A 60,948-nucleotide genomic window follows, 5' to 3' on the forward strand; every position below is an offset into this window, starting at 1 on the left:
CGCTTACACGTCAGGTGCTAGGGTCTAGGAATTATGTTCGTCTGGTGCTAGGATGCATATACGTCTGGTGCTAGGGTCTAGGAAGTATATATGTCTGGTGCTATCATCTATGAAGTATGTATGTCTGGTGCTAGGTTCAAGGATGCATATACGTCTGGTGCTAGGGTCTAGGAAGTATGTTCATCAGGTGCTAGGGTCTAGGAAGTATATATGTCTGGTGCTAGGTTCTTTGATGAATATACGTCTGGTGCTAGGGTCTCGGAAGTATGTTCATCTGGTGCTAGGGTCTTGGACGCTTATACGTCTGGTGCTAGGGTCTAGGATGCATATACGTGTGGTGTTAGGGTCTATTAAGTATATATGTCTAGTGCTAGGGTCTTGGACGCTTATACGTCAGGTGCTAGGGTCTAGGAATGATGTTCATCTGGTGCTAGGATGCATATCCGTCTGGTGCTAGGGTCTAGGAAGTATATATGTCTGGTGCTATCATCTATGAAGTATGTATGTCTGGTGCTAGGTTCTAGGATGCATATACGTCTGGTGCTACGGTCTAGGATGCATATACGTCTGGTGCTAGGGCCTAGGAAGTATATTCATCTGGTGCTAGGGTCTTGGACGCTTACACGTCTGGTGCTAGGGTCTACGATGCATATACGTCTGGTGCTAGGGTCTAGGAAGTATGTTCACCTGGTGCTAGGGTCTTGTACGCTTATACGTCTGGTGCTGGGTCTAGGATGCATATACGTCTGGTGCTAGGGCCTAGGAAGTATATTCATCTGGTGCTAGGGTCTTGGACGCTTACACGTCTGGTGCTAGGGTCTACGATGCATATACGTCTGGTGCTAGGGTCTAGGAAGTATGTTCACCTGGTGCTAGGGTCTTGTACGCTTATACCTCTGGTGCTGGGTCTAGGATGCATATACGTCTGGTGCTAGGGTCTAGGAAGTATATATGTCTGGTGCTATGATCTATGAAGTATATACGTCTGGTGCAAGGTTCTTTGATGCATATACGTCTGGTGTTAGGGTCTATGAAGTATATATGTCTAGTGCTAGGGTCTTGGACGCTTATACGTCTGGTGCTAGGGTCTAGGATGCATATACGTCTGGTGCTAGGGTCTAGGAAGTATGTTCATCTAGTGCTAGGTTCTAGGATGCATGTTCATCCTGTGCTAAGGTCTATGAAGTATATATGTCTGGTGCTATGATCTATGAAGTATATATATGTCTGGTACTATGATCTATGAAGTATATATGACTGGTGATAAGGTCTAGGAAGTATATACGTCTTTTGCTAGAGTCTAGAATGCATATACGTCTGATGCTAGGGTCTAGGAAGTATGTTCATCTGGTGCTAGGGTTTTGGATGCTTATACGTCTGGTGCTAGGGTCTAGGATGCATATACGTCTGGTGCTAGGGTCTAGGAATTATGTTCATCTGGTGCTAGGATGCATATACGTCTGGTGCTAGGGTCTAGGAAGTATATATGTCTGGTGCTATCATATATGAAGTATGTATGTCTTGTGCTAGGTTCTAGGATGCATGTTCATCTGGTGCTAGGGTCTATGAAGTATATATGTCTGGTGCTATGATCTATGAAGTATATATGTCTGGTACTATGATCTATGAAGTATATATGACTGGTGATAGGATCTAGGAAGTATATACGTCTGGTGCTAGAGTCTAGAATGCATATACGTCTGGGGCTAGGGTCTAGGAAGTATGTTCATCTGGTGCTAGGGTTTTGGACGCTTATACGTCTGGTGCTAGGGTCTAGGATGCGTATACGTCTGGTGCTAGGGTCTAGGAAGTATGTTCATCTGGTGCTAGGGTCTAGGAAGTATAAATGTCTAGTGCTAGGGTCTTGGACGCTTATACCTCATGTGCTAGGGTCTAGGAATTATGTTCATCTGGTGCTAGGATGCATATACGTTTGGTGCTAGGGTCTAGGAAGTATATATGTCTGGTGCTAGGGTGTAGGAAGCATGTTCATCTGGTTCTAGGATGCATGTTCATCTGGTGCTAGGTCTAGGAAGTATATATGTCTGGTGCTGGGCTCTTTGATGAATATACGTCTGGTGTTAGGGTCTATGAAGTATATATGTCTAGTGCTAGGGTCTTGGACGCTTATACGTCAGGTGCTAGGGTCTAGGAATTATGTTCATCTGGTGCTAGGATGCATATACGTCTGGTGCTAGTGTCTAGGAAGTATATATGTCTGGTGCTATCATCTATGAAGTATGTATATCTGGTGCTAGGTTCTAGGATGCATATACGTCTGGTGCTAGGGTCTAGGATGCATATACGTCTGGTGCTAGGGTCTAGGAAGTATGTTCATCTGGTGTTACGGTCTTGGACGCTTACACATCTGGTGCTAGGGTCTCGAAGTATGTTCATCTGGTCTTAGGGTCTAGGAAGTATATATGTCTGGTGCTAGGTTCTTTGATGAATATACGTCTGGTGTTAGGGTCTATGAGGTATATATGTCTAGTGCTAGGGTCTTGGACGCTTATAGGTCTGGTGCTAGGGTCTAGGAAGTATGTTGATCTCGTGCTATGGTCTAGGATGCATTTACATCTGATGTTAGGGTCTATGAATGATATATGTCTGGTGCTATGATCTATGAAGTATATATGTCTGGTGCTATGATCTATGAAGTATATATGTCTGGTGCTATGATCTATGAAGTATATATGTCTGGTGCTATGATCTATGAGGTATATATGTCTGGTGCTATGATCTATGAAGTATATATGACTGGTGATAGGGTCTAGGAAGTATATACGTCTGGAATTAGTGTCAAGGATGCACATACGTTTGGTGCTAGGATCTATGAAGTATATTCATCTGGTGCTAGAGTCTTGGACGCTTATACGTCTGGTACTAGGGTCTAGGAATTATGTTCATTTGGTGCTAGGATGCATATACGTCTGGTGCTAGGGTCTAGGAAGTATACATGTCTGGTGCTATCATCTATGAAGTATGTATGTCTGGTGCTAGGTTCTAGGATGCATATACGTCTGGTGCTAGGGTCTAGGATGCATATACGTCTGGTGCTAGGGTCTAGGAAGTATGTTCATCTGGTGTTACGGTCTTGGACGCTTACACATCTGGTGCTAGGGTCTCGAAGTATGTTCATCTGGTCTTAGGGTCTAGGAAGTATATATGTCTGGTGCTAGGTTCTTTGATGAATATACGTCTGGTGTTAGGGTCTATGAGGTATATATGTCTAGTGCTAGGGTCTTGGACGCTCATAGGTCTGGTGCTAGGGTCTAGGAAGTATGTTGATCTCGTGCTATGGTCTAGGATGCATTTACATCTGATGTTAGGGTCTATGAATGATATATGTCTGGTGCTATGATCTATGAAGTATATATGTCTGGTGCTATGATCTATGAAGTATATATGTCTGGTGCTATGATCTATGAAGTATATATGTCTGGTGCTATGATCTATGAGGTATATATGTCTGGTGCTATGATCTATGAAGTATATATGACTGGTGATAGGGTCTAGGAAGTATATACGTCTGGAATTAGTGTCAAGGATGCACATACGTTTGGTGCTAGGATCTATGAAGTATATTCATCTGGTGCTAGAGTCTTGGACGCTTATACGTCTGGTACTAGGGTCTAGGAATTATGTTCATTTGGTGCTAGGATGCATATACGTCTGGTACTAGGGTCTAGGAAGTATACATGTCTGGTGCTATCATCTATGAAGTATGTATGTCTGGTGCTAGGTTCTAGGATGCATATACGTCTGGTGCTAGGGTCTAGGAAGTATAGATGTCTGGTGCTATCATCTATGATGTCTGGTGCTAGGTTCTAGGATGCATATACGTCTGGTGCTAGGGTCTAGGAAGTATATATGTCTGGTGCTATCATCTATGAAGTATGTATGTCTGGTGCTAGGTTGCATATAAATCTAGTGTTAGGGTCTATGAAAGATATATGCCTGGTGCTATGATCTATGAAGTATATTTGTCTAGTGCTATGATCTATGAAGTATATATGTCTAGTGCCATGATCTATGAAGTATATATCACTGGTGATAAGGTCTAGGAAGTATATACGTCTGGAGTTAGGGTCAAGGATGCACATACGTTTGGTGCTAGGGTCTATGAAGTATATTCATCTGTGCTAGGGTCTTGAATGCTTATACGTCTGGTGCTAGGGTCTAGGAATCATGTTCATCTGGTGCTAGGGTCTAGGAAGTATATATGTCTGGTGCTATCATCTATGAAGTATGTATGTCTGGTGCTAGGTTCTAGGATGCATATACATCTGGTGCTAGGGTCTATGAAGTATATATATCTGGTGCTATCATCTGTTAAGTATGTATGTCTGGTGCTAGGTTCTGGGATGCATATACGTCTGGTGCTAGGGTCTATGAAGTATATATGACTGGTGATAGGGTCTAGGAAGTATATATATGACTGGTAATAAGGTCTAGGAAGTATATACGTCTGGTGTTAGGGTCTATGATGCAAAAACGTCAGGTGCTAGTGTCTAGGAAGTATATATGTCTGGTGCTATGATCTTTGATGTATGTATGTCTGGTGCTAGGTTCTAGAATGCATATATGTCTGGTGTTAGGGTCTATGAAGTATATATGATTGGTGCTTTGATCTATGAAGTATATATTACTGGTGATAGGGTCTACGAAGTATATACGTCTGGTGCTATGGTCTATGAAGTAGATATGACTGGTGATAGGGTCTAGGAGGTATATATGACTGGTGATAGGGTCTAGGAAGTAAATACATCTGGTGCTAGGTTCTATGATGCATATACGTCAGGTGCTAGGGTCTAGGAAGTATATTCATCTGGGGCTATGATCTTTGAAGTATATATGTCTAGTGCTAGGTTCTAGGATGCATATACGTCTGGTGCTAGGGTCTATGAAGTATATATGACTGGTGCTTTGATCTATGAAGTATATATAACTGGTGATAGGGTCTAGAAGTATATACGTCTGGTGCTAGGTTATATGATGCATATACGTCTGGTGCTAGGGTCCAGGAAGTATATACTTTTGGTTCTAGGTTAGAGATTGATTTGGCTCTCTGTGGTTTGTGGAATCTGTCAGATATCATGCAGAATATGGCCTTAACTTACGATAAAATATTGCTATAAAGTGAAAACTGAAAGGAAGTGGTGCCTACCCCCACCCACCCTATCTGCTGATATGGTTGATACATTTCTTCAACTAATCACTTTATTTTGTCAGCGAGAGGTTTATATACCCCCTTGGTCGCCGGTGCAGACGGTATTAATACATGTTATATAATATGAAAATCATACTGATGTGTCCTTTTATTGCAGCATCTGGGTTTTGAATGATACCATTTGTCTTGCAGCAATGATTTGGATAAAATGATGGATAAAACAATTGAAGATGACTATGTTTAAATAAGGGTATAAACAAAGAAATGACTAGGAAACACGTTTGAATTTTTAATTTAATTTAAATTACAATTGCTTTGTTTTCTATATTGTAGTTAAAGAAAAGGGCATAAATTGAACTGTGGTATATTTTATAAAATTTCTAGAGGTCATCCTTTTTTGGAAGATTTTATTAAAAAATTTGTTTAAATATTGTTACTGTACTAAGACCCATCTATATTCCATTTTGATGTGTAGCAGTCATGATGCAAATTGACAAAGTATTCAGTAAAATACTTGGGTAGTCATTGGAGGAAAATATTTCCCCAAAAGGTTTACATTCACTTGCAGCAATTAACTATAGGACTAAAACATCTATACATCTGGTTCTAATATTTGGTAAGTACATAACTCTGGTGCTAAAGTCTAGGAAATAAATAAGCCTGGTGCTAACGTGAAGCTATGTGTCAGGTGATAGAGCGAAGTGTCAGGAAAGGATATTTGTATAGTGCTAAGGTCAAGGATTATAAAATTGTGTGAATACATTTCAAGATCATTTTAGTGGGTATAAATGAATGATGAGCGAAATTCACTTTATTATTTTTAATCCAGTTTTACATTCAAATTAAACACACCCCATACCATCTTTGGTCCTCTTTTGGTTAAGGGTTATCCTGAAATATATGAGTTTGATAAAAGTTACAGAACATCAAACTGTTATGTCTTTCTCCCTGTTATTCTCAGGTCGCTCTGTTATTTATCATAACAATATAAAATATGTAAGTATAAATATTCATTCATACTGACATTATTGGACAGAAGGTGTAGAATATGATGGATGGCTACCGGTGGTTTATGTACTGACCTTTATAATGCTATAGAACATATCCATTATAATTATACCTAACACCATGTCACTTGGATAATTATAAAACAGAGTAATATTGAATTGAAATTAGCATAAAGTCGGTTTCCTGATGAGCAGGTGTAAACAAACTTTTGCACGCGGTATACAATGTTATGACTCTATAATATAAGTATGAGGCATTTGCAACGAAAGACAGTAAAGCTCACATTAAAGAATATATCAAGAGCAGGAAAATGTAATTTGAGAAAATACAGACCTACAACTGAAAGCATTAGCAGACAGCAAAACAGATAAACAGAAGATATACGTGGATGGGAATCAAGGGAACAACATCCCCCATCTCATCCCCAGCTTTATTTATCCACAAGATATGAATTGGATCCTTAGTAATTGTCTGCTGCTGGCAAGTACAAGGGTGAATGCACTCATTGTACCCTTTAAGTTTGTTGATTGAGTGCATTTGGATCTTCTGATCCAAGTAGCCTGCCAGAAAACGCACCTGAATGGGCCCTATGAAAAAAATATTAATATAATTTAACTGGAGAGTGGTCTGTTTTGTTATTAGTATTTGACATCAATACATACATACATACACGCATGCAAATTGATGCATGCATGCATAGTAAAGATTATACAACTATAATTAAACATGCTCATTTGACTGGATGTTAAGGCATGATCATTTTTTATATTCAACTGCTTTAGTTCATAACAGGTAACTGGTTAAATTGCATGTCAAAAGCTAGTTAGTGAATATTAATTTCAACAGAATTAGGAACTGATATATGTACTTCAAGCATATGATAAGCTTATTTGACATGTAAAACGTGACTATTGACCTCTTATACCTATCTTTTTGTGTGACACTAAGGATTAATTTTTAAAAAGAGTGAAAACCATCAAAACGAAACTTGTTATACCATATAAATATAAATCTTTACACATATGAAATCCTCAGTGAATGGAAACCTTCTCAAAACAAAAAATACTTTTTTCTTTTCCCAAGTGTTTTACTGTATCAACCAGAGTGTAAAGATAGTAAACATTGTGTAGATTTATGTAACATTTTGAAGTAAACATACTTTAGGGATTCTATTCAAAAACGAAATAATAATGAAAGAAACTAAAAGCAATAAAATTTAAAAAGTGACACTATTAATCATAATCAAAATATATAAAACAAAAGCACAAAAAGGCACACAATGAACAACAGAGCCATAAAATGACAAAATGGAAAGACAGAAAAGTAAAATTATCAGCCACTTTTGTAATAGCCATAATAGTCAAAGTTAATATTCACATTTCACAAGCTACAGCGACAATAAGAAAGAAATAAAAATAAAAAATCATTGTAATGTTGACAATTTTTGTACCACTCTCTGGAAAAATGTAGGAGTCAAGACACTTTTGCTATCTACATCAAACACTAGTACTTAACACAACCCAACTGCTCTCCAGCCATCACACACCAATTAGGTTTTGCTGTTAATCTTGCCTCTTCTTGTAATAAGAATGTCAATAATTGTTCTGGATTCTCTGTATCCATATATTTCTGCCGCACTTCTTCTGGGCAGAAGTTCTCCAGCAGCATCCTCACATCATTAACTGAAGAGAAACCTTCAGAGATGAGCTAAGAAACAAGGAAAGAAAGATATAATACATTAGTACATATGTATCTATTGACAAAACTGTACATAAATGTGTAATTATATTAACTGATCAATGTGATAACAAATTGCATCAAGAACACGTTTCCTTCACTAAAATAATGAATGCAATGTGCCACAGATATAGGAAGTGAAAAAGCAGCACATAAAATGGATGAAATTTATCATAAAGTCTGTAAATTAAAAATAAAATATCACGAGTGCTTAAAGTTAAACAAGGTTAACATTAAACAATTAGTGACTTCATTTGTGGTTGATGGCCTCAATGAAAACAATTTTCTTTCCCCGAGTTGCCAAATCATTGTAGCAACAAAAAGTATACTGTTTTGTTACACAAATGTAAATTTTCAAGTTCTTTTTGTGTTACTGATAAATGATGCACACACACTTAACATAAACATAACGTACAACAGTCTGAGGTCTGGTTTTCCTATGCCAATATTATCAGGGATTCCAAATTTTGGAGTAAAAAATGTTTCTTTCACAATACTTGTCTGATCCTAATACCTTAGGATCATAAACACTAACTCACCCACCCACCCCCAGGCAAAAAGTTTTAGTTATGACAGCTAAAAGTTGTCTGCTCACCTAGGTGGCACTCAGACACAGTGATCTTCAGACCAACTGCTATGTGTCATTATACAGCTTCCAGTATATTACTGCTGAAATAATTTCAGTGATGTTCATGTAAAGGTTGTTGTTGTTGTTGTAGGGTTTAATGCCAATTTTCAGCACAAGATAGGCTATACATGGCCAGTATTAATGGTGCAGGAAGAACCCAGGCAAAACCCAGAAATAACCACCGACCCATGAGAAGCTACTGGCAAGCTTTCTCACATACCCACATTGGCCGAACCCAAGAATCGAACCAATGCAGACAGAGGTGGGATGGCAGTGATCTGTAACAGTGAGCACTTTAGACCACTTGGACACTAGGGGCCCCTCATATAAAGGTTAAGAAGTGATGAAAAATATCACAAAGAAGAACAAATGATTGCCTGAAAATTTTATCATATCCTATACATATGTATATCAACATGTCTACAGAATTTAATTTAGCCATTTACAATACTTGCTTAGTGTATTTACAAGGAATACTTCCAAAAAGTATTAGTAAAAGAAATATTGAAAACCATAATAAAAATTGTATAAATTGCAGAATTTGCCTCAGAATGTAGCCAAGGCATTTATATGTTCATCACAAACTGCATTTGTCTGTGTTAGACATGTTTTGAGCAATTGCGTTCACAAAGTATTCTGGATGTTATATGATGATGTACAATTCTCATGATGCAGTGTACAGTGAGGATATATATGACCTATGATCAGATGCTTCATGCTGTTATTATTTAAGCAAACAGATAAAATTACTTAATAAAATGTATACTTCAAATAACTTACAAACTCCAAACAAATAGCATTCTCCTTAGGTATACTCTTTAGGAATATTTGTATGTTCTGAGCAACATTAACAAAACAATAAATACAATTTGTAATAAATTATACAACAAATAAAAGTAATATAAAAAACTAACAAATACCAAACAAGATCAGCAGTATAACTGCTCAAACCTTTCTTAAATGATGATCAAGATGCAATGCTGCATGTGCTGCAGCCCCTATTCTTAGCTCATGAACCATCTGGCTCATATCGCCGGTCCACAGATAGGATATTGATGAAAACAGACAATCTCCCTGCGTGAGACTGTAGCCTGGAACGAATCCAGGAATATGGACATTTCTGAAATGAATGAAATCATTATAGAAAGGACAATTATTGGAAGCAGGCAAAGTGTTTTCAACTTTTGACAAGTCAAGCACCACAAAATGAATGTGGCTTTTCATACAAAGAGAAATTATCAGACACTGGGTTACCTAAATAACCTCCATACTATGGTTGTTGCAACCGTGTTGAGAGAAATTTCATCTGCTTGATATCTAAACATTTATACATCTGGATAAATTATACTTTTATTAAATACCTCAGAGGTCTTAATAATAAGCACAGATATAATATCTTTAACAGCTATTAGTTCTAATAATCCTCTCTGGACCGTACTACACTTGTAAGAGAAGAAACCTAAAGCCTGTAAAAGATTTTTGTGCACTAAAAAGAGCTTTGTTTTATAATTCAGCAACCATATTGAACATTAAAGAAAATAGCTTCTTACCTTTACTGCCAAACATGTTAAATTGCAATAAACATGTTAAACAATTTTTACAGAATATTTCGTTTTACAGCATCCTAAAAATGTGATAAAATACATGTCCCATGAAGAGGTGTGAAATGACAGCTTTGACTTCAAACATGTCGTGCTTAGATTATATTTCATTTTGAATTTGACTTTGAAGATGATACAGTAAACAAAAAACAATGAACAGACACTATATGACAGTAACATTATATATAATCAAACCTAAAAACAATAAAGTAAATAAGCTATCAATCTTTGAAACGCAAAGACTGTTTTGAAGTCTTATTTCCAAACCATAGCCTTATGAATATGGTTACATGTGTGGCATGGGGTTGTCCATAAAGGACGTCTGCAGATAACACCTGTTTTCCTCCCATTCTTTCCCCTTTGTCCGCATGTGGCTTACCCCCCCCCCCCACTGTGGAAGTCCCCTTCTAGCATTATACACTGCTCTATGGTCTGGCAGTGTAATAGCTGGTGCTCTCAAAATAAAACGCTTACTGATCTCATCACAACATGTAGCTCAAAACAAAGAAAAATCAAACAGAAAGTTCTTTCTTTAAAAAAGTCTTTACTCAGGACATAGAACTAAAGTTGTCATCTCACAGAAAGCTAAGTTCGATAGACTGTCAATGTCTTACTCCACTTCAACAAACGCAGACTGTAGAAAGTCAAATAAGTTGCAAACAACTGACAGACTATAATCACTGCTTTCAGTTGTGGAACTGGATGATGCAGTTGACAGAATAGCACTAACAGATTCAGGCTCCACAGCACATATGTATGCCACTTCAGCTTGTGTACTCACTACTGCATGCCTGTGAATATTGTCATGATTGCGCTTCGCAGCCTGAGATGGAAAGTACATGACACACTGATTACAAACGCGCTTCTCTTATTAGCTGGAAAAATAAAGATATTAAAAACTCTATTAAACAGTAAATTGCACATGTTACTGATTAACACACACGTGTGCGGAATGCAGCTGGAGTCGATGCTTTCAGATGTACTGTGTGTAGCAGCAGTGTAGTGGTGGCTACTGGAGCCAGTCGCCTGCTTCAAGGGAGGCTGTCACTAGCTCTGCAATCGCATGGTCAGCCTGGCTCTTCATCACAGGCCAGGCACTGTATTGTCTGAATTGAGAGCATTATACAGGCAGTGGTGCATCTTACTTGGATATTTCTATACTCGCTCAGGTCTGCAGGGCCGCTATGTGGGCCATGTAATCAACCTCAGGCACTGGGAGTCAGACCTATGTATTAATGCAAACCCATTCATATATATTATGTGGCACGAATCGTACAAATTGAAATTGACAAAACTTACTGGAATACATGCAGCAGGCATAAAGTAGCTGTTCAACACAGAATATCTTAACAAAAATACTAACTTGCGGAAGTCCACAAGGTCCTTTACACACCCTCCCCCCCTTGTCTGCATTTGATCAACCTCCCCATCCCCCATCTTTGCGTATGTTCTTTATGGATGATACCCATGGCAACTGGGGTTTTTGAAAGAAGCATTACCTGCTATCAAAGCAATATATTTCATTTAAAAAAATCCAGAACTATCATTATTATTATAACACTATCCTAGTTATGATATTGTGCTTGTCTCTCGATTAAGGGCTGTTATCTTTAAACATAGATGTACCATGAGAAGAATGTTTAAAAATGATGCCAGGGTACTTTCATTATTCAAAAGTTCAGATGAAAATGATACAAAAACTAAAATCGCATCCTGCTAACTCCTACGTACTGAAAGTGACTTCCATGCACCTCGTGTAAGTTTCACTGGAACAGCTCTAACAAGTAATGGTAACCTTTGGCAAGAAATATTACTTTCTATAAAATAATACTGTAAACAAATAACTTACACACAGTTATCATGTTCCATGCTACTCCTCAGTCTTTCCATAACGTTTGGCAGCATTGTGGCAATCGCCTGGGCCAAATTTAAAAACACTTCCCATGTGGCTGATGACAATATCTTTCCCACTTCTGCATAGTTCTTATGCTGAGAATAAAAATGAGATCTTTAATTAAAAAAACTAATAAATATAACCCAAGCCTATTAAACTGAAATATATATATATATATATATATATATATATATATATATATATATATATATATATATATATATATATATATATATATTGGGGACATTGCATTTAACAATAAGTCAGCAACTGTATTTTAAGTATCTGACAGTTACAATATTTTAATATTTTGTATTGGCATGAAATGAGATTAAACAGTTAGAAATGCTAAATTCATGAATGAAATAACTAAGTATTGTGAAATGTTATATCCTTGATGATTTTCAACTTCGAGGAAAATTGCAACAGGCGTATAAAGTACTGGGGGGGAGGCAAATATTAAATTGCTCATTATAACTGTCTTATAATGCACTATAGTAATGATCTTATTTTGAATTGTAATTGTACATTACAAACTTGTAAAAATTCCTGTATGTCCATTGTCCTCGGTCGTGATTGGACACTACTAAGCAGTCTTCTTTTGGGTGCCAACTTTCTTAAGGCACCATTCTGCTGTGGCTGGATTTGGCCATAGTCTCTGGATTCCTCACAATTTTGCTGCTGCTGGTCATTGGTGGTGATTAATTGCCTATACCCTCTATAGGCATTGATAATCTTTCCCAGATCTGCATGATTTAAACTGCATCCTAAATATAAAAAGATCAAAACAACATGTTAGCAAATGTATATATGCATCTGTCAAGTCTTACCTGTCCATACATAATGATTTCAGGAGAAAGCCAAGTTAGTGAGAAAAGCAGTTGGTACCAGTTTTTTATTTTAATTTGAAAAACATAAATGTCATTTTAATTAGAAACAAAACTATATATCCCACAAAAATTTAATCACAAATTAGCTACCAAGACATATTATAAGATAAAGCTAACTTATACACACCTATTAAAAGTATATCTGATGATTTAGCAGAAAATTGGGTTACTAGTTTCAATGAATTATGAACACTGAATTATGAACATCAATATCAGTGATGTGAACATCTGTAAGCCAATGAAATGTGGATGTGTGCTTGTGTGTAAACTGGACTTTTAAAGTAGCTTAAACAGTTTTTCAGTCATATTGTTACAATGTCTGTATTGTGGCAGTTTAAAGCTGACCATTCCTAACACTAACCTCTTAATGCTGAGCGCAAAGCAAGGCAACTGACAGTAACATTTATAAAAGTCTTTGGTATGACTCAGCTGGGGTTCAAACCCACAACCTCACACATCTGAGGTGGTCACTCTAGCCCCTAGGCAACCAGAGCAGTAAGTCAATGAAGTTAAGAACACTGAAAGGAGAGGAATAAAACCCACAAAGAATCATGCCTTTATTGCACAATAGTACATAATAAAATTAAAATATTGTTTGATTTCAAAAGACATAATCTGTGTCACAGATTTTAGATTTATCTTATAATAACATTGAGAAAGATAAGATTATAGGATGGATGACACACTCACCTTTTGTCCAATGTCAAACATTTTTCTTCACTGATCAAAAGAAATGAACATTTGCTCTTATAGTGACATTGACTGTGTCATATATTTTCATATTGTTGTATTATATAAGTAGGGTACAAGAACAAAGATGCACTAAATCATTTGAAGTGTACTTAACAACAAAATGCAAAAACAATGGTAAAAAACATACAGTATCTATTCGCAAATAGGCATATTTGCATATATAGGCCTACCACACCAAACACAATAGGAAAAGTGAACAACCCACGCATAAGCTGATCCATAAGTCCAGCTGTACTGAAAATCTTGTTATTGCTAATCCGAGAGGATAGTCATACCAACATGGAGATGCAGCACAGGATGTACTAGAGTTCAGGTAAGGTATGTGATATAATTCTGGGTTAACTACAACAATATATGCCAGTGGTAAAGAAGAAAACATAAATCTTCAAGTTTGGACCATGTCCCACAAATAAGGCAACCTTTCTTCTCACACAGCTTTCTTTTGTTCTAAATTATTTGGCTTATACACACAATTATAATGTGAATTAAGATGCTTATCTGAACAGAACTCAGCAAAGCATGCAAAACAATATAACTGACTGGCAAGAAAGGCTGAAATAAAAGACAAAATTACACATAAACATTTGGATGAATAAACTATAGACATGTATGCCATTTAAAGTGTTACAAGTCGAATCATCAAAGGTCTCTCATTAAAGCCGACTGTCTTTGATCTTAGTGAGTTTGAGCAACTGCTTCAGCCATCAACTTTTGAAGTGTTAACACATATTTTCATGCCTAATTACAGTAGCTGGCTTAACAAAAAGTCTCATGTTTCCCAATCACAGGTTATGCTTTGGATGCAAGTTAAAGGAACTGCTAATAATTAATCAAAACTTTGACAGATGTGACAATGATAGGAAAATCAGTGATGATGTAAAATACATTAGGGATTGGAGTGAGCATACAGTAATCATGTGTTTAACTTTATCTGTTATTACTTTGTTAGTTTTGCTAAATAGCTACACCAAATACTGGTCTTTTGATAGCATAATATTAATGTTAATAATAATGCATACAAAATAATAATAATGATACTGTTACTACTACTGTACTAATAATAATGCAAATGCTATTCAGTTTATAGTGCATGCATTTGTCATGCACCGAAAGTTTTTTTATATAGCAAAACCTGCATTCAATGGTCAATGTGTCTGCTGTAGTAAGGTTTGACTCTCTCTCACTCTTATATATATATATATATATATATATATATATATATATATATATATATATATATATATATATATATATATATATATATATATATATATATATATGTGTGTGTGTGTGTGTGTGTGTAGAGAGAGAAAGAGTGAGAGAGATGCAGAGAGAGAGAGAGTACACATATTAATAATAATAATGAGGACTATGTATAGCGCCTAATCTTTAAGCGCTTTACAACATCTGTAAGATAAAAAAACATAATAATATTATTACAAAAACAAACAACATGAAATTAGAAAAACATTAAAAAGTGAAAAAACTAGCTGAGAATATTTCAGGTAGGAAACATTATTAGGTCTTTAAGTTTGTTCTTGCAGTCGAAATAAGTGAGTTTTGAGAGCCCTCTTGAATGTGATCACTGTGCCTTTTTTTCTAAGATCAGTGGGCAATTCATTCCACATTGCTGGGCCCTGGTATGCAAAAGAACGCTGTCCATATGACTTTGTTTTCATAGTGGGAATAATGAGTATACAATTGTCAGAAGAGGAGCGTAAGTATCTTGCTGGTGTGTACACATGAATGAGGTCAGATAGGTATGTTGGACTAGAGTCCGACAGTGAAATGTAGCACAGAGAACAAATTTTGTGTTTGATTCTGGATCGAATGGATAGCCAGTGTAGGGTACAGAACAGCGGGGAGGTGTGCTCTGATGGTGGTACTCTAAGTATATCCGATCAGCTGTGCTTTGAACTTTTTGAAGTTTCTGGAGTAGATATTGAAATGAACCAGACAGAATTGAGTTACAATAGTCCAGTCTTGAAAGTACTAATGAAGACACAAGTGTTTTAGTGGCATCAACTGAAAGATATTTGCGAATTGAGCTGATGCGTCTCAGCTCAAGATATGCAGCCTTGCATATGTTCATGACATGTTGGTGCAATGTGAGAGTGCTGTCCAGAGTAACACCTAGGTTTCGTACTGACTGCGTGAATTTAATGTTGGTGTTGCTGATATTTATTGTTTTAGGTAAAGAATGTGAATGAGAAAGTCTTTGTGTTGTGATCAGAATGGCCTCAGTTTTATCATCATTCATCTGCAGCTTGTTACAAGTCATCCATGCTTTCACATCAGAAATGCACCTCTCTACACCTTGGATGGTAGCATCAACTTCAGTTGGGTGGCTAGATTGGTATATTTTGGTGTCATCAGTGTACAATTGGTGAGACACTGGATGATGATCTATGACACTTGAGAGCGACTGAGTGTACAGAATGAAGAGAACAGGTCCAAGAAAAACACCCCTGTGGAACACCACAACATAGATCAACTGGGCTGGAGTGTATTCCATTTGCAGATACAATTTGTGTCCTGTTGACCAAGTAGGACTTTAACCACAGTAGGGTTGTATCATGAATGCCAAATACATGCTGGAGACGGTGAAGTAATATATCATGGTCTATTGTGTCAAATGCTGCAGACAAATCACGGAGGGTGAGGACTGTAATCATTCTGCTATCCAACGCAGAGAGAACGTTATTAACTACTTTTAGAAGAGTAGTTTCAGTACTGTGGCAAGGGCGATATGCAGATTGTACATTGCCGAAAAGACTGTTTGAATTTAGATGAGATACAAATTGGGATAGAACAACCTTTTCTAACATTTTTTAAATGAATGGGAGATTAGAAAATGGGTGGAAGTTCTTTAAATCGTTATGGTCTAGTGTTGGTTTCTTCAGCAGAGGCTTTACAATGCAGTTTTAAAAAATGATGGGAATTCCCCAGATGAGAGAGAGATATTAATAACATCAGTTAGTGAAGGCAATACTGGACCTAAGCACTCAAGCAGCAGCGATGTTGGAATTGGATCAAGTTCACATGACTTTGGTGCACTCGTCATCACGACTGTACATGCGAAATCCATAGAGACAGGTTCAAATGCTGCTAATGGTTGCTACTCAAATTCTGTATCCCAACTGTATGGTGAAGACGAGTCAATTGAAATTGTGGTGTCAAGCTTATCTCTAATGGTTTGTACTTTGTCATGGAAGAAATTTGCAAACATGTCTGGAAGGTGGACTGGAGAGAAGGTAGTTGTAAGTGGTGTTCATTTGTTCCTTGACATTAACTTGTTAGTAATCTTGAACAGTTCTTTGCAGCTGGAATTTTTCATGATCTTAGTAGTGTAGTGTGCTGATTTCACTGCATGGACTATATTTGTGACATTCTTCTTAGCGACTTCATAGATTTGCTTATGAATAGTGAGTCTGGTGGAAAGCCAGAGCCTCTCAGCTTTATGGCAGTCTCTTTTAGCAATGCAAAGCTGGTCCCTAACATTGCTATACCATGGAGAACACTTTTGAATTGATACTCTGCACTTGGTAGCTGGGGCATGTTTGTCAAGTAATGAATGCAGAAAGTTATCAAGTTGCTCTGTGGTAGGAGGTAAGCAAGTTGTTAGGTTAGCTTGGATGTCGTGCATTAGTTTGGTTCTATTTATCATACGGAGGTTTCTCTTAGTAGCAGATAAAGGTGGAGGCTTAGAGACTGATACATCAAGATGGCATATAATCCTGAGGTGATCTGATGCAAGGTCATGGGATACCAGGGAGGACTGCAGAATGTTATCATCAGGTCTATGTACCAAAGAGAATTGAAATTGTTATCATTTGATTTTACAGAGCAATGCAGGATAATACAAGCAGATGTTTTATAAAATAAATACATAATATTATCATACACATTAGAGATTTTTTAATTGGTACTCTACAGAGATTTGAACCTGACTGTGGGTCAACAGAACAAATCCAAATATCATCACAGCCATATAAATAAATATAGACACATTTTTGGGTCAAAATCAGATCGAAATAGTGGACTCATCTATGTTAACCTATTAAAACAATGTGATGTAAAATCATCTAATATAGATTATATATTTCACTGATTATTGAACTTCAACAATATTACTATCATCTTACAAAGTTTAATTGAAATCAGAGATATAGCCTTTTGAGTGGTAAGTAGTAACAGCTAATAGGCAGTCAGATACTCTAGACTATAACAAAACTGAGAGAAACAGGTGGTAGCCTTTCTGCACTTACATTCATGCATTGCAAAAAGTACCAAACAATTACTGCATATTAAATACAAATACCTCTTCGTCTCTCATGAGGGGACTGGAATTTCACATTATCGGGCCACCATTCTGGCCTATAAATGGAAATCCCCCAAAAATCTTGACTGACTCCATGCTTGAAGAAACTAGTATTGAAAGAAAATAATAGCTGTGAGAAAATTACATGATTTCTCTGATAAATAATAATACAAAGATTTAAATAATAGCTGTGAGAAAATTACATGATTTCTCTGATAAATAATAATACAAAGATTTTAAATATATGGAACAAAATACTGTTGCTGAGTGAAAGTCTATAATATTATTTACTACAATGAAAGAATCAGTTGTAACGGTTTGAGAGAAGGCTCATGAAACAAAATGATAATGCGCAAACTGTAGCAACAGAAATTCTGGAACCAAAAAATCATTTGCTTTATTTCGTAATTATGTGTATAGCTGTTTTCATTCTTGCTATGACATGTGTGTGTCTTAGTGACAATAATGGGTCAGATTTTCAAACAATAATCGATTCGACATAACCAACTAATAATCAATTATAATCGGTTAATAAGAGCAAATTTTAATGTTTGTTTGCTATACTGTTATATATTTGCTTAAGAGTTCAAAAGATTCATAAATGTACAGGAGTAATCTCTTTTTATGGCATGCATACTTTAACCTGATAAAAATAATTTTAAAACTTATATTGTGTTTTGTTACCACATAGTCAGCATAGATTTCCTATAATATGTGCAGTTTCATATTTTTTATATTATAACATATGAACATATCACTTTATGTGATTCTGATTGGTCCAATAAAGGCCCTGAAATTATGGAGAAGCATTCTATTTACTGATTGACTGTGATTGTGGAGAAACTCTTTTTAACTCCACATTCTGTAACATTTTGTGTTCAATGAAATTGTATGGCTCTCATGGTGTCCTGTTTCAATGTGGTTAATTTGGTTTGTTATATCAAGTATAACATCTCATAACATGAAAAATGGCTAAAACCACCAAAACATGAACAATAACAACAAGTACAACTATTGGTATTGCTCAGTTGATATCAGTGATGGGTGGTTGGGTGGAGGTATATTTGTAGTATGGAATCCACCCTGCAAATTGCCTACAGAAATGTTATAATCAGCAGTCGGGTGTCTTCTGTGGTCAATGGCCATGTCACTATTAACCTATTAACCAAATAGTGGTTTCACCTTGTCTTCCATTGGTGGCAGCCCGGTGTTTCTTAACCAAGCAGTGGTGTCACCCTGCCTTCAACTATGTGTTTGTGTGGGTGTGTATATATGTGTCTGTGTGCACAACAATTTTTTAAAATACCATCATATACAGGCTGAAGCTTTATCAAAAAAAATTTCAATAAAGTAGCAATATCTGATTACACCAATGCTGCTCATTATCAATAATTATTAATTATTATTTTCCAGTTGTATTAATTCCTACTACATGCCAATTAGCACGTGATTGAAAGTGATATAATGTACCATTAAAACATGTTTACCATTAAAAGATATCTAACAAAATAAAATGCCAGTAATAATATGGACAATTAACCAATGTACCTGAATCAAATCGATGAAAAAATTCAAAACATTTGTATCAAGCAAAATTTTCATGGATTACTTAAAAAGTTCATTCTACAACCTACCTTCTTCTCTCACCAGACAGCTTGCAAGGATACGGAGATCATCCATTGTGTATGTGTCTGGCTCACGAGGATGAAACACTATAATGAAAATGAAAACGAAAAAAAGGTCAGTTCCAAAAAATACATAATGCTTGTCTTTTGTGGTACAAAAATCCTTCAACTGCTCCAAATTTCAATCATATGCAGACTTGACTCAATGAAAGTGTCATAATTATTTAAGATCATATCACCTTATACTCAGTAAATAGTGATAGGTTATTTTCTCTTATTTTTAAGTGCAATTGGCAGTGTAAGAAATGTCAAAGATTTTAATTCTGTACTTTAAAACTTAAATCATTTTTAATACAATAAAAACATGTATAGGGACTATGGAACATAAATTTAACAAATACATTAATGTTCCACCAAAATGCAGGTAAAAGAACCATTAATGCTAGGAATAATGTGATACATTTTCAAGTTTAGAAATATGGCATACATGCCACGTTACACAAATCAACTTGTATTTGAGAAATTAAATGATATCTGAAGACAGTTTTGATTGTACAGTAGTCCTTCTCTTTTATATATATATATATATATATATATATATATATATATATATATATATATATATATATATATATATATATAGGCACCCAATTGGCACCAGAAAAGTGACTATAACAGAGATGGCCTTTACATTAAAGGACTATATGTGATATGTAGAAAGCTATATGTTGTTGTTGTAGGGTTTAAAACCATTTTTCAGCACTAGATAGGCTATACATGGTGGCCAGTATAAATGGTGGAAGAAGAACCCGGGTAAACCCAGAAAGAACCATCGACCCACGAGAAGCTACTGGCAAGCTTTCTCACATACCCACACTGGCAGAGCCTGAGACTCAGAACCCATGCAGACAGACGTGAGATGGCTATAACTAACTTCAATGCATTTAATATCTTTGTTTCAAAGAAATATTAAGTATTGAAAGGTTCTTCCTGTCTTAAGAACAGACTTATTTCAACCAAACATACATTAATAAGTTAAGTTTCAAGCATGATAAGCAAGTGGAGATTTATTTGCATGTACATTGAAAAAACCATTCAAAAACTCCATGTAAATCTTGGTACAAACATCAACTGGCATTTAGAATCATTCTCTTTCCATTTACCCCCTATTACTCGATACTGCTTAATAATCTTACCTGGTACACTAATGTTTATTGGAGTCTTTCCAACATTTACATTGTTCATAATTCTTCTACAAAAACTATCAAATTCTCCCGATTGTTGAAGAGTCAAATAACTTTAACGTTTTCTATTAAATTATTGCTTTTCTGTTTACATGATGAAATGTACAAGTTTTGTGATGATTTATTCCTATACTGCTAACTGTACAATAACATAATTTAATCATGTCGAGCTATAACCATCAAAGCAAAAATTTTCATAGCTATGCAAAGACAATTATTTTATCACAACATTGCTGAACCAATTCCTGTAAATGGATCTTTTTTAAAAATAGAATTTGATATAATTATGTAATAATAACCATTATTGGTACATGTTATAATGTAGTTTGGAAAACAATTCTTTAATTATTGATAACCTGAAATTGGGAAACAGACATCAGTAACTAATAGGATTAATTACCTTAATTAACAAATTAAGATTGGTTCTGGACACATTGAAATAAAAATTGGCTGCATGTGAGTGAGAAATTGAGTCTAAAATGATGACCACATGCTTCATCAGAGGGGAATTTTTGTATAAAAAATCTTAACTGCTGAGAAAACTGGCCTTGTAAAGGAGGTGGCCATTGGTGATGGTGGGAGTCATATATGGGGAAGGGGGTCATTGTATTTCTTTTTCATTAATGAGTATAACATTTTGTATGCCTAGTACAGAATCGAGAGTTAGAAAGGTATTTATTTAAGACACATTACCTTTAAGCTTTTTAGGTTCTTCAACTTCAATGGGCTTTTCACAAGCCTCAACAAACTTAGTTCGCACTACTACATCCTCTACGAATTTCTTCATGTTGGATGAACCTGAAGATAGTGTATATGATGTTGTTTTTAATAAACCAATACCTTCAAACCTGGTGGTAATATAAAAAAAAAATTAATGCAATTTATAGCCCAGTTTGATAACATTATTTACCTCACTGAAAGAGCAATTGCAGAGTTAACATTCTTGCATGAGCGAACATTAGTCACTTCCGGAGAGCATTGTAACAATGGATTTAAACAAAGGAAAAGGCCATCCATCAAAATGAAACATTACGAGTACGTAACATAAATGCTCTGAAAAATACCATTCTTTACTTGAATCATAAAATGTTGATTGATTTAAAACCTCTGATGCTTTTGAAATCGTCTTTCAGCAGGAAATAAATTGTAAAATGTTTCATTTGCTGTCACTTTACAATTTTAAGTTGAATGAAACATGATAATTTATTGCTATCAAACTTAATCATGTTCAGACAATTTGGACTTCACGCTTAATAATATGAATCTTTGAACTAGATTTAAAATGTATTTTAGTAGAATTGTATGCGTAGTTTGTTTGCTTACATAACTGTTTACCATAGTTTTATTTCAAGTAATGGAAAGTTTACATTCTCTTGAGGGGCCGAAAATTTGAAATATGCGGGAGAAATAAAGAAACAAATATCATTGATAAATATGCCAAAGCAATTATCCTTCCTTTTGGGCAATGAAAAAACAGATCTTGAAAATACAAATTACCCAAGAACAACAATAACAAAGCAAACTTGTGAAGAAATATGGGGTTCGAATTTACATGAGTACATCAAAGAAAACTAATATACATTATGATGGTATATATATATATATATATATATATATATATATATATATATATATATATATACACACACATTCATAATACTACATTGTAGATACAAATTAAATCATAGCTATGTGCATATCTTTTCTAATTTTTCATGATTATTTCCACAATAGCCCAACATAAAAGTTCATAGCAGTAATTGATATTTTTAATGTAAGCATCCATCTATAAATAATTTATACAATCTGAAAGTTTTAGTCTTGATTTGGAGTTTTGTGCTCAGGAGATTGATAAGTATTAGCCATTGTTGCGGCTGAGAAATCATGCAACTCGTATTGCTTCCTCTCCAACCCCTTTAAATAGGGATGTAAGCCATGTGTTCCTGTAAGTCCATCTATTCACTAGGCTATAGGATATTTGTTTGATATATATGATGGTATTTTTCACCCAAGATATACCTTTGATAAGTAAAAAAGAAAATCAGTTTAATATAATTTGTGTTATTTCCAACAAAATTGTTCCTATGTAAGCATAAATTATATAAAAAGTAAGTATTCCTCAAACATGTGTAATTTTTTCCTTTTCATACAATATAATGTTTAGATTGTTTTCGTACAATGTCTCAACACAAAAAATGAATATCATGTACACTTTCTGTGTATTATCATCACTCTAAGGATGAATAGTCTTGATGGAATGACTTACCCTCTATGAAAATTAGAAGTGCTGTTACTATTAACATAGAGGGGCCCCGAGTGGCCGAGTGGTCTAAAGCGCTCTTCGTTACGGATCACTGCCATCTCACCTCTGTCTGCGGCGGTTCGAGTCTAAGATTCAGCCAATGTGGGCATGTGAGAAAGCCTGCCAGTAGCTTCTCGTGGGTCGGTGGTTCTTTCCGGGGTTTTCCGGGTTCTTCCTCCACCATTAATACTGGCCGCCATGTATAGCCTATCGTGCTGAAAAATGGCGTTAAACCCCACAACAACAACAACACAACAACAACTATTAACATAGTGTACAAAATATGTAAGCTGTAAAAACTACAATATAAACAATATAAACATTAAAACTTACAATAAATATAACTTATTTGTATTTTCACTCTAAACCACATATTAAATTTAATACATCCATACTTGTGTGCATGCCTTTTTTGTGGGATGGAGATACTCAAATTTATTTAGAAATTTTATAGCATTTAGATGCTAAACTTTATGACTCTTCAATAAGATGGAAGCTCATAATAAAGAATAACAAATATGCCAGGTATGACACTCTTATAAATTAAAAGATGATTTAACTGACCGACATATATTAGACCACTAAATATATGAGATTAAATACAATCCTAACATAACCACTTACCAAAAAATGTAATTTGTGGTACTGGCCAAAAAATTTAATTTGTGGTACTGGCCTTGTCTTGTTTGGCTTTGGCAAATGCAAATACAACATCACAAAGCTTGGCTCATCATCTGAATTTTCCATCCAAATCTTAGCCTGCAAAAATAAAAGGCACATTATTAGCATAGATCTTTCTGCTATTTAAAAATATAAAATAAACATAATTTTAAATTAAATATAAATTGTTCTTTAAAAATTTAACACTACCTTTCTTTAACCAGTCTTTTCAATCCTGATTTTAGAATGATCTGCATCTTAAGTGTCACCAAGAAACATTCCTGATGAAAATGATTGATCTCTATGAGTTTTTTTACGATTGTGGCCATGTACTAAAAATTGGGTGAAGAAAAAAGCACTTTGAGTGGAATCATCACAATATAGAGCAGTAAGAATTTGAATATGTGCAGCATTCACTGTGACATATAGCATGCAACATTCAGTCAGGATTGTATTGGATCACACCTTCAGTTTCATTTCGTCCAAAAATGTCTATGTAATAAAACATTGATTTTGCTACATGCACTTCTAGTGGTGTCTAAATTATAACCTTCCAAAGAAACGTGGGTGTACAAAAATCCAAATGAAGTGAACACTTGCCACTTAAAGGTATGTAATCAAATTCTATAAAATGACACCCATTTCTGAAATAATCAGTGTTGAATGTCTACATGACCTGTGTGACTTTTACTATACTATAAAACAAGAGTATGAAAATCCAGGGGACCATGAAATATTATTTTAAGCTATATTTAAGGAAGGGGCCCATCAGTACGATTTGCATCGGTGCACAAATATCCTAGCTATGTCAACGATTTTAAGACTTGGATTTGCCAAGAAAATGATGCATCAGTTACACGGCAATTTAATATAAACAAATTCAACCAATGTCATCTTATGCCTAAACCTGTATTATACAAGGCACAGCAGTGTTCTGTGGGGATCTGTGAAGAGAGCATTAATATTTTCCTATGAACTTGTGACTTGTCCCTCGGGCCACAGGGGCTCGTATCGTTGTTTAAAACTGACCTGTCATACATGTACTATATAATAACTACAAAGGCGGGAAAATGATTTGGCATTCATTAAAGGTACGATATTAAGTCAAACTTTTGATAGGGATACATAGTCGAATGCCTGAGCTAAACATTGGTACCAAATGTATTACGCTACGAGAAATGTGGCTTGAAATAACTGCGTTTATTCATTAATGGGTCGCGCGCGAAAGGAGAGAAGTGTCCTCCCTTGTAGTTATTATATATTACATGTATGACAGATCAATTTTAAGCAACGATTCAAGCCCCTGTCCCTCGGCAAGCTATCTGGGAAAAAAAAAACTGGAATAACAGTACATTGGACAGATACCTTTAATGCTCCTTGACAAGCATAAAAACGCAAGAAATAAGTTAAGCAAGAAGGAAAACAAAATAGTTTAGTCATTTGAATCGTTTATATGGCATTATGTACAGATCAAAAAATAAACTTGTAGCTTGTTTTCTTTAACCATCTTATACTAAAAATTATAACTGTTTAAAACAGTGTTTTATCCTAACAATTATATAATATTATTGATAAGAAGAAATACTACTGTACCTTCTTCTCCAAAGCCCTCCAAAATCTAGCGTCCCGGTTTTCCATTGTTTCTGACTTCTGCAACACTTTAACTGAATATGGCTAAACGAAAAAATTAAATATTTGACAATTTCTTTCTTTAAAGTACATAAGCGGATTTGCCAGTCAACATCCTGCGAACGAGCCAATGAGAATCCGGTGCTTTGTCCGGTGCTTGTATTGGGATTTGTTTAATAATATATTGTGCCCTTTTACCAGGAACAACTAGCAGGCTGCGGTGCAGTCAGAAAAGAGTGGCACATGCAAAATTGTGCGCACGCCACTATAATTAAACTCAACGACAACAAAAATACTTTGGCACATCTATACATCATGTTAATTTCGCTACGAATTTCAATTCCAATCATTGAAAAGTTTCCTAAGTCTGTTAGCAGCTCAAATTCTACATTGATATCTTTAAGCTTACATCGGAAGCTAGTCCATGTGTGTTGTAGTAATATTCAACATCCAACTTAGAATTTGCATTTTCATTCATAAATTCTTCCAAAAATGTCACATAATACTAGCAAATCTCTTTTTCATGTAATAGGCATGTACATCACCTAATGTTTCAAAGTTGAAATGTGACATCACATGTACATATTGGCAATTTTATATGCTTGAATTGTTATGTCACAAATAAAGTTTTCCTTTGTGCGGTTTGGCTGTTTCATTAAACCGTTCAAATCTATCAATGTATTCATGTGTCTCAGATATATATAGTGTATTACAGAACATGTGGTACAAGCCGTCTCAAAGAGCAATTATGTCATCCTACCAAAATGTTCGAGTGTTCTGTCAATTTTTCATTACAATTTTTGTCAGTTGCTGTAATAATTCTCCCCTGAATCTATCTAATAACCTGAATTTACAGTTTATTTCATGACCATCCTTCATGAGAATATCAACTACAAAGTGCTTGCTAAATACAACACATTTCTCGTCTTTATTTAGTATTATTTTTCCTCTTCATTTGATGACTGATGTTTTTTTTTCCTATCGTATCCAAATAAAAGTGTGAATGAACTGTGGAATCTAACATTTATGTTTAAAATCCTCATTACCTTCGTTGTAGGAAACTTTATCTTACATTCCAGTCACGTGACCATGATCACGAACTTTGTCTTTACATTTATTTCTCTCACAGCGATATCATGCATTTATCATCTGTAAACGTCATAGGTTTTTCATATTTTCGGCTTTAATTTTCATAAAACTATTTTAATTTGTCATAAAACAAGCTTAAAAACACCTGAATGCAATTATGTACCCATGTAAGCAATTTGTTTGTACTACTAAAGAATTTGGTTTTAAATGCAAACAGAACCCTGCCAAAATGTTTATATGTTTGCAATGTCTATGACTGCTACATGAAACTTTTGTGGTGCACAACATGTACCCCTTCTCGTGTATGGTATGAAGAGGCCTTTCAATCAGAAACATGTGTAACTTTTAAATGATGGTAAAAAAAATTAAGTTTACAACTGAACTGTTTTCAGGCTATCTATCAAGCCATCTACACTGTTCCGATAATGTTTCTTGTGTATTGAACAATTGCATGCATTTTTTAACAGACATTTCTGTCCATGGTATCTGTTTATCACAAATGAAATCAATTTCGATAAATATTTTATTCCAACTTAATGGTTCAATCCATCACTGTAGCTGTTAGTAACATCAGATGGACCAAATGTGTTTAACATACCAATATGTTTGACTTTCTCCTTTTCAGTTATTCTGAAACGTTTAATGTATTATCTCTGCATACCTATTTCTCTTCCTTTCAATATTCAAATTTATTAAATAAATGTTGATTAGAATAAATTTAAAGAACCTCATAGACTTTGCTTTTTCATTATATCCAAATCTTTGTAGACAAAACGTAATTGGACGTGTCTGTCTCCGTTTGCATCATGTGTTCGTAAGTGCAATGCATTTCTCTCTATCTGTCACTCAGTTCATCTTGTAACCCAAACATCATCTATGTAATAAACAGAGGGCTATATTGTTTAAAATGATGGTTTAATGGAATCAATAGATGACAGCAAAGGTTTGGAATCCTATAAGCAGTAGCGAAAAGGAAGTGGTGGGGTCAAAGGTCATAGTTGTGTAAGTAACACTGATTACTGTTTATAGTTAAATCCATCTAAAAAAAATCCCGGATGTGGGTGGAGGAATTAAAGTCCAGTTTTTTTTCCTTCACTTTTGCAGGAGAAAAAAACTGTGAGATATGGCAATGCTTACATCAGTTGAAATGGGAGCATCAGCATTGCCAAGTCGGCATCAACATTGCCAAGTCAACATCAGCAAAAATCAACTCCGCACAAAATCAGCAATAGCAAGTCACAACAGCACAAGCATACTTAGATCGATTCAATCTGAAAAGTTTGAGGCTAGCCCATACCTAAAAACAAATCATAAGACAGTATTTTTACAGAACCCTTCTCATAGGTAATATATGCTGTTTTTGTAACGCCGAACCCATCCTAGATCAAATGAGGGCAATCTAGGCAGGACAAGCAAATCATGCTCATTTGCAAAAGTAGTATCATAATGGGCCTTTTAGACCAGGATTACTGATAAATGTCATAATGGGCCTTTTAGACCAGGATTACTGATAAATGTCAATGTCTTCTATACATGATTTTAATATTTTACCTGACTCATCACACGCGAGTGGATGAGTGTGTGCACAAACACAAAATGAGCCTTCCCCGGTTTGTTCACAAATAAAGTATCTATAGTGATGCCTGGTCAGTGCAATAACAAACATGATGTCAGATTGATCAATATACACTAACAAATTGTTACTCGCTTTTCACTGTAACTCAGTTACCTGGATTTGGCTGCTAGTGACCCGGATTCGTATCAGAGACAGAGACGTCAGTGGTCTTCCATTTCCACCAGCATCATTTTGAACTCACTCATACTAATTGCTTTATTTTATATATCCGTCAAGTAGAGTTTACTAATCACACTGAGACTACCTTCAGTCACAGCAAGAAGTTTGGAATAGGTACATTTTTGTGAATGCAATTCTAACTAAATTATTTAACAGCACCACTCGAGACACTTCTAGCTACTGATATGGCTCTGACAACAATTCCGAATGGTGTACCGATGATAGTTGCCATGGTCACATTTCCAGCAACACAAATGCCAATCGTTGCCATGGTGAGTCCATAATTAGCACTAACAATCATACATGCATTTGTATTTCACGAGCAGCGCAGTTCTCTTTGGTAATTTCATCTCGCAGCCCTTGCTCTGCTTAATGTTCTCATATTGCTAACACTGCAGTTCCATCATAGTTCTTCTATTAATAATGTTTTTGCAAAGTTTAATTGATATACAGGCTGGCCTTCTTCACTTGCAACACACACTCGCACTTATAATAATAATTTTTTAACTCATAAAACTGCTTTACAATCATAGAATATATCTTCTGAGGGCCTTGCATATAAGACCATGCTGATTACACTATTCAATAGTTTCTGAAACAATCGTTCTCATTTTTGCTCAAAAGCTGTTACACTGACAAGTGCATCATTGTTAAGTTAATATTGGTGCAACATAAACAATGGGAAATGAAACTGGGGTGGATTTTTTTAGTGAACTCCATTTCATTGACGAAACAATCCCTTAGTGCTTTCATGGCTGGTTGTGTATTCTGTGACCGTGCATTTTCATGTGACAATGCTGTAATGCCAAGCTAGCTTCGCATTGGTATTGGAACATCAGGGTTGTCTCAACTGTCAATTTCTATTTGGTTCTTAACAAAGATTATATTGCAATGCAAATGAAGGTTTGCTAACACCACTCTGGCACAGATAATTGTCAACAAGTGGACAAAAATCCACATCAATCTTAGCATAATCTGTCAACAGGTCTAACATTCCATCAGCAAATTTTGCAACCTCATCAGCATGGTCAGAATCCATAACTAATAAGTAATTATAAATCTAATCTTAAACACAGCCATATGAATAGAATATGGAATGTTTCAAACTAAATTTCATCTTTGACAACTAATGGTACTCATATTGCCTATGCATACCTGTCAACTTTTCAGAAGCCTAGTAGGGAGATTGAATAAAAAATAGGGAGATAGGGACCTAAAATTGTTTGCAGCATTATTTTAAGCCTCATTTTCACTAAATACTGACCAATCTTCAGGGTCAAATACAGGTGAAATTCTCAAAGGATGCACCGTCTCTCCCTGTTATATGCCTTATATGCTCTCAGGATGTGCCCTCTTTCCATATTCTGGTCAGTTGCAGACAAACTGCATAATAGCTAAAGGTTAGTGTTAAATAAAATAAAAAAAAACCAGTGCAACTAGTTTTCATTTAATCCTTATCATTACAATTATCTTGTGAAAAGGATTGGCCCTCTGACATAATTCAAAGAAACCATCATGTTCTACAGTGTATATTATGCAAGCACCAGCAATTGATTGGCAAATAGACAATGCCCTATTTTGTTGTAACTAGCGGTGCCTAAATACGCAGTCTCAAGCTACTATACATGTGGCCACTATTTTTCCTGTATTTTATATCCCACCTTATTTCCTTATTCTCAGCTCAAAAGGCATTTAACATTATTTACTATGCAACACATATATTCTGAATTTTATGAGGGCACATCTGATATGTGGTATGTTTTTTCATTCCTGTTAATTTAATGATGGTATTTAACGTTTGTATATATGGTACAGTAATTCCAGGTGTTCACTCGTGTAAGCTTCTTTGGTGGGACTGAAGATGCTACTGCATTCACAGCGATCATTCTTGGGATTGAAACTAACAATTTTATTGTTGTGGTTTATTTTTTTGAACTGGTTTATTTTCTGATTTTAGTATTGTTGTAGGTTTTTAAAAAAAAATCATAAATTGATGTGAATAATGTTCAACATTCTATTTACTAAATAAAAAAATTATTTGATAATACATGTAATTATTCATCACAGTAATGTTCACAGGTGATAAAATAGAACATGGTTTCTTCGGATTGCATTCAGTATATCTATTTATGTAGGATTCTTTTAGGAGAAATGAAACTGACACACATAATGTAATCATTTGGAGTTCTTTGCAAAAAAGGGAGATATTATGAAATCAGGAGGTAGGCATGGAAGGACCCAAAAAATCGGGAGTTTTCTTCCTCCCTATGTGAGAGTTCACAGGTATATATATGTGAATGATTCTGCAGTTTCATAGTGATTGTTACCCGTTCATGGACTGGGCTGTTTAAAAAATGTTAATTGACTCCACCCATTATTATAACTGGATACAATAAATAAATATGATACAGACTCATTTGCTTTTAATTAGTCACAACAATTTTACCATTTCTTATTATTTTACCTTTCCATCATTGGTCAGCAGTTTTTGGTATGGTGTAAGTGAAGTTAGTATGTGTGATGGTGAGGGCAATATTTACATCAGAGTATTGTTTCCTTGTAGCATCAACATAGTTTTGGATAAACACAACTGACACACCAGAACCTCTGATTCCCTTGATTTCATTGATATCAGGCAGGTTTTTCATGATGGTGAAATATAACTTCAAAACAACATCTTGAATGTCCATGTTAGATGTTTAAAGTTTTCCAGTTTGGTTTTGGAAAATCACAAGCTCACCCGGGTCAAAGTCAACAACAACCTGTAAACTCAAGTCAAATCTGCTTTATAGGCAAACCTGGTCAGATCCATATAGCATGACTACAATATCAACAGACATTTTATGTACTAAGTGACAATAAAAATCAACAAGCAAGTATGGTCCTGGTACTCTGTAGTACCATGTGGTCTAAAATTGCTAAGTCTGGGAAAGCATACAAATTTAATAAAAAATATTCACACAATTCAAAAAGTAATTTTTACCACCTTATTACTAATGAATAATAATTCAAATAAATCCCAAATCCTGCTAGTTCAAATTTAACACAAATTTCGTTTGGATTCATGGACAGTGTCTTGTACAACGTTGTTGTACAGAAGTATAGTGTATAAAGCTTATATGAAAGCTTATAAACTAGCAACAGCTTGTGATGCCAAGGGGATGTAATGTGCAAGAGTTATTGCCCCTTACCTAGACAGACAGGACAACATTTCATCTTTTTAATTGGACAGGTTTCAGGAGGTAGCAGGTTTACATCCTAACATTAATATGATTGAGGAATGTAATTGAAAGAGGAACACCATTTTCATGTAGAACCCAACTAGATACGAAAATAGCTGTTTAGTGAAAAAAAAAACGTTAATATGTGTACATCCATTCTGGAGTAGTAATAACAAGATTTACAAGATGGTTGCTGCAGTGGCCATACTGGATAGCATGTTGGTGCCATTTTTATTTAGGACAAACAGAACAATAAAAAGTCTTTCAGTGAAAATACTATTTTGATATCATTCTGGAGAAGTAACAATAATTTTTTTTTCAATAAGGCAACTGTGGTGGCCATATTCCAATTCCATGTGGCAAATTTTTTATTTTTTTTTGAGTTTAATTATAGTGGCATGCACACAATTGTGCATGTGCCACTTTTTCTGACTGCACTGCAGCCTGCTGGTTGTTCCTGGGGAAGGGAATGGTGCCACCTCCTCCAGGCTTTTATGGGTTCAAGGAACCTCGATAGTTTGGCCTCAATCTGTGGGTCCAAAAAGGTCCCTTACGGTTGAATGGTTGGCTGTCATTAGTGGGAAGGAGAGCTTGGGAACGGTCCTGGTTGCTTTACATCGCTGTTTTCTTGTTGCATTTGCTTGGTGTTTCTTGCAATTTTTTATTTTTTATTTTTTTTTAATTATTTTGTTTCTCTTTAAAATGTTCTAAAAAGGGGGGGATGTTCTATGCTGTTTATAGAGGTTGTTAGTAGAAATCATGTACGAAGAGAGATTGTCAAGGATATTATGGTATTACTAGTCGAGGTGTTTAGGGTGTGCTTCCTATGTTATTTATGCTTTTAGATATTTAGGACAAACTAGACCATGGAATGAATGTGTGTGTAAAGCTGTATGGCAATCCACGATGTATCTTTAAGGGATATAGCAAAAACAATCTTGTGCTAACAGACTGACAATGGACACCAAACCATTCTATAAGCTCTGATAGAGCTAAAACTAATACACTATACTACTAAAATTTATATCATCATTTTTTTGCAGTATACTGAAACCCCTCAACTCTAAACACCCAACCAAATTTTGATCCCAAATTTCAATGTTATGCTTATGAAAACCCCATACAACTGAAACTCAATTTAAGCCTGGAGATATATATATTAGCTGCCAAATTCCTGACACATGCTGGAATTGATTAATTATGGTTGGTAATACTGTAGTGGGCTGATCTGTGAGACAAAGTCTCAGACAATGTCCCAAGGGTACACCAGGTTAAAACAAATCTTGACATGCATGTTGGGGCTGAAAATAGACTAATCTCAAGCTTTTGCAACATACAACAAAAGAGTCAGCTTTTAAGTTGAATTATTATTAACTAAATGATCATAGGTAAGCCATTTAAAACTTGGTTTGGGGCCCAGAGTGGCTGAGTGGTCTAAAGCGCTCTCTGTTACGGATCACTGCCATCTCACCTCTGTCTGCGTGGGTTTGAGTCTCAGATTCGGCCAATGTGGGTATGTGAGAATAGCTTCTCATGGGTTGGTGGTTCTTTCCGGGGGTTTTCCCGGGTTCTTCCTCCACCATTAATACTGGCCGCCATGTATAGCTTATCATGTGCTGGAAAATGGCGTTAAACCCTACAACAACAACAAATAAAACTTGGTTTACCTGCTTATTATCTAATTGTGATTGATGCTATTTAAAAATTTAAATAGCAGGGCATTATTAACCAGGCATGTAGCTTTACCTATTAACCTGGCATTAAGCCTCACTTTCAAATCATGCATTCAAGGCTCATTTTTGGAAACATCTGTTGCATTATCTTGTGGCAAGATTGATTAAGTGGACAATTTAAGTGGATTTTGTAAACAAATCACTCTGTTGGACGCTGTACAATGTAATTCAAAAGCCTGGTCAGAGACGATGCCTGGTCCAATCAAGGGATGCATTGAAGTTGCCAGCTTCCATGTTAATCTAGACAATGATAACATTGATGAGTATAAGGAAGAGAACTATGCTGCCTTGACCCAACTGGTTCATGAATTAAGACTGGACATTGATCTTATGCATCTTTATAACTTTAACAATAATGTTCCTGTTAAGGATAATTCTGATGACTGGGAGAGTGAACTTGTTTTACAGTATCATCAATGCAATCATGCCAATGATGAAAGTGATGAAAATGATGATGAGAATGTATGTTCTGAGCCACCTCACCATGCTAGGACATACCCTGAAGTTTTAGATCTTATTAATGATATCACTCATTGCTAAGGATAAGCATTATTTGGCTAAGGCAAAAGAAATGTAACCATTAACACATGCTACATTAGTTAAAGAAAGATAAGAAGAAACAGACAATGTCCCATGCCTTCTTCAAGCCAGGCTCATGACCTGTGACCATATTATTTGTTATATACAGGTGACATTCAATTTATGCTTTAAATGCATTCCTGATGTTATGGCATAAATCAAAATTGTGCTCTCTCAGTGAATGATGAGATGCACATGCATGCAGGTACATGAGTGGTACACAAGATACAGCACATGCATGCAGGTATGTGAGTGGTACACAAGACACAGCACGTGCATGCAGGTATGTGAGTGGTACACAAGACACAGCACATGCATGCAGGTATGTGAGTGGTGCCAAAGACACAGCATGTGCATGCAGGTATCTGAGTGATGCACAAGACACAGCACATGCATGCAGGTATCTGAGTGGTGCACAAGACACAGCACATGCTCACAGGTACATGAGTGGTACACAAGACACAGCACGTTCATGCAGGTACGCGAGTGGTACACAAGACACAGCACATGCATGCAGGTACATGAGTGGTACACAAGATACAGCACATGCATGCAGGTACATGAGTGGTGCACAAGACAGCATGTGCATGCAGGTATGGGAGTGGTGCACAAGACACAGCACATGCATGCAGGTATGTGAGTGGTACACAAGACACAGCAGGTGCATGCAGGTATGTGAGTGGTACACAAGACACAGCACATGCATGCAGGTACATGAGTGGTGCACAAGATACAGCACATGCATGCAGGTATAGGAGTGGTGCACAAGACACAGCACATGCATGCAGGTATGGGAGTGGTGCACAAGACACAGCACATGCATGCAGGTATGTGAGTGGTACACAAGACACAGCACATGCATGCAGGTATAGGAGTGGTGCACAAGACACAGCACATGCATGCAGGTATGGGAGTGGTGCACAAGACACAGCACATGCATGCAGGTACATGAGTGGTGCACAAGACACAGCACATGCATGCAGGTATGTGAGTGGTGCCAAAGACACAGCATGTGCATGCAGGTATCTGAGTGATGCACAAGACACAGCACATGCATGCAGGTATCTGAGTGGTGCACAAGACACAGCACATGCTCACAGGTACATGAGTGGTACACAAGACACAGCACGTTCATGCAGGTACGCAAGTGGTACACAAGACACAGCACATGCATGCAGGTACATGAGTGGTGCACAAGATACAGCACATGCATGCAGGTATAGGAGTGGTGCACAAGACACAGCACATGCATGCAGGTATGGGAGTGGTGCACAAGACACAGCACATGCATGCAGGTATGTGAGTGGTACACAAGACACAGCAGGTGCATGCAGGTATGTGAGTGGTACACAAGACACAGCACATGCATGCAGGTACATGAGTGGTGCACAAGATACAGCACATGCATGCAGGTATGGGAGTGGTGCACAAGACACAGCACATGCATGCAGGTATGTGAGTGGTACAAAAGACACAGCACATGCATGCAGGTATAGGAGTGGTGCACAAGACACAGCACATGCATGCAGGTATGGGAGTGGTGCACAAGACACAGCACATGCATGCAGGTACATGAGTGGTGCACAAGACAGCACATGCATGCAGGTATAGGAGTGGTGCACAAGACACAGCACATGCATGCAGGTATGGGAGTGGTGCACAAGACACAGCACATGCATGCAGGTACATGAGTGGTGCACAAGACACAGCACGTGCATGCAGGTACATGAGTGGTGCACAAGACACAGCACGTGCATGCAGGTATGGGAGTGGTGCACAAGACACGGCACATGGCACAAGTGATGACAGAAAAATTAGCACAGTGGTTATTTCTTCATTGTTAATGAGGTTAAAAGGAAGGTGTAAAACCAAGTTGACATATAGCAAGCATCACCTGTAGAGTATTTAAACAATGTGGAATATCACTAATAATTGTAATAGTTAAAGACCTATCTAATTCCTCAAATGTTTATTGTGACAGGACTGTATTTCTATGTGGAACATATGTATTTATTCATGTGACAGGGACTGTATTTCTATGTGGAACAGATGTATTTATTCATGTGACAGGGACTATTTCTATGTGGAACAGATGTATTTATTCATGTGACAGGGACTATTTCTATGTGGAACAGATGTATTTATTCATGTGACAGGGACTATTTCTATGTGGAACAGATGTATTTATTCATGTGACAGGGACTATTTCTATGTGGAACAGATGTATTTATTCATGTGACAGGGACTATTTCTATGTGGAACAGATGTATTTATTCATGTGACAGGGACTATTTCTATGTTGAACAGATGTATTTATTCATGTGACAGGATGTGATTTTCAGAAGGATTAGTTCAATTAGTTTTTCATTAAACACATGTATTAAAAAAATTCTTAATTTTGCCCATTATTGCAAACAAACACTGATGCCCTCATATACGTCTCCTTCTTTTTCATCACACAAGTTCTTTAAAAAAATAATAAATTTTTCTCAACTGCAAAATCCACACTAAACTGAAAACTTCTCAAAACTGAACAATTTTAGAGGGTCAAATGGGTTTTCAGTTTTGAAGGGTGCCACCATACATAGACACATACACGAATGAAACTATGTGAATGAACTCTGACATTATTTTTCTCTACAAAGTATAACACTGATAAAAACTTGACAACATGGTATATTAGTCTAATAGTACATCAAACAGATTATTATTATTATTATTATTGCCATATTCCCAGACAGTATTTGTTTTTTTGGGATTCAAAAAATGTTCTGATGTCTGGAGGGGTGGGTGGGTCAGGTCAGTGCATGCAAGCAATAAAAGTGACATCTTCCAATTGAGAATAAGCCATCGTTTCACAAAAGCCTACAGAAAATGATAGCAAATTCAACTGTGAATAAAAGAAAATATCTTGCTTCTTCTTTAAAATCCATTGGATGGTAATTAATTAGACACAGTCTTTGCTGCTCTTAAAAGAATGGGTTTGAAGGTAATGCCAGTGTCATAGTGTTCATCCTTGCACTCACTAGAAACTGGATGGTACAATTGTTCTGGATTCTTTGAGCAAAGGACTATATTGAATAAGGGCCATTTTCTGCCCCCCCTCTCCAAATGTCCTTATATGATGTATACTGCACATATGAGATGGTTAACATTTACTTCTGACATCAGTTTTGTGTTCACGTGTCCATTGCCAAGGTCACTGGTTGTTGAAACATCATCAATAAAGACATAAAAAGTAGTAATCTTTTTCATTTATTTCTCAATGATACCACTTTACCATGAGCTATTCACTCGAATTAAAATTTGCAATAAGCATGTTTAAAATTTTGGGGTTATAAAGCTTTACAAATAAAGTTTAGTTTCTAAAACTATTCCAAAATAATGCATCGTAGACAATACTATAATATCAAACTTATACATCAACTGAAAACTCTTGAATACATTGACAAAAAAGATATTTAATCATAAAATATAAAACTGTTCCTAAATAAAATATTGTTTATTATTACTGAATGATGTTTAATATTATTTAATTATTTAAACGACTGTTTGAATTATTGAATGGTATGATTGTAAAGGAGGCATTAACAGGGGCCTGTAAATTCGCTTCTTTGCCAAATATATGGGTTTGTTACCTTCACTGGAAATGAGAAGTGTTCATTATGTATTTATGTACTTTTATTGTTATATTTTCATGGCTATATAACACACACACACTACTGTGTTTCAATCTCCAGAAAGAAAAAAATATAAATAGTCTTCCACACCCCTTCAGGTAGCCTATAGTCAAACTATAATCTATTTATAAACTACATCTTCATCTGTAAAGATATAATATGGACATTAATAAGAAAGAAGAAAAACCACTTTTAATGAACTTCTGAAAAATGTGAAATATGTTTTAGAAGTAATGGCATTGGAGAATACAGGAAAGAAACAGTCATAGGTATTGTACTCTCTAGACCTTCTGCATCTATTTTTAAACCAGCATGAGAATACTGTATTACAATGACTGCATTTGTGTGTGAAATGAGAGGATGTACACGTTTATAAAGAATATATACCTATCATGAGCAAATGGCAACACAATCATTTTATTATTAATTTTGCAAATGCCATTTACCAACACTTATAGTCTGCAAAGATGGTGATTTACATTGTACAAGATTCAGGGATTTACAGAATGAATGAAACTTCCAAGGAATTTTTGGAAACAAGTTTGCAAATAAACTTGGATGAAAAATGAGTCAAAGGAAGTATTTTTGTACGTTTTTATTGTTTAAAATAACTATATAAAACTATACTCTCTCTCTCTCTCCTATATGCACATATATATTGAATTCTTTGTACAGACTCGAAACTTGGGCCCTAGATGGGGGCAATGAAGAAATTCAAAAATGTATAGAAAAATTTGAACGAATAAAATAATATTATGTGAATATCTCTTCATATGTACCATTAAAGTAAAGCTATTCACATTATTAAATTGACTTTTATAATCTGACAGAGGTTTAGAAGGCAAATTTTGTGCATTCATATTTTAAGTACTGTACACTATACATGTTCACTATTGTAGGCCGACATGCATGCAAAAATCAAGGGAATATCTCACCATAATGTTTTTTAAATAACTGGAGGTTTGGAGAAGTGTTAAAATGAAAATCTATGTAGTTACAGCAAGAGATGACGAAGCATCTGATAACTTGGTGGTAGCCAAAACCAAAACTAATCACAAATCTTGATGACTGTATCATCCCCACTCATCTACCCACAACATGACCCGGGGGTGATACACTTCTGCTGTCTGTATAGTTGATTTGAGCAACTGTTACTGTAATTGCCATTTTTTTGTGTATTTAACCTCTGACCCCTCTTAGAGAAAATGGGAGGTGACCAGACAGAACTTGTCATGACTGCACAGTGATCAAAGTGAGGATAAAAAGCATTTTTATAAAAAAAACTATTCAGGCCAACATGGACTTAAAATGTAAAAATATTAATGAGTATGTCTTAAAAATATAATTTTTGTTTTCATTTGAATGTGGTACATTAAGCACACTAAGCACATGCTTAAGGCACCAGCTCAACAGGGGCACCAGAAAAAAGTAAATATTTTTGCTGATGATAAAATTGAATGAATTATATATGACCATTTTGATCTGCATGAAGGACTAAGTTGATTTGGAATGGTGGCAACACTGGTATTTTCCAACTTTTTTTTAGCTTTTGATATTTTTAATTTTATTTTCACATTTTGTAGTGGGGGTGGGGTACTATAATATTTTCAATGATGAGTGCTATGGAAACTCCGAAAGCCTTAATCTGGCAATTGTTACGTAGTATCATTCTCTCTTTCTCAATATCACACAAATAATATGCCATGATAACAGAAACATCATGATATGGATGACAATTCAAATTATATAAACTTATCATTTGTCATATAAACATAAAAGGAGCCAGATGAAAGTAGTGGTCACAAGGTAGAAAAAAACAACTCCTCATTTCATTCCCCATTCTCATATTCACATTCTGGAATAGATGATGCAACCTTAGGATGACTAGTTAGTGATGCGTTCTTTGTCAACTCATCATTTACCCATCTTTTGCAGCCAAGAAATCATAGGAAACTAGATACATGGGCACAACACCCAACAACCCAAATACCAACCTCGCAGGTACAATACCATCCTTTGATGGAGTCTGTGGAATATTTCCACTTCTTTTGGATCCACAGCAAATGAATTTTATTTTTGGAGTGGCGAGACTGCATTTTTACATGCAACAGATCTGGAAAATCCATGCATGCCATAACCTCATAGTGCCCCTCCTCTGTGAGATGCTCATTTGTACACTTTGGAGCCTGTTTGACTTGATAAATGCCCATAGTCATGTCACACAGGTAATCAACTGATATCCTGGGGAATTCATTCAGTTTCCAGTGAATGTATCTGTCTTAAAGTACAATTTGTGATTATTCAGCAAGTTGTTCACTTGAACCAGGATTTGAACCTTATTCAGTTACAGGAATTGATCCATTCTGGCAGCCATATTTAGTCTACAATGATACACAGAGCCTGCGACTTCCACCCAGTCAGTTCTTGTAGGGATGGAGCCAGAAACAGATTTTATGAACAGTATTTAAAAACAATCAACTTGGCTCATTATGTCATAATTCTTGTTTTATATCATAAATTCTTGTGCCATCCATTATGACATATGACATCCCAAATTTGTTTTATTTCAGAATTATTTTGGTCTAAATATATTGTATGCTTGATATGTTTTATGTTCAGTTAGATCCACCCCATGTTTGTTTCCCCTAGAAAAAAATAGGTAGGTGGGCATTCTTTTAGTATTATTATTAATGCTGTTATTATTATTATTAGTAGGAGTAGTAGTTTTAATAGTAGTAGTAGTCATAGTAATGGTACTTATATTCAAACAGGATGTCCTCTGAATAAAATATTTTCATCTGTACATGTTATTATGTTTATGATTTTCTGTTGTTATCATCAGTAAGTGTATAAAGTTATGTGGTAAACATTTAATGAAATAAAGGAAATATGCCATTGCAATAAATATGCAGTATTTAGACAAATAAATTGAACAAACTTGTTTTTGTTTATTTTTAATTTTGCTGGTTGAGGGGTAGGAATAATACCAATATCCTTTTCAATTAACAAGCCATAAATCAATTCAGTTACTTTTGCTTCCATCCCGACCATGGGTCATGTTTCCCACTGTTTGTAAAAAAAAATGTGTAATTTGTCATTTCAGTAATTGCTAGAAAAATCACTGATTTCAAAGGCAAGTTAAAACTGATATGCGAGTCCAAAACCAGTTTTTCTTGATGTGGAGCAGTGATTAGGAAAATGTGATAAAAAATTAAGTCTTACAAAATTTAGCATAAACAAACATGTATAAAAAGTTATACTACATAATTATGGAATAATAATTGCTTCACAACACTGGTTCCACTACAATCATTTTCTGATGCAAAGATATTTGGCCACTCTCCTCTAGTTTCCTTTTAGATGAATACCATACCTATAAAATGTTACACTTTAGGACATAAAAATAAAATGATTTACAAATGATTGAGGTCCATATACAGTCCTACCCGTTTATGTCGACATCCTCGGGCCTGAGGAAATATTGTCGACATAGGTGGATGTTGAGATAAGTGGGGGGGGGGAGTCTGAAAAAGGATACAAGTTAAATTCGTCAGTAAGGGGTGAATTGTCATCAGTGAGTAGCATTTACACTTTGAGAAAACAAACAATGGAAATTTTGAGTACATGAAGACAAAACCAGTGTGAAATACACTTGTATATTGACCAATTACATTTGGTTACCTTTGTATAATAAAATCCACAATAAAATATTGCACTGGTCACATGTCGGCATTAGTCAGTCTGTTCCCATCTTACTGAGGCTACCAAGGGGATGGGGCTATTCACAGGGAAATGAAAACCTGTCATCAAGTTGGTTTAAACAGTACATGTGTTTAGTTACAGAGGTCATCGTGAAAAGTTTTGTGCTCAATTTCCCAAACCAGCCCCCTATTCAATGGTCTCCTTTTGGTATGAAAAATAAATTTATAAGCATATTTTATGCAGAAGGGTGTGATTTGTATATTGCATATTGAGATAGATAGTCATGAAAATTACAAGTAATTATTTTCCCCAATAAAAACGGGGGCAGAAAACGGCCCTTATTAAATCTAGTCCTTTGGCCAGAGCTGAGTGATCCATGTTAGCTATGGTGCAAGTACTTAATTAGGTTTCAGTGGAAGCAAAGAATCAACATAGCATTTGATAGACTCTTTTCATGCTTGAACAGAACAGGGTTTATCAGATTTATGATAATTACACTGACACTGAATTAAAAACTAAAATATGAATTTCACTTTAATGTTTTATTTGGTATTTCTTATTGTGTTGCCATCAGTAGGCATTTCCAACATATTCCTTGATCAATATTTTGTTCGAAAAAATGCTATTAACTGAGAAAATATTATATAAAATGTATTAATTTTTCTTATTAAAATTAGCAAATTTGATGATGCTGATTCAAACTTTTCATGCATTACCCGCCATTCACAGTGATAAGACAAGCAAGATAACAGTTCATTTACATAATCAAGATCTGTCACGATAATAAAATTAGCACACAAAATATTAAAAGCCTATTTTGCTTCATCAATGTGAGTCAATGGTGCATCACATAACCTAGAAATAAATACAATCAGTTAAAAAAAAACTTTGTCAGCTTGAGATACCCTGTTAAAATGTCAGCCGTTTTAGCTCCCATATCTCTTGAAGGTTTAAGTAAAACTTCATAAAATGATGCAAATGTTCACTCATGGTGATTGCATTGTGAAGCTGCCAGATGGCCCCAAGAAAATATCCCATTCATATTATTTATTTTTATGATCATCAGCCCTGGTCAGTTGTGTCCATTGCGGCTCCAGGACTATTACTGCTCCGGTAGTTACGCATACTGCTCTGAAATGCAGGACAGAAAAAGATCAGTGAGTTTACAGAATCCAAAAGAATAACAACTCTGCTAGAAAATGCCACCCTGCTGGATATCTTTTATTAACTATTTGAGGAGGCATTAAGAGTAATAAAAACACTCTGTAAAGTGGCTCAATGGAAATATAACCATATTTACAAGGATATATTTGTTGGAGCACTCAGCTGTTCTGGACTTTAGAATCCAATGGATTTCTATGCATGTGGAAGAGAAAACCACCTGAACAGGTTACCCTCGGGATCTGCAGCTGCAGGGGCTCAACAGACTACACAACCTTTCCCTCAGTATGACAACTTCACTACAACTGTTGCGAAGGCCACCAAGTTGGCCAATTTTTTCTGTTCAAGTTGATAATTTTTTTCTCTGGTCATTGTGTATATTGCATTTGCATCTACCTATATTTCTCATAAATAAATAAATAAATACATACATACATACATACATACATCATACATACATACATACATACATACATTACACTAAACATGCAAAAATAAGCAGTGATGTATACCAATAATTAGTCTATTTGTTAAATTTATTTTCATACATGGCTTGATATGGAACTATGCTTCATTTAGAGTAAAACTATCAGGAGACAACAGCACAACTCAGAATTAATGTAGAAAATGTTAATTAAATCTTAAATGATACTTTGTTTTACAATTAAATGTTCATTTGTATTTATTTGTAGTTGTGTCCCTTTTCCTGTTTTACAATTAAATGTTCATATGTAGTTATTAATAGTTGTGTCCCTTTTCTGATGATAGTTTTTTCCTCACATTAACAAGACACATGTAACGTTACAATACATGTACATTACGTACTGTATTTTTGAGAATGGTAGTTTGAATAGGGAAACTCTTCAAGGTAGGCTTACTCTCAGTTTCAAATTTCTAGAGTGTACATACACACACAAACATATACACAAACATAATACACTCGAAGTAGAATGTAATCATGACTAAGTGGAATTATAAATGTATAAATCAACTAAGTTAATGAATATAGCTTGGATATATCTCATGCAGTTTTTCTTATATAACTGAATCATCTACAATGATGATGACACAATTTAGAACAACACATTCAGCAAGAAGTCAAAATGCGAACATTGTTCATAGTTAGGCTGTTGAACTCTTGAGAAACAGACTTTAAGGTACAAATAAAATATATTTCTCTTGGAAAGTAAATGACACAAAAATTTCATACAGGAAAGTATGACAGGTCAAAATACATGCAAGTAATTTTTTCTGATGTCAATTTTTATTTACATGCCTACTTCCTGTTCACCAAACATTTTAAGTAACTTGTGAGATGCCTTTAGTAGATAAAAGATTGAGGCTACAGATTTTTCAGACACCAGTAGTCCATAACTACCATATCTGTATGGGTGGTGTTGACTAAGCCAACACCACCCATACAGATAGGTCCAACTATCTGGTTCAAAGGATCTGCTAGAAATGGTGGAAATATTTTTTCCGCTTTCTTATCAAACTTTGGCAAAGCAATTCTTTCATTATATTACATGAGATCAGCACTCTGAAGAGGACTAAGAAGTATACGCTTCTGGACTTCAACAATGATGTTTCCAGAATAAGGACTGGAGATTTTTCCTGGTGTAAACAAGGATATGTAGATCCTGCTGCACAGCTTGCATGTTTTTGACACTGTGACTAGATGGGACATGCAAACATTACATTAGTCTGGTTTTGTGGAAATAATCCCATTTATCAGCATAGGCTATACATGGCAGCAAGTATATTTTGGTGGAGGAAGAACCCCGGAAAACCCCAGAAACAGCCACTGACCTGCAGGGAGCTAGTGGCAAGCTGTCTCATTATTCCCATGTTGGCTGAGCAGAGATTTGAACCTATGTGGACAGAGGTGAAATGTCAGTGATCTGTGAAGACAAATGCCTTAGTCTACTTGGTCACCTACCAACAAAAAAAAGTACAACACAAATGTTGACAGTGTACGAATGTGCTAAATGTGATGTACATGTGTGCTCACCAGTAAATTTGAAGGAATGCCCTATATACATGTGGCAACCCATGCAGTATACAAAATAAAGGCCATTTAGGATGAAACTTTATTTAAAAAATCTTCTTACAAGCATCAGCTATCAAGTGTATTCAGATGTATGAACATACAATTACACAGTTTATACTTTTATCAAGTGTCAATGAAATCAGACACTTCACTCCTAGTGCACCCAAACTTAGAAGACAAGAGACAGACTTTTTCATACATTATATGGGATTTCAATGTATGAGTGAGAGCTGGTACATTAAAATAATTATATTTTTAATGAATACTTACATTAATTGATCACTTTAAATGAAGAAAATGAATCAAGTATCTTTATATATTCTGGAATTGCTTCGTTTTACCATGGCAACCAATGTTCTTAACACTTGTTCTTTAAATGTTCATTGAAAGTACATGTATTTACATATTGAAATTTACTATATTATATTTAATATTATTATTTGAATCACTTCTGACCATCAGGAAATCAACAGGTGAGGCAGGGTGTGCAATGTATACTTTATCAGTATTGAGTGGGTATATTGCATAAACCTTTTTGTGACACTTCAACATAGAAGAACACCCCCAATTGCTTAAAACTTTCATATCTGATGAGGGCTGTTCCATTTAAACACATATGGTATCCAGGGAAGACAATTTAAAAAAAAATACATACGCCAGGTACTTCGATTTCACTGAGTTCATATTAAAATGATAAGAAAATTCTAAATGGGTGAGCACTCCTCTTCAAAAGTGCCTTCCCTGTGTCCCATGTAGGTTTCAATGGAGCAGCTCTTATTTTAATACTGATAACATTGTTTAAATTTAAAACATTTTTTTTCTGAAAGCTTTATGAAACCATCTAGTATGAAACAATACATTTTAAATTTATCTGCCATATTTGTTGCCATGGCAACAGACAAGTACAAACTGCTACACTCCATTGTTGCAAAGAAAATCAAGCTTGTTGCTTTAAAAATCTAATATGTATGTTTCTTTAAGCCGTTAAGAAAACAAGAATGTGAAATATTCTTTACTAATTTCATTATAGCAATTAGTGCCTCTGCTAAACTTCCTAAGGAAATTAGGCATACAGTGACTGGAATAACTGTGGAAAGGGTTAACGTATATTACATACATAAACAAGACTCTCAGTTATTCAAACTTCTATTATCCAAGTATTATTACCTAGTATTATGGAATCTATTTATCCAGTCATGGCTAAATTTGTTCTTTGTTTAGATTTTTTTTACATCTAATAACAGAACATCAATAATTTGAGTACATCCCCATAACTTAGGTGTGCAAATTCCTCTAATTCTATTACAATCACAATGCATTATCACAGGTGTGAAAACTTCATGAGTGGCTTGTTTGATTTCTTGAACTGTGACACCTGTTGGTCCAAAACTGCTGAAAAGTAAGTTATGTTTATTGTTGGGTGCTTATCCAATAATTGATAACCCAGTTATTAATTCAATACCTGGCAGTAACTTTTATGTAAAGTAGGTTTGATACAAGAAATTCATGTGCATTTTTTAAACATGGAAGTCACTTCGCTTACATTACATTTCTCTTTATCACCAAACAATCAAAACAAAGTGGAATGGGGTGCCGAAATGTATAGAAACCAAATACAATGCCATCTTTAAAAATAGAACAGGGTCTGAAAAGCAAAGTCCAGATCACCAAGCAGTACAACATTACAGCAAGTATGCTAATTATGCAAGGAAAGACAATTCCAACAGAATATGTGCAAAACAAACTGTGCTTACAAGATTTTTTAAGTGTGTTGTTTAAAATAAAGGAAAACAGTTGAACTGAAGCGAACATTTCATGAAAAACAAAGAAAAATATAAAGTGACCCACTGTCTCATCAGATCTAAAATTTGTTCCATGTGGATCATTTTCATGCGTATTGAAATAATGATTATGATAATTTTCTCTTTTTGTTTTTGTCTTTGTTTTCTGCTGTGCCAGTGAAATGGCTTCCTAGATACCTAGTAAGAATACAGAATACAAGAATAACTGAAACAGTACTTCGTTTTATTTCTGTGGACTGATGTACATTGCACATTCTTGACCGTCTGGTACTAGTGTGTGCGTGTCCGTTCGTGCATGCCTGTCCATACATGTGTGTGTGTCTGTGCATATGTATGCATGTATGTGTGTGTGTGTTGTATGCATGTGTGTGTGTGTGTACACATTAAGGCAGCTGGTCCGGGTGGATATCAAACTCATCACACCAACCGAACTGCTGTTGCTCCCCATATTTTGAAAAAAAGTACATATTCATATAAATTAATATTTATCTGATTTTACACTTGTCGCTAATCTATATATATGTTTTACACCTGTTCCTGCTGTTGCTCCCCATATTTTGAAAAAAAGTACATATTCATATAAATTAATATTTATCTGATTTTACACTTGTCGCTAATCTATATATATGTTTTGCACCTGTTCCTAATAAACATAAATGTATAACACCTGTCAAATCAACATAAATGTTTTACACCTGTCCCTAGTCAACATATTTGTTAGTCATACTTTAACATGTGCTAATAATGGATTGAATAGGCATGATGCATTACAGAATTACAGGCATGCTCAAAATTTGTCACACATTTAGATCTGTGTTCATCACTGCATCTATATCATTTACAAATGTCAATGGTCATAAGTTTAACATCCTTCAACTAGTGTTAATTAAATCTTCAGTATATTCTCAAAATTAAGACCAATTCACATGGAAATTGTAAAAATAATAATTTTGATTTTATATAAATTAATACGCTAATGAGTTAGTATGATTATCAATTTTGTCAAAATGACTGATAAAAATTGATTTTCCATCCCACTAACAATATACTGGGATCTGAAAATTGCAAACTTGAATTCTGCTTTCTCATTACTGCTGTACCATTAAGGCAATCAACAGGGCTCAAAATTAGCAGTAGCATATTCATCCAAGAGTAGTAAATTTACCACTGTACCCTTGAATAAGACATTAACAGGGCTCAAGATTAGCAGTAGCCCATTAAACCTGAGTAGTAAACTTAACACAATACAATATAAAGTAGACCTAAGGAAGGGGTTAAGAAATCTTGTCATTTAGGAGTAACCACCCAAGGTATCCACTAATGCATGTTTCAATTTCTTACCTCAAATGTTTGAAGAACATGGTCACAAACTTTATTTAAATCCTTCAGTCCTTTTTTTAGTACTTCAGTGGCTGGGACACCTGTTGTGGAATTAAAAATATAAATTTTTATTGTTTTTTCTTACTTGGTAAATTTGTTACAGCTAGCAATTTACAAATATACTAAACATTTCAAAAGTTGCCTTTTGCTGAGCTGTAGCACAGATGAGAGTGGTCTTTCTTTTTATAAGGGATTGCTGCAAATCCTATCATTGGTCAGATACTTCTTGAGTAGATGTTATTGTAGGAAGGGACTGGGAGAGTGTAACTATATTTAAACCATCTCTGAATTTTTGTTAATGATTACAACAATAACAAGACTTCAGACTTGCCACTGTGGAGGCCTTGTTGGATGCAAGATTGGCACCATTTTTCTCTTAGGATCAGCTAGATATTACAATAAATCTTTTGTTGAAACCCCATGTTGATATAACCATCCATCTAGGAAAATCGTGATAACATTTTAAAGATGGCTGTTAGAATCACAATATTTGTTGTCATATAGGCAACATTTTCAACGAGACCACCTAGATGTAATAAAAAGTCTTATGGTTAAACCACCATGTCAATATGACTACCCATTAAGTAGCAATAACATTTTCAAGATGACTGCCAAAGATTGTAATATTGGAGGTCAGATCAAGTTATCACTTTTATTTAGGACCAACTAGTAGACATTATAAATAGTCTTTTAGTGTAAACCCCATGCTGATGAGTAGGGATAATACACTTGTACTAATGGATGGGTGGGTGTAGTGATAAAACACTTGTGCTAATGGATGGGTGGGTGTAGTGATAATACACTTGTGCTAATGGATGGGTGGGTGTAGTGATAATACACTTGTGCTAATGGATGGGTGGGTGTAGTGATAATACACTTGTGCTAATGGATGGATGGGTGTAGTGATAATACTCTTGTGCTAATGGATGGGTGGGTGTAGTGATAATACACTTGTGCTAATGGATGGATGGGTGTAGTGATAAAACACTTGTGCTAATGGATGGGTGGGTGTAGTGATAATACACTTGTGCTAATGGATGGGTGGGTGTAGTGATAATACACGTGCTAATGGATGGGTGGGTGTAGATAATACACTTGTGCTAATGAATGGGTGGGTGTAATGATAATACACTTGTGCTAATGGATGGATGGGTGTAGTGATAATACACTTGTGCTAATGGATGGGTGGGTGTAGTGATAATACACTTGTGCTAATGGATGGGTGGGTGAAGTGATAACACACTTGTGCTAATGGATGGATGGGTGTAGTGACAATACACTTGTGCTAATGGATGGATGGGTGTAGGATGGATGATCAACAACAGACCATTCCATAAGCTCTTCTGGTCTATGATCAAAAGACTCAAAATTGCTTTTTTACACAACTATGTTCCCTAATCATAATACATTAGGAGAGTAGGTAGGAGAAGGAAAGAGTTATATCCCCTGATCCCAGAGATGGCCCTGACCCCTAGTCTTCTATGAAGCAGCTTCAAAATGTCATGTAAGATATGAGCTATGGTAAACATATAGTCTAAGCATGGACTTAATTTGGATAAGGTTTATGCTCATGCAAATCCAGCTCAAAAACATAAAGTGGCCCACATTGCTATGAAGATGCTGAATGACCTGGGAATGTTGTTCTTACACTACTGATATAAGTATGACCAGACATATCCAAGCCATCTGCACAGACTGTATTTTATGGCTTACATTCTACTCTGTAGTTATTATGTACTTCTAAGAGAGAAACCAGGATAGGTGTCTAAAGTAGGCAGCTGATCAAAAGAACTAAGACCATTGGTGGAGACAAGTAACTGTTATGTACACTGAATTTAATTGTTTGTTTGTTTTGTTTGATTTCATTACATGCAACTGTAATGTAACACTGTATGCTGAACTTGACCCTGTCCAAAATTGAGTTCATTTCTGCTTGACCTGACTGACTGTTTTACAATTTCATTTTATGTAAACAACTAATATACAGCTAAATTATTATCTATTTGTATGGGCTTAATATCAGGATCTTTATTAATAGAAGTAAATATGTTTATTTGGGTCAGGGTTTTGTAAACATCAGGATCATTCTAAAAGGTTATTTTCCATTAAGTAATTTTTTAAAATAGAAAATGCTAATTGTGAACTGAGGTCAAGTAGAGAACTATATAATCTTGTGATTGTGAGGACTTGGTCATTCATGCTTTAACATCTAGTACTTTCAAGTTGTATCATGTTGTGACAAGTTGGGTTGAATGTAATTTCTTCAAATTACTGAATTCAAGTGATTATTTTCTCTGGAAATACAAAAGTGCCTTGATAAAAATTCTTGGATAGAGACATTCACTGGAATTTAAAGAATATTCAAACCCGGAATTATATTTCTGTGTTTTAATCTAAAGACTGTTGACACATCAACACCTTAATGGCTTCCAAAAAAATGCCATCGACTTTAGTTTTGGGTTTTGTCTGGACTTTTACTAAATTTTATTCAGGACTTTAAATTACTAGGACTTCTACTATGTCACTGTTCTTGTGGGTCGGTGGTTCTTTCCGGGGTTTTCTTGGGTTCTTCCTCAACCGTTAATACTGGTCGCCATGTATAGCATATCGTGTGCTGAAAAATGGCGTTACACCCTACAACAACAACTATGTCATTGAACCAGTGACATCAATTCTTGGATTATTTTGGATTTAATTCGCAGTACCACAAGCTAATTTTTTTCATTTTCACTTTGAATTCGTCGGAAATAAATTATATTTGTTAAATTTTACAAACCTTGTTGTCTTTCATTTTTTTCTGTTACTTATTTTAAGAGCATAGACTCATAACAGTAACAAATTTGCAAGAAGGTTGGAGAGCTCTTTTTCTGGCCTACATATTTTCTTCCATGAGGGCAGAACATATCTGAAATCACGTAACAGTAGCCCTTAAACAGTGCCATAGCAGTTAATGATTCATGGCACTGGGGCTTTAAAGGACAGACATACTGCTTGCACTGCTTGGAGAAATTATTTCCCGTCAGAAGCTTGGAAGGTGGCAAGCTTTCTTGCCCAAACAACCATGTGCATCACTCGATCTGAGACAGCAGGCATTTAAGTTCAACATTTCTTATTTTGCGGTTGTTTCAGTGGGCAGGAAGAAAGTAGGATCTAAGTGAGAAACTACACTCTCAGTTTCAGGAGCTTGCTACACTCTGAAGTTTCCTACTAGTCTGTACCCCAATTCCTTCACCTTCTGCAACAGTTTGGGGATCAGAGTGATTCAGGGAAGCACATATATATCCAAACTATTTCACTTCAGGGAAAAGGCATCAACTTTCCAAGCTTTTGGATCTAAGACTGGTGAAATAACAGCTGGAAGTTTGGCATTTCACCTCATCATAAACAGGTCCACAAGTGGTCAACACCACTGGGTGCAGATTTGACAGGATATTGTGGGGTGGATGGACCATTTGGTGAGAATAACCTGAATATGTCAGAACAATGAGTCCTGCTAGGACATTACCCCACCTGGGATGTGGCAGACTTGATTGAAGATATGTTAAAGTTGTGACCATCTGAAAACTAATCCAAACCCAGATGGAAGATGTCAGAGCACTCCTTGTCTTCTAATGTTAATAATGATACAGTTGTGTTGTCAGACAGAATGAGAACACTGTTACCAGAAATCATCTATAACCATGATCAAAAGGCATTTGCTATAGCCTTCCATCTCTTGATGTGCAATGGATTCTCCTTATAGGGCCAAAACCCTGCTCCCTTGTTGGAATGAAGTCAGAAGATGGGCACATAAAGATAGCTTAAGAGGCCGAGCTTATGGGTAGCAAGGGCATTAGACCACTTGCTCCCCTCCCCCCATGATGTTGGAAAAGCTTGAATTTTCTGTGAGAACGATGAAAAAGAGTGAAGCTTGGTTGAAAATGCTCTTACCTACCCATGTTTTGTGACTCTTGGAAACTGGACCCTCCATAAGGGAAAGGGCATTTTGGTGGATTTCTCCATTTCATCATGCCTTAGATGGACCTATCCTTCTTCTCTGGTTTCTCTTCGGAAACAAAAGCTGGGCTTTGGATCATTGGGCCCACACGAGGTTTGAATCTTCAGCAGTCTGTTTCTTTCCCATTTCCATATGGCCATTAAAAGACATTAGTGTGATATAAAAATGACTTTGTGATGGTGCTTTAGATACATGGACATGGCCAGGAATGCATTTCTTACTGCAAGCTGTAGATTAATGGTAAGCTGCCCTGTCGAGTGTTCAAACCACATGTGAACCCAATTCCCAGGTGTGTCTGTTAAGTGTGGTCCAGGTTGCACTGAGTTGAAATCTAACCATTACGATCAAATACAGCATGGATTATATTGCTAAAATGTTGCAATCCAATTGTTGCATGCAAAGAAAGGATTTCTAGTTCATACATTCAGATGAGGGTTTGTATAATGCCAGCACTGTGATGTATTTGTTGAGCGATGGAGGTCACAATTCAGGAGGCAGAGCCCAGAAGACTTCTTTAATCAATGCAAGCAGGACTTAGTCTTTGCTGGCTATCTTTTGGCATTGGTGAGCATGTATATTCAAAGTCTGAAGAGTGGAGTGAGAGCATAGTCTCAAGGGAAGCTAATCATGACTAAGCTGGCAAAGCAGATTTTCAGGTGAAGACTGGAATTCTGTTCATGCACAAACATTTGTCAAACAAACAAGACTGGGAGTCTGTCCATGCTGGAACATGATGATATTCAGGTGTTCACTATGCATGTTACCAAAGGTCCGAGACAGATAACAATGTTGTGTAATGTGGAGTCAACAATAATGGCACTAGATCATGACGGAATTGGAACTTTTAATGTACCTGTCAAGTTATGCTTATATGGGACCAGTACTTTACAGTGTTGGATGGTTAAACAGATCCAGTGCCAGTCATGCTGGGTGTCTGCAACTGGAGCTGGTAATGACATTTCTGGGTAAGTAAACTGTCTGTCTTGTGGCAAGCACCCGGATAAAAAATCACAGTATCCAGTACCAGTAGTAGAAAGCAAAAATCAAGGTGGCGCTGGGACTGGAGTGGACATATTGTGAGGCTGTGCTGAAACTGGAGTGGGCATATTTCATGACCAGCTGATGCCTTTAGCTGAATTTTTGTACTGGCTATCCCTGGAATGATCACAGCAGCCACTGCCCGAGTCTGAATTTTAGTACTGGCTATCCCTGGAATGATTACAGCAGCCATTACCCAAGTCTGAATTTTAGTACTGGCTATCCCTGGAATGATCACACAGCCACTACCCGAGTCTGAATATTAGTACTGGCTATCCCTGGAATGATCACAGCAGCCATTACCCGAGTCTGAATATTAGTACTGGCTATCCCTGGAATGACCACTACCCAAGCCATTACCAGAGTCTGAATATTAGTACTGGCTATCCCTGGAATGATCACAGCAGCCATTACCTGAGTATGAATATTAGTACTGGCTATCCCTGGAATGATCACAGCAGTCACTACCCGAGTCTGAATTTTAGTACTGGCTATCCCTGGAATGATCACAGCAGCCATTACCTGAGTATGAATATTAGTACTAGCTATCCCTGGAATGATCACAGCAGCCACTACCCAAGTCTGAATTTTAGTACTGGCTATCCCTGGAATGATCACAGCAGCCATTACCCGAGTCTGAATATTAGTAATGGCTATCCCTGGAATAATCACAACAGCCACTACCCGAGTCTGAATATTAGTACTGGCCATCCCTGGAATGATCACAGCAGCCATTACCCGAGTCTGAATATTAGTACTGGCTATCCCTGGAATGACCACTACCCGAGTCTGAATATTGTGATGGATTGTGAAAATTTGATCCAGGTGGGCCATTATCCTATGTCCATACTGGCTTTGTAGTCAGTGGCATGATGGTATGAAATGGTTGTGGCACTCAGGGTGATAGTAGGGCTATTATTGCATGAGAAGCCCATGATGGCAAAGATAGTCAGATTCTCTTTGCCCTCAGCAGTTTGATATCAAGAAACTGGAAAAAGGCAGTAGTGACAGCAATAATAATTGTGTCTACATCCAAGAAGGGTTCCATCTCTCTATTATTATTCACCTGGATAAACTATTTGGCTGTCATGGTTGCGCATCTTTCCTCAGACCAGTGAGAGCAAACATGACATTCATGATTCAGATTGCATACTATACAGGTGAGAAGTTTATCCTCTGAATTAGAATCACCCGACATTTAGTCCAAGCTAACTTTTGTTGATAATGAACAATGAAATCAACCAAACATTGAGTAAAGCTTACTGTAAAGTGGATGCTATCAATTATGACAAATGCCAATGAAAATTGTAGAAATGATCTTACTGCTTGGAATAAATGTGTTACTTGATATGACTTACAATAAATGTGTGTGTGTGTGATTTGGATTTTTAATATAACTAACAATTTTTCAGTCATATCACTATGATGTCTGCAGTGTGGCAGTTTATAGTGATGTCTAGCATTGGGGCATCATGCCGCAGACATGTAGCATGATGTCCCATCCAATCACATTATCCTGAAACCAGGCCGACCAGACCTAATACTAACCTTTTAATGCTGAGTGCCAAGCGAGGCAGCTATTATTACCTTTTTTGTAAGTCTTTGGTATGACTCGGCTGGGGATTGAACCCACGACCTCCCACATCCGAGGTGGACGCTCTAACCACTAGGCCACTGGAGCAGTTTACAATAAATGTCAAGCATTCAGATAAATTGTAGGTACTATTGAGCACTGGGCAAGCAACTAAAATGGTGCAAATTAACTTCACTGCATGAAGAAGTTGGAAAACTCAAGTGCAAAACATTCATCTACAATGAGGATAAAACAGAAAAACTGATGGAGGCAAAAAAAAAATAAACCTCCAGAGAATCATTCAAACTGATGGAATGGCATAAAGTGGATTCTATTTGCAAAGTCTCCTGTAAAAGCATGCTGATCAGTCATGAGATGACTTAGTAAATGAATGACAGGATCTGGGTGGCAGGGAATTGTTTTGTAAATTGGCCCCTGTCAAATTTTTTAAGGCAACGGTGTGACTTTTTCTGCTATTATTGTTTACTAATTAAAGACATAGTTATATTTATGAACAAGGTGTTTTTGGCTTGTGTTGTTCTTGAAACTGATGTGAGGCATTTACACCTACCAAAGTTACTCTGTAGCATGTACATAGTGAAATACAAAATAGTCGGCTAGGAAGAAGAACTAGCCCCCATAGCAGTAAACACATGGGTTTGGGGTAATTAGAATATCTCAAAAATGGATTGGATGACAGCTACTTTCAATTGCATCAGCCTGTTTAGTACACAATGTTTTACAGAATTATCACCTAGGAAAACGGCTTGTGTTTGCACTGTGAGCATCACATTGTGTCAAAAATGACCGCTGGACATGAAAAATGCCGTTATAAATTTGTGGCTGGGATGCATAAACTTCTTTTGCTATGAACTGCCATTGACTTCTCTGGTCAAGTGAATAATATTCTTAAGCTTTGCTTTATTATAGATATCCAAAAATCTGGACCTTTTTGATCTCACTTGTGTATATTAATTTTTATGATATTTTATACTAGGCTGGTGAATGTGGCATTAAATTTGTGCATAAAAACTGTCCCTTGCCCCATTCATGCCAATCCCTCAATCCAAGGGGCGACCACTCATCCAATTTCAGCTTGGCAAGCAAAAAAATAAGCTAATGGCATGGCAAGTGTAATTCTTTAGCTTGGGAAGGCTAGAATTGCAAGATGGCAGCGTACTACTATGTCACTGAACCAGTGACATCAAAACTGGCATGTAATTGATAATGTTGGACAAAAATAAAAACCATACTTTCATTAATATTTTTTCAGAAATACAAATTTTATTTCTCTTTACCAATAAAGGGAGCAACAGATATGTTTTGTTTACACTCCCATTTCAATCTACCAAAGTCAACACTAACAATGCCATCTAAAATCCAATCTACCCAATGCTACCCATAAGCTCTACCTCTGAGCATACACCACAGAAACTTCCAGAGACATTTTTCCACTGCCATATTAAGTATGATTTTCTACTCCACAACTCACCGAATGTTTGTATCCTAAAGTTAATCTTATTCTCTGATGGATGAGGCACACTGTATCCACAGAACTGCACATCTGGACTGAAAGTAAATGCAAAAGAAACAATATGTATGTATTGGGGTTTAGTGAGGGATAAGGCACACTGTATCCACAGAACTGCACATCTGGACTGAAAGTAAATGCAAAAGAAACAATATGTATGTATTGGGGTTTAGTAGTACATCAGCATAATCACGGCTGTATAGTACACACTAAAAGATTACTAATATTATTATGACACTAACTTATTCATGTCAATGTTTTATTTATAACTTGTGTCATTCTGAGATCAAAAAAGAGGGGGAAAAAATGAGCATTCTTTAATAATTTAGACATACAAAACTGCCCATCAGTTATGATTACAAGGACAACAACAAAACTAGGATGCTTTTAGCAGTCTCCATAAGCCATGTAAACATTAATTATACTGTAGAACATAATTCTGAATTAAGTGATCTTGACAAGATGAAATGGCCTCTTTTCACGCTGAAATTTTATATGCAATATTTTTTTGTTACAGATGCAGAACTTAAATTTTCCCACACACCATATAACATTCCATTAAACCATACGACTTGCCATTAAACTGTATATGACTGGCCATTAAATTGTATATGACATATTAAACTATAGGACATGCCATTAAACAGTATATGACATGCTATTGAGCTGTATATCATGCCATTAAATTGTATGACATACCATTAAATTATGACATACCATTAAACTGTATATGCCATGCCATTAAACTATGTCATGCACCTGACCTGTATATGACATGCTGTTAAAACATGCATATATAATGTGATAGATAATGTGATAGAGCATGAAAGACAAAACAATTCACTCATTCACATGTACAATACACAATTAACCTTGGGATGGTAGCCTATTACAATATTTAATGTATAGTCATTATTATGGAAAGTTTGCCACTAATAAAAATATTTATTCCTACTTGCAAATACACTGATCTGAAAGGGTCTTCTGTGTTGGCTAGGATGTGTATATATCTCTTCAAATAAATCTATGTGGTCAGTGAAGAAGTATGTTAGGAAGGATAGTATGTGTAGCATGCCAAAATCCCATGTGGTCATAAAATACAAACAAACTTAGCAAAGCTAGTAAAGATGAGATAATGGTCTGGATGAGTTTCCATTCCGATAAGGCTGTAGTATTAATAGAGATTTTGTACAATTACAAATTTCATGATTCTAGCATGAACACAGAGGAACAAACATCAAACACAAAATTTAATCCAAGTCAGGAGAGCCTAGCATATGGGTCATTGTGACTTACATCTGCAATGAGAGAGCAGAGCCAATCAAGGTGCATCACCCCACCAAGTTTCATAATTTCTAGATAGGATGGTAGCATGCAAAAAAACGTACATGGTCATAAGCAAAATGCTGAAACTTAACCTAAGACAATAAAATGTGAAATATAGATCATAGTGAACTTATTCTACAGTAAGGGTGTGGTACTAATAGCAATTCATACAATGACCTGGTTTCATGATTCTAGTACGAACAGATCATAAACTTAAAACAACAAAATTTAGTCCAAGTCAATGAACTTTAAAACAATGGTTTCAGTGGCCTAATGTTGTGATGGGGCTTTAATATCTATTATAATGCATTGCATCAAAGTTTCACGATTCCAGGTATAACAGAATGTATATGGTTACATGTTTGGAGGACCTCAATATGCATTCACATAGACGTGGACTTCAGTTTCACATTTGGATGGCCTTACTTTTTCATTATGATATATCTCAGAGCATTGCCAAGGGTGTGATCTTCATTGTGGAATATGAAAGTTCTACAGGTTTCATCCTCATCTGATCCTGTACTGATCTGCAATTTAAAAAAGAATCAAATGTTTTGATAAATAAAATAAAAATTGGAAATCAAATTTGAATTGATACATTCTAATTTGGTAAAAAAAAGTTAAAAAACTCTTACTGTAATTTGGGTAAATCCCATATATGGTCCAGAGCTCTGAATTAAAATGTAATGAATTGGGTATTTTACTCCATGATTTGGTATTAATTGCACTGTTTGAAATTCAATGCAGTATTTAGTGAACACTGCAAAACATCATCTTATGATACAAGATGGAGTCTTAATCATCATGATGTCAACTGTGCCTTTCAGAATGCATCAAATTTAATATGGTAAAACCTGTATTGAAAGACCACTGCTGTGTTTGACCACCTTTCTTGAAAGACCTCAATGCAGATTTATTGATTATATAATGTTATGACTTGTTATGACACAAACCTGTCATCACAGACCATGATTTGTTGCAAAATAGGTGATCTTTCTGGACAGATTCTATTTATAAATGAGTATATGCATAATTTACCTAATGCCAGATTATTTATATTTAAAATGTAAATATTACTGGTATCATTACTTGTCATTTGTTTGTGGCAAGTATTTGAAATATAAACATCTAAGAATCTACTTAATTCAAACTTCAACTTTCTCTAAACTAATATTTGGATGCAGTCGTCTTCCTCAAAATAGGACTTTAGCACAGGCAACAAATCAAAAGTGGACTATATCTGTCTTAGTAACATAGAAGTAATTTCAACCTACATCAAACACCACAATAGATCATATGTGCAATTGATGTCTTTATGGAAGATATTTCTTTTCTTCATATTACTTTAATGTACATTGCAAAATATTTTTTCATTTTCTTATTGGTAAAAATATTTTCTACAATATATTTTTGCTTTAATTATTTTCCTTTGTCAAAAACATTATGATGAGAAAGAGAGAGTGGTATCATGTATTTCGTTAAAAGGCAGTCTCAATATAAGGTGGTGTTTGGACTTCCATGGACAACATTATAATGAGTACTTTATCATGTACTTTGTTATAAGGCAGTTTTTATACACTGCAGGGTTTGAAACTAGCACAGGTCTGTTGGCCTGAGGCCAGTTGATTTTCAGAAGGACCAAAAGGTTCCTAACACTGGGTGATCAGTCAGACCTACTATTTTAACTGTCGATATTACAGTTATACCTATATCATGTTAAATGACTGTATAAATCTTATATTTTAATTATATACATGTCAGATACTGAGAAAATAGAAAATGAAACTAAGTTAAACAAAACAAAGATCATGCCTACACCATTTAAACCAAATTATCATTATCATTTGGCTTCCATCACATTATGGCCAACTGAAATGTAGACCAAGAGAACTTGAAAACATGTACATTTGCTTGTGTGAGAATTTTATTTTATTTAAAAAAATATGACATCAGAGTAATTAAAGTCTGAACACAACATTATGACTTTAATTTGCAGAAAAGCACTGATATGGGCTGTCAAGTGTGTGAGATACTCCTGAAACTTTGACTTATCATTCTGATGTTAACTGACATCGGGACACACTACACATCGCCGTCATTTGAGCAGTAAGACCTGGACCCCCTAAACATAAATATCAGGGTAGATGTCTTACATTGTAGGACTATGACAACTGACATTGTAGCTAGTTACTAAAATGCACTTATATATACTAAAATACCCTTAGATATAGTCAAATTAAGTTACTTATTTCAATTATCTGATGATTGTAATGAATGTTTTAATGATTATTAAAAAAGTAATGCACGTATCGTAACAACACTTCAGTACAGTTGCAAATCGGACTCGGTGTAAAATTAACAGCCCGTTTTCAAACTTTCTTCACGTATTATATAATTTTCACATTTTGTTCACTTAAAACATACTTTGACAGATACAAGAATTATAATGTACTTTAAATGTGGCTTGCGGTAGATTCAATGTGGTTTGTAGCAAATACATGGACTCTAACGAAACGTGTCTTCGAAAATACGTGAATCTCGAAAATGGATGTAGGGTACATGTTCAACAGTCCCTTGGGTCGTAAATCAGTTTAAACAAAGATGTCTTCTAAACGGAAATATTTATCGAAATGTTTCTGGGGGCTCATTACAGAATAAAGATACTGCCACTAGATACCAGTTCTAAATTTCTAGTAACAGGTGTGCTCGTCATCTTCTATAACATCTAACGTTACCCTGGACCAGATGAGGAAAAAGGCCAATTGCTTCCGAATAAATCTCTCTACCTCTCAATTTCGTACATTCTCGGATGGCGCTACGAAATTATACAATCAAGTGGAGAAATAAAACGGGGGAAAATGCCCTTATCGTAATCGTCGGTGCGGGACACACACACACATACACACACACACTTTACATGACTATTTCTACAGGAATGAAACCGTTATGTTTATTATGTTTCAACTAGTTTATTTCAGCTAGTTGCGGATGCTTGGAAATATTTTATATTGACCTAGAAATCAGTGGGCCTTAATGACATGTTATTTTATGTAAATTTATGTACACGCTAATTATATCCCAGGTATTTCATTGTTCTAGTAGTAATTATAGGCTATTGGGTGACTATTAAGCAAATTTAGACAATTATTTAAAAGAAAATATGTTGGCTGCAGAAAGATAATTTTATTCGTGCATGGCTGTCTTCTTGGATTAAACTGCTTGGTTCCTTTTCTTTTCTGGTTTCAGAAGTCCAGTTAGGGTTGTGAGCAATTGCAATAAGTGTTATATCAGTGAAACCGTGGCCACGGGAGGAGAAGTGTTCTGCAACTGGGTTTCTGTAAAGCTTCTTAATTTTGTTATCCAATCAGATCTATGAAGGTAGCTCCTTTTGTGTAGTTTTTTTGTTTCTCCGACATACTGAATGCTACAGATTTTACATCTGATGAGATAAATGACATTCTCTGATTTTGCATGTTTTGTTTGGACCATGTACGTTCAGTTTTTCTCTAGCCACTGTGCTAGAAAATGTCCTGGTCTCAATCATATGTTGCCACATTTTGTAACTTTTATCGTCACAGGGCCCAGTTTAATTAACAAGGGTGGTCTTGGGTTAATGATTGGCATTAGCTTTGCCCTGGCTAGGATGTCTTTATTTATTTTTGTCTCTGGTACTACAGGTTTGTTCGGGAGGATTAACTTTATTGCATCAAATGATTCCATGATGGGCCAGTGTTTCCCAATGATTTTACCTATTTTGGAGTTATCTGGATGGTAGGTCAGGATAAATGGTATCCTATCAGTCTTTTTCTTCTCAGTATTCTAGTAGGTC

The 60,948-nt window shown here is 35.7% G+C and overlaps 2 protein-coding genes and 1 long non-coding RNA gene across 5 annotated transcripts; all 3 read right to left on the reverse strand.

Moving 5' to 3' along the window:
• Positions 1 to 5,975: 5,975 nt before the first annotated feature.
• LOC149797958 (uncharacterized) lies at positions 5,976 to 14,725 on the reverse strand. The gene is made up of 5 exons (XM_089963037.1): positions 13,290 to 14,725; positions 12,576 to 12,805; positions 11,994 to 12,133; positions 9,495 to 9,663; positions 5,976 to 7,885 (listed from the first exon to the last, which is right to left on the reverse strand). The coding sequence occupies exons 2-5, from the start codon at positions 12,597 to 12,599 to the stop codon at positions 7,682 to 7,684; spliced, it is 537 nt and encodes a 178-aa protein (XP_089819163.1). The 5' UTR covers positions 12,600 to 12,805; positions 13,290 to 14,725; the 3' UTR covers positions 5,976 to 7,681.
• On the reverse strand, positions 13,379 to 21,690 carry LOC149797959 (uncharacterized). The gene is made up of 3 exons (XR_016421638.1): positions 21,565 to 21,690; positions 19,637 to 19,714; positions 13,379 to 13,446 (listed from the first exon to the last, which is right to left on the reverse strand). It is a non-coding gene; the product is annotated as an uncharacterized LOC149797959 (long non-coding RNA).
• A 20,098-nt stretch (positions 21,691 to 41,788) lies between these two features.
• Positions 41,789 to 59,943, reverse strand: LOC149797960 (DNA-directed RNA polymerases I and III subunit RPAC2-like). 3 transcript variants are annotated; one of them, XM_089963040.1, is made up of 6 exons: positions 59,572 to 59,727; positions 57,546 to 57,646; positions 55,755 to 55,831; positions 47,616 to 47,695; positions 44,232 to 44,293; positions 41,789 to 42,392 (listed from the first exon to the last, which is right to left on the reverse strand). In XM_089963040.1, the coding sequence occupies exons 1-5, from the start codon at positions 59,617 to 59,619 to the stop codon at positions 44,261 to 44,263; spliced, it is 339 nt and encodes a 112-aa protein (XP_089819166.1). In that variant the 5' UTR covers positions 59,620 to 59,727; the 3' UTR covers positions 41,789 to 42,392; positions 44,232 to 44,260. The 3 variants fall into 3 exon arrangements, with proteins under 3 accessions (XP_089819166.1, XP_089819165.1, XP_089819164.1); XM_089963039.1 differs by lacking the exons at positions 44,232 to 44,293; positions 59,572 to 59,727 and adding an exon at positions 59,797 to 59,943; XM_089963038.1 differs by lacking the exon at positions 44,232 to 44,293 and having other exon boundaries at positions 59,572 to 59,699.
• Between the last annotated feature and the right edge of the window lie 1,005 nt (positions 59,944 to 60,948).

Source organism: Sinohyriopsis cumingii, chromosome 6 (assembly GCF_028554795.1).
Source record: "Sinohyriopsis cumingii isolate HCF-2022 chromosome 6, ASM2855479v2, whole genome shotgun sequence".
NCBI lineage: Eukaryota > Metazoa > Mollusca > Bivalvia > Unionida > Unionidae > Sinohyriopsis > Sinohyriopsis cumingii.

Excerpts from the sequence above, each read along its gene's own strand:
- LOC149797958 (XM_089963037.1), bottom strand. The coding sequence starts at position 12,599 with ATGGACATACAGGAATTTTTACAA. Across the intron at positions 9,664-11,993 it reads ATGGAACATGATAACTGTGT|AAATGTCCATATTCCTGGAT; the intron begins GTAAGTTATTTG and ends CATTCATTTCAG. Across the intron at positions 7,886-9,494 it reads TTGATCATCATTTAAGAAAG|CTCATCTCTGAAGGTTTCTC; the intron begins GTTTGAGCAGTT and ends CTTGTTTCTTAG.
- LOC149797960 (XM_089963038.1), bottom strand. The coding sequence starts at position 59,619 with ATGTATTTGCTACAAACCACATTGAATCTACCGCAAGCCACATTTAAA. Across the intron at positions 55,832-57,545 it reads AGATATATCATAATGAAAAA|TCCAGATGTGCAGTTCTGTG; the intron begins GTAAGGCCATCC and ends ATTTACTTTCAG. Across the intron at positions 42,393-47,615 it reads ATGTTCTTCAAACATTTGAG|AGCAGTATGCGTAACTACCG; the intron begins GTAAGAAATTGA and ends CCTGCATTTCAG.